Here is a 72089-nt window from a genome sequence, read left to right as displayed (position 1 = left end):
GGTAATATTCATATATACATAGGGTGTTTAAGAAAGTTAGTGCAACTTATTAAAAACAAGCAAAGACCTACCTCAGGTACAAAAAATAAGAAATTTCTTTGTGACAATGCTAGATCTAAAGTCACAAAAGCAGTGAAAACTTTCCTACATCAAGCCAGATTTAATATAGTTCGTCACTCACCTTACTCACCAGACTTAGCTCCATCAGATTTTTGGCTATTTGGCCGCATTAAAACTCATCTTTCAATAATACAGACGTTGAAAGTCAAAAAAGACAAATTAAGATACTTTTAGGCATACTTATTGAAGACTATTGGAAAATATTTGACAAGTGGTTGGAATGGATGCAACTATGCATAAATAATAATGGCGAATATTTGAACATTTAATAAAATTAAATTAAAAAATATATTTATTTTTTAATATTTTTTTGAGGGTTGCACAAACTTTCCTGATAATAAAATATGTATATATATATTTCCTGAATTGTTGGTATATAAAAGAAGTTCTATCAGTTAGTATAAAAATGACATAGCATCAGCCGAGAACCAAGAGGTAATATGTCCATTTTTTGTGTTTCCGAGGGAATCAAGTTTTAAAGTAATTTGTAAAGGGTTTCTGTCAGAATGTCTGACTAACTTTTAAATATTTTTAAAAGTTGTACCATTCTTAAGAGTAGATTTATTGGACGCATACTCCATTGATTGTTGAATTTTTATTGATAATAGTCAGAAAAAATACAAAATGTGGACATACAGCCTCGTGGTCCTTGGCTGACAATAGATTAAAAAACTTCTTGAGTCATTAAATTCATGATTTGGTAGAAAAATAAGTATTCCTTTCATATATTTGGTGCAAAAACGAGGTTTTCTCTCTGCAATTACCTCCTTTTTGCACTGGATATATTTTGTGTTTATGTCCATTCAGTAGTGTCTGGTTGCATGTGTTTATATTAACTATATATTAACTATTATATTATAAATATAACTATTATATCAATATTATATTAATATAATATAAATATAATATAATTTATATATATAATATAAATGTAACTATTATATTATAAAAAATTATATTAACAGTATTAACTTTATATCTTTTGAAAGAGATATAAGGTGTTTTAAGTGTTTCTTCTTGTCATATACTGTATTCTAGTATAGTGTTATTATTATTTTCAAGTATTGTATATAAAAGAACTTATTTAAGTAAAAATATGGTTTCTCGTGAAACCATATTTTTCCATGTTCAAATGAAAGCAGTTAAAAACGTAGGCCAATGCCTTGTGAGGGCCCAAAACGTTTATGTTCTTATGTGTATATAAATAGTGGTAAAATAAAATAAAGGTATTAAAAATAGCTTTTTGTTCATTGTATGGTGTGAGCGGAAAGAGAGTTGAACATATTGTTAAACAGTTGCAAAAACATGTTCCTGCTCCAAGAATCATTCGAGGCATGTTTAACGGTAAAGGTAATTAAAGTAGAGGCTGTAATCTCTCTGGATCCGGCTTCATACTATTATGAGATAGAACATAACGAGTAGATTTAAAGAATTGACTGAAATTATGTAAACTGTTAAATGAAAGCTTGTTTTCCTCAGCTGTATTGTATAAATTCTTTAAATTAAAGTTGTGTTCACTTTGAGTCATGCCAGCTACAGTAATATTATCTAAATATGCATAAGTCTTTTAAAAAATTTTCAATTATAAATTTGTAGATTTTCCTTTGAATAACAGCAACAACATTTGTTGGCTCAAATGGCAAACAAGTAAATTGGTACAACTTGCCATCAGTTTTAATTGCTGTATAAGGCTAATCTTGAGATTACCTTCCTCTTCCTCCTCCCTAGTTAAAATGGGTGCTGTGAGAATGATTTTGAAATATCACTTTGTTTGTGTTCACCTTGCTTAGTTTTATCCAAAGATAAGTAGTTGATTTTAAATAGCATCTTATTGTAAAAGGCATTTCTTGGAAAAGTTTTAAAATTAGTTACTTACCCTTGTTATATTGTTTATTAAATTGGTACATCAAAACGTTAGGTAAAGCACCTCAAAATGATGACACAGAACTATAAAAACTGTATAAGATTTACTATTACTTTCTTCCTATACATTTATTAATATTCTATTTTCTTTAATAAATATCTCAATAATATCTATTTTTATCTTTTAGTATTGGTACTGTTGAGAAATGGTTTTAATTTAGTAAATTTCAAGAATTGAAATTTACTTTATTGATCATCAGCCAGCAGTTTATGAAAGAAAAAGTAATTTTAACATCTACATGGTAAGAATAGTTTTGTTTAATTGTAACATTAAAAAATGGTCTTTATGGTTACTCTTTGGTTCCATTATATTTGCTTAATTTTGAATATTAGGGGTGCATACTTAAGTATGCCTACTTTTGGCCAATGCTGATGCCAATTTGACTGATACTGATGCATTGGATCTAAATTCAAATTTGCACTCTTTACTTTTTTAATAATAGATAAATTAGGAATTTTTTTCAAATAAAATGTTAATGTTCAATTTTAATGCTTGCTTAGTTGCTCTGCTCATACTCTTGAGTCCTTAATAGAGGGGGGGGGGGCGTTTATTAATTTTTTGAAAGTTTTCCCACCCACCTTATTAAGATACTCCCCCTCCTCCCTTCCCCATTGAATAATTATTACTTGTTATAGAAAAGAAAATAATTATTTCACTCACCAACAAAAACAAAAATTAGCTTTTGATTTATTTCTCATTAAAGTATAAAATTTATAAATCCTATTGAAACTATGATAAAGCAGTTGTAAGAAAATATCCATTTGACTGCAAGCCACGCTACAATTTAATAATTTTATGCATGTAAAAAATATTAATTGTGATTTTTTTTTTTTTTTGTAATTTACCTCCCCAAGGCCTCTTGCTTCCTGTGGTTATAACTCTCTCAACTCTATAACTTCGAAACACGAACCTTGACAAGCAAGGTTCGTGTTTCGAAGAAACACGAACCTTGCTTGTCAAGAACAAGAAATTTTCAACATGAAAACTGAATAAGTACCTCTTTTTTTTTAATTTTGACTTTTTTTTTTCAAAATTTCGTAGAAACAAAAAATTAAAATTATTTTATTTATATATCTTCAATAATTCTATAATAGCATTAACCTTTTGACTATGCAAGAAAAATAAAAAATCTGACTATGCAAGAAACAAAAAATTAAAATTATTTTATTTATATATCTTTAATAATTCTATAATACAATTAACCTTGTGTCTATGCAAGAAAAATAAAAAATCAAGATTATGTATATACATTTTTACAGTAAAATATGTATATATATATATATATATATATATATATATATATATATATATATATATGTGCATATATATATAATATATAAAATATAAAAATAAATAAAAAATTATGATCTATTCAGTGGCACCATATATAAATTACCTAAACCGGTATTTTGGCTCTAAAGGTCACAGTTTCGAAGATTGCTTTAAATGCCACAATTGCGGTTCTCCACATTTTAATGGAAAAGCCACAATCATGGATCACCACACTCAAAGAAGAAATATATTTATATATTCTATTTAAGATTTATATATTCTTTAGTATAAATATTTCACTGGAATGTTAAAAAGGTTTGGTATTTGATATATTCACTGAAATTACCAGTGTGGCTTAAAAGCAGATAGACTTTGATACAATCAAAAAAAAAACTTTGACTATTTTCTATAAAGTGATTGGAGGAAGAAAATTTTTTTTTTAATAACGATAGTTTATTACTTGCATGAAAGCATTAAAATGCCTTCCTTTTAAAAAACAACAAACATATACCTGTTTAGCTGTTTTCTTGAATATTCCAAGAAACAATCATAGCAATCAGTTCTAATTAGCATAAAGTTGTTAATGTCTCATGAATTAAAGAAAATTTATCTATCATGACATATCATAAAGACATGCCATAAAAAACAAAAATTTTCAAAGTATCATGATATATCCACATAATAATAAATGTAGCTAGTCAACCAACTTCAAATGAAAACAACTTGTTGTTAGTAAAACCTAAATTAAGACATACAATAGATCAGTTAACAAACTTTTATATAAAGAGATAGTTACAGGTTTTATGTAAAGAGATGGTTGATATTTAAATAGGGCCCAATTTAAAAACCCAAATAAAAAATAACCCAATTTAAAAACTCAAATAAAAAATAGCTGGGACTATGTTTGTAAACAAAAAATAAGTTGATTCATCCCACAGATATACTGTTTTCAATTGAAAATTATTTATATAAAAGTGTATATAAATCTCATAGCTTTAACCTCCTTTCTGCGCTTGCATGGGTTTGACATCTTTCAAGCTTTTTCATGTAACACATTCTGTCCAAGTTATCTGTATTCTGTCCATGCAATCTGTCCAAGTTTTCCTACTTCTATCTCTCTACATGTTGATATTCAATCATCTGCATCATCAGTTAACATGCCTTAACTAAGTTAGTTCTCTAGGTGCTGGGACTGCATCAACCTATATTCTCTACCTTTGACTGCTATACAGCATAACATTATGTTATGCTGTATAGCATAACATAATGTTATGCTGTCACTATTATGCACTATTACTTTGTCACTATTATGCACTAAGTGCATGTAGCGCATGTTTCACAGGTTTTGATTCGAACTAGAACCAAGATTTTGATTTTAAAGTCTACAGAAAAAAGCATAGTAATTCTATGAATTAAAAATAGTTAACTTTTTCTTTGCCTTAATTTTAAAAGGAAACTTCAACATGGAACAACAAACACACTTTTTTAAAGTGGTTTGTTAAATACTTTACAACCATATAAAACCACTTTTTAAAGTGGTTTTTTATGGTTGGAAAGTATTTAAAATAATTTACACAAAGAACTTCATAAACTTGTTAAAAGAGCTACAAATGGATATTAATTCCATCCAAGAATTTTAATAAATTTTTTTAGAGATTATTTAGAGATATAAATAATGCATCATGTTATGTAAAATAGGTTAATGCTTGGAAGGGCATCCAACTGTATGTGTGAGTTTGTGAACACTGTATGTGTGAGTTTGTGAACACTAAAACTTTTAAATTGTTTAAACATATCAAATATTGGTTTTAAACTTCGGTCAATAAATTATGCAATGGTGATCAATTGTGTATGTATTTACATTCAAGCTTTATTCTATTTCTACACTTTTTATTTATGTTTCACATTATACACCATTTTCTGTTTGTCTGCAAATAATATACTTTTTAAAATAGTCTTTTAATAAAATATATATAAAAATTCAAAATATCAATATCAACAACATGCTCAACAGCAACTACAGTAATTACATTGGAAAACATCATCAAAGGCTAGAGAAATTATTAAAAGTGTGCACTCAACTTCAATGTACTAATATTGATTGACAGAAATAAAAGTACTACATTTTTTATTGTGAATACACAATAACTGAATTTTCAGAATGCAAAAAAAAATTGATAAAATTTTTTTTAAGTTTATAATATAAACAACACTGAGTGTTGAAATTAATGAAAAAAATAAATACTTAATTAAAATGTTTTTTTAAAAATTAAACTCCTTAACTGAATTTGTTTTATTTTTTTTAGCATTTTTTCATTTTTTTTCTTGTTTTTAAAAGTTTTCATTTATTCAAGTTATACAGATTTTTTTTTTCTTTTTTATTATATACAGATTTCTTTTTTATTATATACAGATTTTTTTTTTTTTTTTTTTTTTTTTTTAACTTTATTAACTTAAGTATTTTATTGTATATATATATTTTTGTTACTTTCATTTATCATATTGTGACATTTTTATGCCATTTTTTGAAGTGCTCTCAATGCATATAACCTCTGACTCTCTGAAATGCCCATTTTTAACACAGTCACTTCTCTACTCATAGCACGCAAAACATGAAATAAGCATAAAAGCAATACTGCATTTGGAAAAGTTGTTCGCAGAGAGTCACGCTCAGCCATGTCCTTATCAGTGAAAATGGTGACAGTTTCAGTCCATTTTACATTTTTTGATTTAAAAGTCTCTAGAGCATTAGTGAGGGTCAACGCATCCTCAGATGCTGTTACAAAAATAGCAACAATTTCACTTTCTCCATTTGGACCAATTGCCAGGACAATGTATAATGGCATTCGTAAATTAGTTAACTTATATGTTGCATCTATCAAAATTAATTCAGGATACAATGAAAAAAATCTCTTCATTTCTGCATCCTGGAAAAATATTGCCTGGATAGTACCACTATTGTCACATTTTATACCTACATCTGCACCTGTTACAAAATAAACACACACTTGCAAAAAGCAATATAAATTAAAATACAAATAAAATATTAAATTTAAACTAAGAATAATAATGAATAATAATAAGGTTTTGTTAGTTCTGCTAAGGAATATGTAATATAGTTAAATATGGGTAATATAGAATATAATTTATATGAACAATTCAAATTAGTGTTTGTATGAGTAAGTCTTGTTTTCTACAATATAAAAAGAGGTTAATACTCTTTAATGGACAAGTCAAGTCAAACTCAGTTAAAAAAGTAAATTAAAATTAAAAAAAAAAAAAAAAACAAGTACAAAAACAAACCATCACAGTTTTGAAAGACTGCCAGTAAAGACTCTACATCTGTTGAACCCTTCTCCTTAGACGCTAAATTATGGATATCTTTTAATGTAATCTTCTTCCCTAAATGTTTAATGATGAATAGGTAATATTAGAAATTATAACAATATAACAAAATGAAATAAGAAAAATTATAAAGTTAATAAAAATTAAAAAAATTCATGAAATATATTGTTATTACATTATATAGTATTAAAAATTGTCTTATGACTAAAACATTTAGAAATACTGATTCAATTGAGAACTACTTAAGTAAGCAGTGATAGGAAAACTTATTAGTCATGTTCAAGTGTTATAAATTGCAAACGCCTTTGGTTTTACAATGAATTAAAGTTTTTTCAGAATTGATAATTGTATCAATGAAAGTTCTTAGCTCTGTTCAGTAATAAATTCGTGTTTCATAAAAATCAGCTAGCATACAGCTACTTAATAATCATCACCTGTTTCATTTTGAATATGCTCATGAATAAGCCATTTATTACCATGTAATTTCAACATTTGCCTCACATTATTTTCTTGCTCATTATCTAATTTCCTATTTTTTGGAAGCCTTTCTATAATTTCCTAAATAATCGAAAACAATGAAAATTAAATAAATAATTTAAAAATTATTACTTGAACGTAAACTAATAAAATAAAAACTATACTAAAATATAAACTTGTCTTAAGAAAAAATTAAATATCATTTAAAAATTTCTTCCAAGAAACTTATTATATTATTAAAATCTAAATTATTTAAGTTTAAATAATGAGCTACTTTATTAATACTAAAAAGGATATCAATATAAATTTGGTAATAATAAACCAAATGAATAGTTTTGAAAAACTTTTATTGGTTCTATATTAAGTATATGAATTAAATATTCTCTATAATCATCAAATGTTAACACTTTAAAAATGTTTTACTTTATTGTCTTTATGTTATGTTGTAATTTTTTTACATTCATCATTTTTAATTATAATGATTTTTGTTTAATAAAAAAATTTTTTTGCCATAAAAAAAAAAGCATACAAAAAAAGATTTCAAATAATATAATTTCTATAAAATAAAATAAAAAATTTCAAAAGTTTTAAAATTATTTTTATTTATACATTTAAAAAATTTGTCTAAAGCTGAGAAGGATGTAATCAATTAGTTTCTTGGGACATATTCTGAAATAATTACAATATCAAATAATTATTTGATTTTTGAACTCACATTTATATATTAAAATACCAGTATATATTAAAAAAGTACTTACTCGATGATCAAATACTAAATAAAAATTTTTTTACCTTATCAATTGCATGATTGTGCTCATTAATAACTTTGGTAACACAGAGCTGTTCTCCATCTTCACTAACACCAATGCAAATAGTAAACGGACATTTAATGTTATATGTGCTAACAATCAATGATAAAAATAAAGTTAACATCCTTTGTTAAACTAAATCAGATTTTATGAAGTAAAACAGCTAAATTATCGTTAGCAAAAAAGACTGAAGAAAAAATAAATTAAAAAATTTTTGAGACTTTAACTACAATCTTTTTTTATTTTTTATTCTCTTATACAAATTTAAATAAAATACTCATTTTCAGACGTACCTTTGATTTGGACGAATACCTTTTGATCTTGACTTAAACTGGCGCCCACCATGATAACAACAATACGTTAGATAATAATATTTTAATTCTTTATTGATATAGCGCTTTAATCCTTTTTTGATTGCTAAATCAATGGTTCGACTGTCTCGAACATATAATGATAAAAAATACGATCGTTCATACTCTAGTATTGCCTGCTTAAGCTCGCTGAAACTATTAAATACACTACCAACATCCATTCTTGATACAAATATGGTATGTTATAAAAAATATTTATAGCACTAACAATTTTCAAATGCGGACGTCTTGAAAAATAACAAATAGTTACGTAATAGCTAGAACCCAGACTAGCCGGTACTATAGCAGCTGGCGCTAGAAATCCAGCAGCCGGTACCGTAGCCACTGCCTTAAAATTATTGTATTTATTCAATGCAATATTTAAGCTTAATCTGAAAGCCTTGTCGTACGATGTTATGTAAACACAGAAATGTGCAATTCACTTATTTATTGTATTTACTTATTTTATAGAAGAGGCAAGCGCGCCACATCCGAAGGCTTTGGACCAAAGCGTAAGATAAAAAAATGGCGCTACTGCAGTTTCCCCCCCTCCTTTTTTTTTTTCTTTTTTTTATTGCTGATTATGATAAAGAATTTTATGCTGATTAAGAATCGTATAAAAACATAAGTCTGAAAATCAACAAAAAGGGCTCTAATTCGCTGTTGAAGTTTTAAAAAATTAAACTAAAAAACGCTAATATTCGCCATTTTTTTCAAACTCGGTTATAATTAAAATCCTTTCAGGAGATGAATTTAAAAGAGCCTGGTTTCTATTAACAATGTAAATCAAAACCGTAAACAAATGCTAAGCGCATCATTTTCTGATTTATCTCTGGCCGAAACCCTAACCCTGTCCGAAATCAAGTACGTTTAATCGCGCTAATCCCTATTTGTCAGTCGATGTATGTGCATTTAATGGTGCCTATCCCTATTTGTCAGTCGATGTATGTACATTCAATTGAGCCAATCCCTATTTTTCAGTCGATGCATGTACATTTAATGGCTCTAATCCCTATTTGTTAGTCGGTTTATGTACATTTAAAAAGCAAAATTTTAAACTAATTTTAAAAAATTTATTAAAATTTTTATGACAATAAAAACCGGGTTGCGTAATTAAAAAAAGATTTTCTAAACAATTGATTTCAAAATGTAAACCTCGATGTTAAGTGTTTTTAAAAAATGGCGAATATTTGCGTTTTTTAGTGTAATTTTTTTAAACTTCAACATCGGATAAGAGCACTTTTTGTTGATTTTCAGACCTATGTTTTTATACGATTTTTAATCAGCATAAAATTCTTTATCGTAATCAGCAATAAAAAAAAAAAAAAAGGGGGGGGGGGGAGAGAAACTTTAGTAGCGCCAAAAAAATGATAATACAAGTGGAAAAATATAACGATATAAAAAAATAGCAAACAGTAACAAAAAAAACATTTTTTAATTAGGTTTTGTTTCCTAATGTACATATATTTTTTTTTCAAAATTTCGCAAGTCAAAACAATTGTGAATCTTATTATACTAAACATAGTCTTAAAAGTAAAGATTTAAGAGCCGTTGTCGATACAGGCCTTAAAAAAAAAAAGTTCCTCGTTGGCTGACGACTTCCGTAATAACGCACTTTTGCGACATTTGCATCGTTTGTTTCTCACGCTAAATTTCACTTGGGCAAACTGACCTATTAGTGGCAATGTCTTATTAAGAGCCGCTTTTTTGAGGGCTGTTTTCAAAGATTTTATAAACAGGTTGATCAAATATTTGGATTTTTTCTTCAGCTATTTGTACTATAAATAATATACAATATATATTTTTAGCTATAGTTTATAAATAGAATATTTATAATATGTTGAAGATATCGTTTTTTTTTGAGGGAGGAAAATAGCCGGTTTGGGATTTTATAAACATATTTAAAATAGTTTTTACGATGCATTTTTTTAAGTTCAGTTATTTAAGTAGGTTTATTTTAAAATTTCATTCATATATTTCAAATGTTTAAAAAATAAATATATTTCAAGTCATATATTTATTTTTTAAACATTTTGTTAAGCTACAAATAATAAGTTTTAGAATTTTGAAAGGCTTTGTACAGCACCACTCATATCGCCCAGTTATTGGCCGCATAATGTACCATATTGTAGCCATTACTTTGTTTGTTTTTATTTTTTATTGTAAACTCAGTTATTTTTTGTGCTGATACAAGCATGATATCAAGAAATGTATTTATATATATATATATATATATATATATATATATATATATATATATATATATATATATATATATATATATATATATATATATATATGGTTGACTCGTATTTTATGTACGTAAACAAAAAAAGTAAAAAGCGCTACTTTTTCATTGTGTAAAAAAAAGAAATTAAAAAGTTCTTTTGTTTTTAGAATTTTTTTAAACAAAAGAGTTTGCATAATTTTCAACTAAGATGTATTCAAAGAAATAGATTTTAAACATAATTTAACAACTGTTGCATAATTATGCGCTCTTCTTTTAAATACGCAAAGTTGCGCTTTTAACTTTTTTAGTTTACGTACATAAAATACGATTTAACCTATATATATATATATATTAATAATAAATATATATACATATATATATATTTCCACTCTGTAGATAAAATATCAGAGTCATTAAAACTGAATCTTTTCTTTCGTCCATCTTTTTGCAACTTTTCAAACAAAAACTTGTAAACTCCTTCAGCTCAGTGACAGATCCAGGGAAAGGGTAGGGAATATGCATCCCCTCTCCTTACCAGAATCTGAAAGTCCTAAAATATCTTCGAAATTGAGAAACTTTAATTTTCTTTTTAGGAGACGCAAGTGTGGTACAAAATAAAAAAATATTTCAACATCACCCCCCCCCCTCCCTTCCTCACCAAACATTCCTAAATCCATCACTGCTTCAGTTGCAATGAGATTTGTATCATTTTTACTCAATTCAGTAACAGCAGTTTCAACTGGTGCGAAAACATCAACAAGATTTTGTAATTATTTTGTAATAGGTTGTACATAATAGTGTACAACTTTCGACAATATTTCATTTAAATTTTATAAAAAGATTCTATTAAAAATTCTATTAAAAATTCTATTAAAGATTCTATTATAAATTCTTAAAAAGATTCTATTTCAAAAAATTGCCAAACTTCAATTGTTTCTTTTTTTGCTTTTTTTTTTACTCGATAATTTTCACTAGATCCTGATTTAGATATCAATATGTTATGTCGTAGCTTTAAATGGTTAAACTAATCAGTGGTTGAACTTTTCCATCCAATGTTCGTGTTGAACTTTTCCATCCTTGTTCACTTGCCACATGTGGTTTTTATTCTAAAAAAATTTTATACTTTGGATTTTTTTTGATTTGGCTAAAACTAAAAATACTACCAATTTTAATTTTCACCTTACATTATGCAGCAGGACTGACGGCACGGGTTTTAAAGTGGGGTGGCACAATCGCCAATTTTTGAAAAAAGTCTTATATATTCAGAATTTTCTAATTATACAAAGTGGGGGGCCGGGGGGCCAAAGTCCCATTCTCAACCACTCCCTTTTCGCGTTGTCGTCCGCTCTCTGCTGCAACAAATTGTATTTTTATCAGAAAATGTTTTTACTATTATTAATAAATAAATTAAATTCATGAAACAATTATAAGTATTACTAATGATTATATAACATTTAACATAATCATAATCAATACTTATAATGTAAAATAGTAAACTATTCAATTTGCGAATATTCATAAGTAACTTAATAACCAACTGTGTTTTAAAAACCAATTAAAATAATGCCGCACAAAATAAAAACCATATCAAAAATATGTTTTCGTTTTTCCACCTCAAGTCTTAAAAAAATGTTTAGATTTTTTTTTTGTTTAATAATAATATATATACTACATATATATATATATATATATATATATATATATATATATATATATATATATATATATATATATATATATATATATATATATATATATATATATATATATATATATATATATATATATATATATGTAGTATATATATATATATATATATATATATATATATATATATATATATATATATATATATATATATATATATATATATATATATATATTATATATATATATATATTATATATATATTTTCTACTAATATATATATGTATATATATTAGTAGAAAATCACTTAACAAAAATTTTTTCCATTTAACACTGTGTTTCATCAACAAAGATTCATCAGAAAATCAGGATTTTCTGATGAATCTTTGTTGATGAAACACAGTGTTAAAAGGAAAAAATTTTGTTAAGTGATTTTCTACTAATATATAATTGCTCTGTTCTTTTAAGAACATTGAGCACTCTGTTGTGTAGAATACTTTTTTAAAGTTGTTTAAATATATATATTTATATATATATATATATATATATATACACATACATATATATATATATATATATATATATATATATATATATATATATATATATATATATATATATATATATATATATATATATATTATATATATATATATATATATATATATATATATATATATATATATATATATATATATACATATATATAAATTAGTAAAAACACTTATCTAATTTTTTATTACTTCAACACTGTGTTTCACCATCAGTAGGTTCATCAGGAAGAATCAACTGATGGTGAAACATAGTGTTGAAGTAATCAAAAATTAGATAAGTGTTTTTACTAATTTATTATTGCTCTGTTCTTTTAGAACATTGAGCACTCTGTTTGTAGAATACACTAACATAATTTATACATATATATATATATATATATATATATATATATATATATATATATATATATATATATATATATATATATATATATATATATATATATATATAATTAAATCAAATCCTAATTTAAGAACAATATTAACATGTAAAAACAAATCTAGATTGCCCCTAAATAGCCAGCCTGGTACATATTTAGTTGAATGCAATTGCTCGAAAAAATATGTAGGAGAAACAAAATTACAAATTAAAACAAGAATTCAACAACACCAAAAAAGTTTAAATGATGGCAAACATCATCAGTCAGCAATTGCAACACATAGCATGTTTTGCTCTGAAAAAATAAATTGGGAGAAAATTAAAACTCTTAAAGTTGAAAAAACAAATTTGACCGTAAAGTACGAGAAGCACTCGAAATACAGAGGCACCAATGTTTCCCATCGAATGGCGGAATAAATCTCAATAATGGGCAATTTGTTAAAACTAAATTTTGGACTCCATTTTTTATATTCTTGCGTAACGAAAATAGAAGCCATTCAACTGCTGACGTCAGTTAAAATTTTATTTTTTTTATTAAACTGTTTTTCAACGTTAAATATTACAAAAAATTTTGTAATATTTTACGAGCTGATGATGCTGGTATCCATAACCCAGTGAAAATTTCTCAAAATAAATTATTATTTGTATTAAGAGAATTCGTATTGTTTGATGTTTTCTTATTAATATATATATACATATATATATATATATATATATATATATATATATATATATATATATATATATATATATATATATATATATATATATATATATATATATATATATATATATTAGGGTGGTTCAAAAATAGGTCATGTCAAAAATTTGAAAAGAGCCCTTGCTTATGATCTGCCTTGTCCCCAAAATAGTACTTAAAATTTTTTACAAAAATTTTTTTGATCATTGGAAAGGTTCCCACAGAGGGCAAAAGGATCAATTTTTGCCCCATTTTAATGAAAACTTTACCCCGCTTGTGGGACCCTTAAACTTCAACCATTAAAAAAAAAAAACTACCCAATAACATGGTAATGAGTTATACAACTTATGTTTAAGGGGCTCTTTTCAAAAATAAACATTCCAAGAATTTCATTTTTTCAGCAAAAAGCGGGTTTTTATTGGGTATTTTCAAAATATCTTAAATTTCAATTTTTTTGTATAATTTAATATTTGAAAACATAACTTTTTTTGCTGAACAATTTTTTTTTTGAATAAAGAATAAAAAAGATTTTAAATAAAATTAAAAATAAATATTTCATTTTCAAAATTAAAATATAATCTTATTATTTCATCTAATATACTTATATGTAAACATTTAATTTTAGACTAACATAAAGTATTAATAATTTATATGATACCACCCAAAAAGAAAATTGAAAGAGTTGATGATTTTTTAGTGGGAAAAAGAAATTGTACTATTCCTAACAACAAATTTGCAACTACACAAGAAATTCTTCAATACTACAACTTTCTGAGAAAATCTAAACCTGAAGTTAAACTGAGTTTTATTGTAGGATGTCCAAACAAAAGTGGATCATTCTCACAAAATTGTCCTACCAGTCAGTTACATTGCTGCATAATATCTAAACTTGTAGTTCCATGGACACGTGGTGGATTTGAAGTAATTACAACTAAGAAGCTAAGGTAATGATAGATCAAACTGTATAACCTTATCAAAACACTAAAATATATTTTTAAGTTTTTATAAGCATTTAATAATAATAATTTCATTTTATAAGATCAAGGTCACAAAAATGGTGCAAGATGAAGCTGAAAAGCCTAAGCAAAAGAAACAACGCTGCTGAAGTTAAAAAAAGAAAGAACTTTAAAGAAAATATGAAAAAGGTTTTCTGGATCGGAGAAAACCCACTAAATATGATTGAAAAAATAAGAAAAGATAGGTTGAGAAACCAAAATGACAAAGAGGAAGACATAGCTTTTCTTAAAGACCAATTAGAGGAAAGGAAAGGAAAGTTTAATAATTTATAATAAATTAAACAATGTATCAGATAATGATTCTAAAAATTCATTAAGTTCTTTTAATACCAATAAAAGCAATTCAAGTGATAGTGAATTTGAAATTGAGTCATATATTGATCCTACAAGTTCTGTCAACCTACCAAAGGATATCTTGCACCGTACTGCTCACACAGCAGTTGGAGAGGGTTTAACTCCACATCAACATACAGCAATTCAGTATTATTGTCAATTCTGGAGGATGCATGTCTGAGTTTGTATGCTCTAAATCTTCATCATACAGAGCAGCAGAGAATGCTGTGGTAATGGGTGCAAATGAAATCAGAGACCATATAAAAAGCATTTCTAAATCTTCAAATTCTTTGATAACAATTCATTTTGATGGAAAAATTGTGAAAGAACTTACTGAAGGAAAACAGTTTTCAAAAGATATGTTAGCTGTTCTTGCTAGGATTAAAGGACAAACCAAGTTACTTGGAATTCCAGTAATCGACTCAGGTTCTGGAGAACACCAAAAAGAAGCTATAGAAGAACTTATTTCTAACTTTGGATAAGAGGATAAAGTTCAGTGTCTTTGCTTTGATACCACTAGCGCCAACACAGGTAAAGCAAAAGGAGCTTGTAGCAGAATCATTGTGCACTTACAGCGCCCTATGTTATTAACGGCATATCGACACCATATTTTTGAGCGTCATGTTACCCATTTTATTTTATCCAAGTAGTCATACTTCAGGACCAGAAAATAAATTATTTAACCTTCTGAAGAACCATTGGAATGATCTAGATACTGAAAATCAAGATTTAAAAAGATTATCAACTCCTGTTGATTCCTGGATTAATGAACAAAGGCTGAGTGCTATACAATTTTGCAGATATATAATTAGCACTAAAGTTTTTAAGAAGGTGAGTAATAATAGCTTTATAAATTAATTTAAAATCTAATTATCTCTTCTTATTTCCAAAAAATAGTATAGTAAAGTAGTACTTCACATATAATTTTCCAGTTTTACAAATTTGTATTAAGTAATTTAAGTTATTATAACTTTAGGAAAAAAAATTTGTTTAGGATGGAAAGTTTCGTAAAGATTATCAAGAATTGGCTGAACTTACATCGATGGTACTGTCACACACTGACAGGTTTAAACTTCACAATCCTGAAGCTGTTCATCATGCCAGATTCATGGGTAAAAGTTTATTTTACCTAAAACTGTTTCTACTTATGGAAAAAATCCCTGAAATCAATGAAGAGAGCAAGGATGAAATCACTGAAATGACAAAGTTTCTTTCAATTTTTTACGCTGAATGGTTTCTTAGAGCGGAGCTAAGTTCAACTGCTCCAACGCAGGTACACGGTCTGAATAATTGTTTTAAAATAAAAATATAATTTTGAATACAAAAAGTTTATTTTTAAATTAAACATTGAAAAATCTAACCCTTAACTATTAGGATATGAAAGCATACTGGCAGATGAAAAGGTTTGAGGAATTGAATAAAGCTGGAGCTCAAGCTGTTTCTATTTATTTTTAAAAAGTTGGATCATGCGAAAGCTGCACTCAATAGTATTATTTAATATCTACTTTTTGATTCATTTTATTTTTGAAACACTTGTAAATGTTTGGTTTTTGTTTTGTATTGGTAAAGTTTTTTTTTTATTGTATTCAAACAAATACTTATTTTTTTTAAAAAAACATTTTATGTTTTGATGATTTTCAATGTTTTATCATTCTTCTGAAAGTTACTTAAAAAAATATTTATGAAAAGAGCCCCTTAAACTTGAGTTGTATAACTCATTACAATGTTATTGGATAATTTTTTTTTTAAATTGGTTAAAATTTAAGGGTCCCACAAGCGGGGTAAAGTTTTTCTTAAAATGGGGCAAAAATTGACCCTTTTGCCCTTTGTGGGGACCCTTCCGATGATCAAAAAAATTTTTGTAAAAAATTTTAAATACTATTTTGGGGTCAAGGCAGATCATAAGCTAGGGCTCTTTTCAAATTTTTGACATGACCTATTTTTGAACCACCCTAATATATATATATATATATATATATATATATATATATATATATATATATATATATATATATATATATATATATATATATATATATATATATATATATATATATATATGAAAGTTTTGAATTAAGAAATTTTTGGGCAAAAAAAATTAAAAAGATTTTTCTTAAGTTGTTTAAATTACTATCACCTTAACTTTTGAACGCCTAAAACTATTTTTGATTTTAATTTGATATTTTGTGATTTATGATTACGTAAATTTAATTAGTTAAAGATTTCAAAGACATTCCGTTATCAGACATAAAAAAAACAATGAAGAAAAGTTAATAGACTTAATTTTGTACTTTACAATTACGCTGAAATTAAAAAAATTAAAGCTGAAAACACACACACTCACCTGGATCAACTTCGGATGCACCAAAAACCTGAAAAACAGTTTAAATCTATAGCAGATGTATACTTCTTTTTTTAAAACAAATTAATATTTAAAAAAAACTCAAATCTTTTAAGATTTAAATTTGAGTTTTTTTAATATTATTTTGAATATAATTTCTCAGTTTGGTATTAACAAATAAACATTTTAATACCAAAGTATTATTAACCATTTGTTTATTTTTATTTTGGAATCGAAACGGTCAAACCGCTAAAACTATGGGGCATTAGAAAGTGTACTTGAAGATTATTTAAATACTGGAATACACGATGCCTATGGCATTTTTATGATATGACGCAGGCCTCAACATAATTGCTATTTTTACAGCGTTAATCTTTTTTATACTGCCATTTGAACTGGAAATATACCATATCTAAATTTTAAATCCGTTTTTCGTCCAATGCCACATTCAGATTCAATTTAATTATCCGCAACCTATGCATAGTACACCAAGATAATGTCAAAGCTGTATTGTTACATTTGCAATCAGCTACGATCTGTGAATTTTGCAAATTCAATGATCATGCGGGAAACCTAAAAAAATTGTAAATATGTTCTGAATGTCATACGGAATAATAAACTTTAGCTGATAGTAAGTGATAATCTGAAAGCCGTTGTAATCTTAACTCGACTACAAGCAAGCTATACTAAATTCTTTTGTTTTCTTTGCCTTTAGGATTCACGAGTAAGACATAGTTATCGTTAAAAAAAGATATGATCTAAGCTAGGTTATTTTACTGCTGGGCTAAAAAGTATTGCTAATCATCTACTTGTTTCACCAAACAAGATTATATTGCCCTTGTAATATATAAAATAAAGCTTCATCAAGTAGTCTTTATAAATAGCTGACAAAGATATTATTGCAATGAACTTTTTGAAGACAATATTTCTCAAATTGATTTCTGCAAAAGTAGCAAAAGGTGTTTTTATCGAACTACAGTTGAGGCAGTTGCTTCTCAATCAGAAAATGTAAATGCTTCTCAATCAGTAAATTGTTTACTTCAGAATACAAACATTTTTTTAAAGGTGGTCAAAACGTATAGAAAGCAATGGTCAATACTTTGAATACAATTATTTTTACTTTCCCATTCAAAATTAGTGTTTCATTTTCACACAAAAAATGCTCACTTCATACTGGTACACCTGGTATATTTATCATTTTCATTTCTTTCATAATAAGTTTTCAATGTTCTTGTTTATATTTAGAATATATGATTTAACAAACGTGTTTTTGTAGCTTATAAGTTTTTTGTTTGCTTACTTGCCCATAACATAGCCCACATATTTCCATAGTATTTTCAATATTTGTTTATGAAACAGTAAATAAGTGTAAAGTATAAAGTTCACGCCTCCGCTTTACCAATGTTCTTATATGATTAAAGCCTGCTTTGAACCCCAAACTTATTGGTTCTGAACCAAAAATCTAACCTCAGCGCCGTGGGGTTGTAGACTAAGCTCTGGAATCCCTGCAAAAACTGTCTTTCTAGTCTGTTTTGAATATTTAGAAGTAACAAGAGGAGATTTACTAAAGAAAAAAAAGTCTCTGAACTAATAAATCACGATAGCTAAAATTAACAGACATATTTCTCTTTCCGAAACACCAACACATCTGACAAAAAATAAGCTATTAGTTGTTCAACAAAAACAGAATCAATAGAGGAGCAGTGGGCATATACATTAAAAAAAAAAATCTCAATTGTTCATACACCAAAATTTACCCAAACTAAGGAAACAGAAATTAACTTTTCATCTAACCCCTTGAGGAAACTTTTGATATAGAGCAATGCCAATTTTTTTACTAAATCTCCACGCATTATTACAACGAAGCAATGTTTGTCTGGTATTCGGCTTTTGAGAGCTTAACAATTTTTAACAAATAAAAGTATCAGAAAATCGGAGCAAAACTACTGTAAGACTGTTCCACATCTTTATACGAAGCACAAAACGCGGTTGACCATAGACGTTAGAAACGTTGTTAATGTGAAAAGCAAACTCTGGAGCAAATTTATTGCAGCAAGTCGCACCAACAACTTACTTCTACGCGAACATCACAAAAATGCAAGTTAATAACTATTGGTATTGGTCATATAGCAGGCAAAAGCCAAATATTATACTTTTCCATTTGGAGAGCAAGAAAGTAACACATATCAACTTAAAAAAATATATAATCAAGTAACAACTGACCTTAAAGTTATCTGGAATACGCTAAACAATTATTTTCAATAAGTCTTCGAAACTATACGGACAGGACCTCAACGAATATGTAACCCTCTTTCAACTAGCATACACCAACCGAACGTACTCACATCATTTTAATTTGAGAAAGAAAAGTTTTTTTACTTTACCAAAACCAAGTCAATGGGTTTCAATTACTTTTCCCCATGCCTTTTAAGTACCATGCGGCTTTTACAATTCAGCATCACATCGACGCTTAGAACTTGTAATGCAAGTCATTATATCTAGCATTGTATCTTGTTATCATTTTTAGCTCAAAGCATAACCAAAATCAAGCAAGTTCAACATCAACATATGACACTACACTTAGCGACTATCAAGACTAAACTGACAACGTTAGCTGAACGAAAAACGAAATGAGCAATATTTTATTTGAAAAAGATAAGCAAGATCTTATTAAACAATAAAATATTGATGGCGATACAACAAACAATTTAAATCTCAATTTGTTTCAAAACTGCAAAAAAAAGAAGCAACTTCCTCACCAACCGTATGGTAAAATCATGTAAAGCTTTAACCCAAAACACGGTTAACTCTGTAAATCTTAACAACTTCAAACACAAACTATCCTTAAATTCTATCTAAAACTAAATATTTAGTCGACAATATTGTTTGCGTATAAAGCTAGAGAAAGAAAACGCATAGTTATTAATCTTACATCTATCACATGACAGAATAACAAATTAATGAACTTTACATTTTAACTTTTATTACGTTTTTTCACTTTTTTTACACATTTTTACACGTTTCACACGTTTTTACACGTTTTTCCACAAACTTTTATTACGTTTTTGCAAATTGATGCAATGAATCATTATGATAAAAAATACCTACTGAAGAAATATTATTGCTTCACGACAATCACTTTTGAAAAAACTCTGGGTTTATAATAATTTTTCCAATAAGTGTTGAGCATTTTTAGGAACTGGAGAATATTTTGTACTAAAACTAGATCTTGACTAGGAGACCATTATTATTAGAATAGGAGACATTAGATAGTTTAAGCTTTCAAAGAAGTTATTGTTTGAGGAATGGTATTAATAAAAATGGTGTTAATAAAAATGGTATTAATAAATATAGTGTTAATAAATATTTTATTATTAAAAATGACATTGCTATATTTGTATTATCTTATTATTAAAAAAATTTAACGGTAAATTAACGATTTTAACGGAATTTCAATTTTCCTTTACCGAATAACCGTTAAATGAAAAAGTTGGTAAGTTTACGAGCCCTATATAGCTGTTGTGATATAGTGGTTTGGGTTCTGGCTTTAATAAAAATTTTATATAGTTTACAATCCTTTAGGTCCTCTGCTAATCGTTATCTTGTTCTACCATCTTTGTCTTTTCTCTTCCAGTAACTTTTAACTCTAATTAGTGGTTGCTAGCAGCCTTGTTGGAAGCGAAGATGTTTAAAAAAAAACAATCATTAATATAGATTAAAAATTAAAGTGGTCCTAATACAGATCCTTGAGGAACGCCGCAATTAAAAGACCTTTTCGCAAACTCAGTTTTTAGTTCGGCAAAATATGAAATGTTTGGTGAGATGTAAAAGTACATAAAAATTTCGAGCTTTGTACTAAGGGATCATCCATAAACTTATTTTAAAAATATAAGTAGGAGATCATTTTGTTCTTTTGCGCAGCGGTTTTCGCTGGACTTAAAGGGTTATTTATATACTTGGTTTAAATAAAGACTCTGCGAGGGAAAACTTTTAATACTTCGTCTTTTTTCAAGGGTTTAATTTTGCGTTACGAAATTTATGGACGATCAGGTTAGAACCTGTTTAACTGCATAACTGCCTGAAAAAAACGTATTTACATTTGATTCGTTATTAAAACAAAAAAAAGTTTGCATAAAATGCAACGGGAATCGAACCTGGACCTCCGTCGACAATATCCGCCGCATTAACCTCTCGCCCACATTCACACTTCTCATATTGTCATTTTTAATTTGAAATTATTATTTGCATATATACTTAAAGATGTTTTCAAAATGCGCAAACAAAGAGCTTTGGGGTCGTATAAAGTATCTAAGGTACCCTGCGGCTTTTTTTATTTAAATAAACTTTTTTATTGAGAAAAAAAAATTAAGGAGGGATGGGGGGGGGATATCTGAGGAGGGGGGGTATTTGAGAAACGTACGTACTTTTAAGGGGGGGGGGGTAGGGACATAAAAGTACGCATGGCAACAGGGGGGTCAAATTTCAAAAATTTTGGGAGGGGGGGTCAAATTTCAAAATTTTTGGCGTACGTACTATATGGGCGACCCCTAACAAACAAAACTCAATGATGTCATTCACTAAAACTCGAACGAATAAAACGCGCTTGAATAAATTGAGTCTGTAGATTGCGGCATATATACAGGGCCGTACCGAGCCAATTTTGCGCTTCGGGCAAGAAAAGAAAATTGTGCCCCCTCTTCCCCTCCCTTACCCCTCCCCCTCTTTAAAAAAAAAGAAGAAAATTAAACGAAAAAAATGATTTATTGATCACTAAATTTATCACATCAAGTTATAAGTAAAATTTGTCATTAAGGTTGCACAAACTTTAGTTCAATGCCACTTTTCTGGCTTTTCTTGAGGCAAATTCACTAATGACATCATCAAAATCAATGTTGTTTTCAATTGAAATCATAGCCAAACTAGACAAACGTTCTTGGCCAATTGTTGACCTCATATAGTGTTTTATGAGCTTAAGTTTACTTAACTTAATGAGCTTAAGTTTACTTAACTGTGAGAGAAGTTTCTTAAACTTAAGCTTAAGCTTAAGTTTAAGAAACTTCTCTCACACGTAGCAACTGTGACTGGTATGGTGAGGAAGATGCGAATAGCAATTGTTGTGTTGGGATAAGCATCGGTCAAAGAATATTTATAAATGAGCTGCAAAATGTCGATCGGGCTAAATTTTTCAAAGTTGTCTATCATTGCGGCAGCTTGATATTTAAAGCTTGCCATTTCTGACTGGAAATCAGAAGAATCTAAATCTGCCTTGTCAATTTAAGATAAATTTGTAGCTTTTTTCTTGAGTTCATCCACTGAACTTTTAGAGTGAATGCCCACTGAGGTAGCCAAAATCAGAGGATACAGCAGACATCAGCCTCAAACCGCCACTCTATTTGTGTAATAATGCTGTCAAACACAAGGTTGCACTGAGATCCGAATTCTGTTTCTACTGTGAGAAGGTGAGAGTCATCTTCAGCTTCATAAAGTGCTATTCGATTCACTTTGCGCTTCCTCTTAATTGGAAAGCCACCATCAATTCCGCTCTGGTTAGCTTTTTCTGTGGCATCTTTGATAATATTGTCCACCCCAACATCTCAAAAATTCTGAATGAAAGCCTTCAACCATTTCATTTTTTTTACGGCAATGTCAATTGAAATAGTTTTTGACTGAACCAGTTTGTTTTCCCGGTCAATTAGAGAAAAAATTTGACACCAGAAATCCAACAAACACAAAAAACTGAAATCAATATGAATGAGAAGTTCTTTTGCACTGCTAACAAATCTTGCTGACTAATTAAGAGAATGGATGTGAAAAAATTGCATCAACAATCACTTTTAAGATATCTCTCCGCTTTTTCATCTCTCCACTAATAACTCTCTACAGATCAGAATTCAGGGTCTTTCCTTCCTTGAGGTTTTTTTCAAGAGTTTTCCGATCAGAATAGCATCTTTGGTGTTCATTGTTGTTTTCATGCTCAGGAATTCTTGGGTTTAGTTTTTTCCAGTCACAAAACCCTTTAGAAATTTCTAATAAATTGTTGGTTTTTGTTGTTAAAAACAACAAAAAGCAAAAACAAAATAAAGAATCTTTTTTATTGCTGTACTGCAGCCAAGTGCGAACAGATTTTTTACCATTGGGATAAATTTTTTCATACCATTTTGAGCTGAAGTGTCGCATTCTGTTGTCAAAATCACACAGCGTGTTTGGGAAAAATTCTCTTCTGTCTTGCTCTGACCTATGCTTAATCAAAAAGCATCTTGTTTTGTTCGTTTCTTTAGGCCATGTTGCTGGATCCCTATGTTGAAAATTTTCTTCCGAGGCCACTGGAATTTCTGAGATTTTTGAATGAAGTTCATCCTTGTCCATTTCAGCTGGGCCTGAAAGCTAGGCATTTTCATCTTCCCTGGTTGGTTCTGAATCAGTTGTGCAAAATTCTTCTTGACTTTGGCTGATGAAAATCTCCTCTTCAATTAATTCCAAATGATGATCTGAACTCAATTAAAGTCAATTATAGGATCTGTTGAATTGTCATTAATTTCAATACAAATATCCTCTGAAATAATTTGTTTCTCCACTGAGTTTGTTACCAACCACTTTTTGAAACAGTTTTGTAGTTTCTCGTCACTTTCTTGGCGCTGTTTTCTTTTCTTCTTAAATTCAGCACCAGATAACTTTTGGGTTCGACTCATAATAGAATTATAATACTCAAAAGTTATCAAAAATATATTAGTGTTATAGGGCGCGTTTTTATGTTCAGTATATGAGCTTTAATATTTAAGAGTTTGTGTCAAGAGGCGGAATTTTAATTAATTTTCTGTTCAACAGCAGCGACGCCGTGAAAATTAGTTTCATAAAGTGATTATTGTTTTTTTAATTTATTAAAGTTTGCGCCCTCCCAATTTTGGCGCCTCAGGCCGCGGCCCGGCCGGCCCCGCCCTTTGTACGGCTCTGGCAACAACCGGTCAATATATATCGTATAAGAAATATACAAGTTAGAGTCTTATAAGGATCGATAGGATCTAGACTATATAGACTATATACGGACTACCATGGATTATAATTTTTCTTTTTATAAAAATCACTTGTAATTTTTAAATTTTTTGACATAGAACTGCAAAATTAACACTTTCAGTAGTAAAATTTGGTTGATAATAATACATCCGTTTTAATTACAGTACTCCTTTAAAGCATTTCATAAACATGGCAAATGATAAGGATTCTAAGGAAACAGAGTGAAAATACAAAGGTTTAACTTATGTTACCCATATCATGAAACATCCAAGTTTTCAAATACTTTGGACATCTTGCTGAAGATTACACAAACTAGATTCAAAATTAAAAATAATAATTATTTGGACGTAACTAAAGAAAAAAGAAATCCACTTTTAGCTATATGTAGAAACCATCTGACCATCATTAAAACCATCATTAAAACTATTGGATGATTGCTATATACAGCTAAATTTCGATCTTGATTATCAAGTTTAGACCCATATAAATCTGGAAACTTTTTGCTTTATAATTAGTTTATTTAGCTCTTCAAAATACCTTTCTGTAAATTTATTTACTAAATGTGTATAGTTAACGCCTTTTTTTTTGAAAGCATTTTCTACAACAGACGCATAGCTGACAGACGCTGGCCTAACAAAATAAGAAATGATTTAAGCGTCTCCAATGGCGATAAAGAAGTTTTAACAATTTACCTTTTACTCAAAAAAAAAAAAAAAAGATTATTTTAGGCTGTTGCTAGTGACGCCGATTAGGTTAAAAACGGCAAATAATCATCAAAAGTTTCAATTTTATTTGTTTTAATGTTAAAGTAAACTACTTTTTGGTAAGAATTGAACAATCATAAAATCCACAAAAAATAAAAATTTTACAAAAAAGTTAATATATATATATATATATATATATATATATATATATATATATATATATATATATATATATATATATATATATATCAAAATAAAGTTCTGAAAATGAAAGATGTCTTTACCGTTAATTTAAAATCCCATTTTTGCTCTCATTTTTTAAACCTCTTGTAATGAATATCGTAATCTACTTAGTTCTTTGTAAATAAAAAATGTGTTCTATTTTATCTTTTGCTTTAAAATCAATTGTTTTTTTATGATTTTTTTTAAAAGGGTAACTTCTTATGCATAATTATGAACATAAGTACTATAGAATTAAAAGTTCCACATTGTTCCGCTTAATTTTAGTTTAAAAGAACTATTAATCTATATTCAAGATAACTCTGAAGCATTTGAAGAAATATCTTGCTTTTTAAAGAGATATTTCAAATTGAGTAAAGCATAGTTTTATTAAATATAACGCCTACTCTTCTTTTTCTGAAAGTAGTTTTCAGTGAGTCTGTAAAAGTACTCAATTAAATATTTAGATATTTCCATGTAAAATTAATGCTCGTTTTATGTCTTAAACTAATGACATTTAACTGTAAAGTGAAACGTAGTTAAAAAGTACTGCAGTACTGCATAACTACTAAAGAAGATTTTTAAAGTTCAAAGCTAATTGGTCAGAGAAAAATCTAATTTATTACGATATTGTGTCTTCTCACCAATTAAGAACTGGGGAGATGTATGTGAAAGAAGCGAGCGGGCAAAGATTGCAGATTCATCTAAAGAACACCATATAGCTCTGTTTCTTGATACTTCAAAGAGTACTTACGTAGCAGATAAAAAGCATTTATCTTATATTTGTTATATTATCTTGTATTTGCTTGCTTGCTTATTAGTAATATAGTTTCTTTGTACAAATTCCTTTTTTTCTTTTTTTAAAATTTTTCTTGACCAACACAAAAACAAAAAGTTAAAGTAGGACTTTAGGACCGATGATTTTTATTCTATTAAGTCTTTATAAAAATGTTTTATATTATATAGTGTTACGTTTTTAAATTTTTGTTGTCTTATATTTACGGTATAGACTAAGGGGCTTGGTGATAAGACCAATTATGTCTTCTTCTTGCCCCTGCTATTTGTATTTATATTATGCTTTACGACTTTAATAAATTTATATAGCAAAAAAAAAAAATAAAAAAAAAAAAAAAAAAAAAAATTATAATTTAAAAAGAACTTTTACACGTATTAATGTAGCTCAAATGAGGAGAAGCGCTGATTTTAAAAATTCCACAACAATAAAATTAGAGAAAACACTTGCTCAGAAAACCCAAACAGGTTCATGTGCTTTGCAATACCAGATATTGAGAAACTCAGCTCTGCCTCACAATGTGAAAATATATCCGAGCCTCAAAAAGCTTGGAGAAGGAAATCTGAATTTTTATCCTGAAGGTGTTCAATTTAATGATACCTCAGAAAAATGCTCTTTACAAAGCATGCTGAACCATACTATTCCTTGTATTTTAGATATGATTGATTTAAGTGAGTGTTTTAAGCTTGAGACGAATGGAATTTTGTATATAAAATTAGGGTTTGATGGACCTTGATGATAAGGTAATTCACTCGTTGTCTGATACAAAATCACCTCAGTTTTGTAAAGTGTGAAGCTCTTAGCTTAATAAAATGAATAGTATAGATTTATTTCAAGTTTGCATTGTTCAATAAGATCATTCGAGTTTATATCGCATATAGCTTTTAAAATGGAAAGTTATTTCAAGCTAGGACTATAAAAAAAAAGTTTTCCGCAATGAAACAATTAACTCAATTAAATTTTAGAGAAAAGTTGATTCTTATTATTATTGTTAGACCAAAAAAAAAAGTTGATTCTTATTATTATCCGACCAAAGTAGGTTTTCGTAACAGCAACAACGAAAATATTGTGTGAAGAGCATTTAAGAACTCCTAGATTCTTTCTAAAAAACAGGTGTATGTAGATGTCGTAAAGAGAATGTACATTGTTCTCATAAAAATACTTTCTGGGTACCATATTGACTTACATAATTTATAATTTAACTGTTCTAATACTGCTAAAACTATTACTAATAAACAAGGTTGGTATATAATGCCACCAAGTATTCACACAATGTTCATACATAGTTGCTCCATTTCAAAGCAATTTGGTTTACCTATAGCTCAATAATCTGAGGAAGTTCTAGAAAGTCTCAATAAACTGATTTAAAATACAAGGTTACACACAGCAAAAATATCAAGATTTAGTTTTATGAGCGATCACATCCACTAAAATTTTATTTGATCGGATTCTAAAATATCAAGGATTTTGTTTACAAAGCAAACGAAGTATCTTTGGAAGGCATTGCCAGCAGATTTACTAAACTTGTTAACAATTTAGAATATAACAAACATTCAATACTGAACTTTGTTTTTTTGTATGATTCTTTGTTCTAGATTTGAATTCTTTAGCCTCCAAAACTTCTATTTAGATATTTAACGTATATTTAACCCATACTAACCCATATTAACCAAACATAACAGTTTGACACGACGTAGACAACAAAGAGTTTTGCAATTGGGGACTTTAATATGAATTTCTTTATTACAATGACGATAAAGTTAAAAACATTTATGGCAAAATTTTTGAAACAAGATTTATAGCTTTAATTAATAACCCTACTAACCGGCTACCCTGATAGATAATACCATTACAACAGACATTTTTAATAAAGATATTCAAAAAGGTATCTTAAAAACTGACATAACCAATTAATTTCCTTTATGTCTGATTATAAACTCAAATTTGAAAGAAAAAAAAAAAAAACACCATAGCGTTTGTAAGACACATGGTGTATACAGAATATTTTAGTATTTGAGATAGCTAACTTCCAGACATGGAGCAGTTTCTAACGTTTATATGTTTATGCTTATCACAAATATGGATGTTTTGAAAAAAATTGCAATGATTGGAGCCTGAGAATAAAAAAGCCCTAAAATTTTTGACCCCTGCCCATAACGTAATAGCAACAAATTGCTAAAATATATTTTGTACTATTCTTAAATAGAATCATATTCATCGATAATCTTCAAATTTTATAGTAAAGTATTTTAGCGTTCAAAAATTATGACCATATAAAGTTTAAACCCCCTCAACTTGAGGGGGTTACAAACATTAAATAGTCATTTTTTGAACGGTGAGAGATTATACAATAAAACTTAAAGTTTATCAACGAATATAAGTCTAGTTCTAGCAAATAGTACAAAAACTACTTTATCAATTTTTTGCTCTCCCGCTTGGGGTAGGGGGAGAAAGTTTTAGGGCTTTTTGTTCCCAAGCTCCAATTATAGTAATTTTCGCAAAGTATCCTTATTTGACATAAGTATAAACATATAAATATTTGGAGTTCGTTTCATGTCTGGACGTTAGCTATCTCGAAGACCAAAAAATGCCTAAAGGGTTCACAAAAAAATGATCACTTTACACTTTTAATTTATGAAAATATTTCAAATTAATACAACATTTCAAAGATTCTGTTTTAATATTTACAAAGAATTATTTTAACTCCAAGCAGAAAAAAATTTAAAAATTAACAAACTATAAAATTTTTTTAATTCAATAATGTAATTTTTTTACAAACTAATCCAAATGTAATATCTTAACTTCTTTATCTTCTCATAGAATGAATGTTCATCGTCAGTTAGTGTTGGCATAGATTCTGATTGAATAATGCAATGAGCAAGTGTGTAACACAGGACTGCAAACACTGCCTTTTTTTCCCGTTTTTTAAGTAATTAAATTCATTTTTTAAATTACAATGTTGACGTCAACTTGTCTTCTCCCTCTTGCCAATTGTTACCAAAAAATATCAGACCCCTCCCCATCTATTTAATTGACGTAGTTAATTGAAAGCCTCTTATTGAATATACAAACATCCCAACAAAAATATTTTAACATACAACAAAAAATTTAGTTTTAAAAAAACATTAAGGAGTATGCAATAATCCATTTTGAAAAATCGCATTTTTATTGACTTATCAAAAGCTTTTGACACAGCAGATAATCACATTTTACTTCAAAAAAATAAATGTTGTGGAATAAAAGGTACTTCTATAAAAAAGGTTACAATCTATTCAATAAAAAGAAAAACATTTTGCAATTTTAAAAGTCAGGTCAGATTGTTCCGCTACATTTAACCCAATACAACCTGTTTCATGTCCTGCTGCCTTGTGAGATATGCTTTTTTAGTCAAATGCTAGAAGGTACCAACTCTGACTTAATACCTGCGGGTTCTTGATTGAGTAAAGGCTAGAGATGGTGTCTTGATAAAAATAATCATCTTGAACAGACTTTAAAGATATCCGGATACTGTTTTGTAGAAGGCCTCCTAGACAAAGACTTAATGGATAAACAGATTATATCTATTGACCAGCCTCGCAACCCTTCTTCATCTATTAAGTCAACGTAGATGTGAATGCTACTTAAAAGTCAATCTACTTGATCCAATGCATGCTTTTGCTTGTGTCACTGTTTTATGACTAGGTAACTCATTTTATTATCTCCTAATGAGGGTACAGCTCTAAAATTCAGTTTTATGGATTTTTAGACGGATCGTAGTCAGGTTTCCCAAACTATGTGGTAGCTCTGAGAAATGCTAATTCCATCAACAAATGTAAAGTATCAGAGCACTAACAGTGCCATATTGCGCATGGATGGTGTCCCAGTCTGTACTTTTGGTTTGCATTTTCGAGACCACATTTAAAGCCCTTGGTTACGGCTTAAGGTTTAATAGTAATGAGGCAATTTCTTGTACTATTAAACAGTATAATGAGTACGATCTATGCTTTAAATCAAGTTTTTAACCAATTTAAAAAATTATTATAATTTCAAAAACTATAAAACATAAAAAAAAATTATCATCACCAAGTTCTCTAAATCTATTGATTAATATTTCACAAATATTTGTGATTGTCGAAGTAAATTTGCTTCTTTTTAGTCTTATTTCTTGCAAAGTACACCAGTCAAACTTAGTTTTTGTGAGACTAATTTGAGTTCAGCTGTCTCAACTTGTTAACTTAGTGTTGATGGTTATCTTTCTTTAATTCTTAAAGACTCCAATAGTCACATGCTTGACCTAGGCATTTGCATTGGTAAGAATTCACTCATTTATCAGGAAACTAGGTTTGAATCTACGGGCTACTTTTTTATGTAATTTCGTTTAGCACCACTTCACTGTATCAGCTTTTTCTTTGTTCAGCATTGCTCTCCTTCACCTTAACTACGTTTTTTTCAATATTATTTCTGATCGAATTGTTTAAGCCTTTTCTCTTCATCTTTCAGTCAATAATATTGTTGTTGGTGACTTTAATGCTCATGAATGGTTCGGTTTTAGTGTCAGTGGCTCTGCAGATGTTTTGGCCCACAACTTTCAACATTTCCAAGTTTAGGTGCACTTTTCTAAATGGTTTTTTTCTCATTGTGCAGTTTCCAATTGTACCTATTTACTTCCATATCTATCGCCAAAACAGTTCTCCAGAAAACAAACGTCTACTTACTATTTCTAGAAACCATTGTGAAAAGGTTTTATCTAACGCAAAATCTCAGGTCAAAAAATCTTGTATTTCATCTCAAAAATTAGGTTCCAGAGATTTCTGGAGAATCTTTAACGGTGTCTATAACAAGGGCAAATCTGTTATTCCTCCTCTTTTTGCATGGTTCAGATTTTGTTATCTCACCTAAAGACTAAGCTGAGTTGTTTGCCAAAAAACTTTTTATTAATCTCATCTCTTTGTTCCACTAATCCCATCCTACCTGATATAGCCAACAGACAGATTGATCCATTGCTTAACATTTACATTACTGCAGCTTCTGTATCTAAAGTGATTTTCTGCTTAGACCCTTCTACAGCATGTGGTCTGGAAAACATACTTGTTATAGTCTTGCAGAAATGTATTCCAGAGTCTTGTTTTCCAGACTGTAGGAAAATCAAAATTGGGATAACATCTGTTATCCCAATTTTGAAAAATTTTTGAGAGCAATCTAGTTCGTCTAACTACCATCCAATTACTCTTCTTCTTATCATTAGCAAGGTTTTTGAGTCTTTAATTAACAAACATTCAATCTCTCATCTCGAATCTAATAACTTTCTACTAACTTTTTCACGGTAATAACTGATAGGTTTTATCGTGTATTTGATAGATGCGGAAAGATTAAGGCTACCACTCTCAACATTTCTAAAGCCTATTATAAAGTTTAGCATGCTGGTCCTCTCCATAAGCTCTCTTCTTACGGTGTATCAGATAATATCTTTAAGATTATTGAATCTTTCCTTACCAATCGTTGTATTGAAGTTGTCCTCAATAAACAGCACTCTTCTTTATTTCCTGTAACTTCACGACATTAGTGGAACTTTAAATTCCGCCCCTCCCCTCTTCCCCCTGTCAAATTTTTTTTTTAATAACTTTTATCTAAACATATTTATTGAAAAAACTGTTGCGCAACTGAAATCAAATAAATATAATACAGCGTATCTAAAATTGTAAATCATTCCTCCTTGATTTTTAATTGGCAAAATCTGTGATCATATCTTTGATTTCCGTAGTTTTTGCTTCAATTCTTATTATAGAAAGGTTATACAAACTTTCTTTTGCCTGTCGAATTGCGTAAATATTTTTTTAATAACTTCAATTTTGAAAACGATCTTTCTGCCGTAGCCACAGTGACAGGTAGCGTCATGAAAAAAAAAGAATGCAGCAATGACGTCTCCAAAACTTGCAGATGTTATAGCATATTTAATCATTAATAGATCTGCAAATTTTTTCATGCTTGTAATTTCAACAATTTCCTCTCTAGGCATAGCAGATGCTGTAATATTTTGTTGTGGAAAATCTGTTTTAAGGTCTTCTTTATAATTTAATTGAAGTGCTTTAGCTGATTTTATTATTTCTGGCTCTTCCATTTCTATTAATTTCGTTGGTAGAATGAAAGCAAAAAGTTCAAAATTTCCTGCATCCCTCTAAATCTGTTTTCTATTTGACTAATAACTGCATCTAAAATTTTACTAATTTTGATGCGAAAGATATGATCTTCATTACCAAAACGATGATCGCTCGATAGTGCATCAAAATGTTTTTTAAAAAAATTTTGTTTCTTCCAAGAAAAAGTTTGGTTAACATCCCAATTGGCCGCCATTTGAATAGCTTTTTCTATTGTTAAATAATACATATTTCTGAACTGTTTTAAATGTTTGCTTGCAGTTTGCAATAATTCAGTCGCATTCATTAGATTTCGTTTGTAATAGTTTTGATGGTAAATTTACTTCTTGTTACTCTTACTTATAGTTTTAAGAAGCTTTTACACTTCTTTGTGTTCTTCTTTTTTCTTACTTCTTAAGGATAATTTAGCAAACGTTTTCACTATATCCACAAATCTAAGCTTTACTGCCAAAAGTGAAATTTATTTTCCAGCCCTCCTAAATTGTCAACTTTTCACAGCGTCATTTATAACTAAATCAAAGTTATGAGCTGCACAACGTAGGTAAATAGCTTTAGTTTCATCTTGTTTAAGAAGAGACTGAACACCAGTACAAGCCCCACGCATAATATTTGCTCGATCGTAATTTTTTCCTCTACATTTATTTAATATTTTATTATTCTTTTCAAGCAGATTCAATGTTTCTTTGTATAATCCAAGAGCTGTGTGGTTGTGTATTTTAGTAAAACCTCAAAAAATTTGTTCCTTTTTTTTCTATTTTATTATTTCTACATATCAATATATATACAAATTTGATCTTTTTTTGCTATGCCTTGCGTGATATTCGTGATAACTATAAAAAGAATCATTGTTAATATTGTAAATAAAGTTTTCTTTAAACTTGTAGCAAGACAATGAATAATTTTATTCTGGATTTTTAGGCCCCAAAGAACTCAGCTCTCTCCTCTCTTACTCTCCCCCTCCCCATCCCCCATACGTATAGCAGGGTTTTTCGGTATGGTAGTTCCCCCACTGCTTTAGGAGTTCCTCTAGATTTGATCCTTGGCACTATACATTTTTTAATTTAAATTAACAATCTATCTAAGATGCCAACACTCTTTGATTGCTTGGATTGGACATTTGAGCTCAAATGGATCACACTTCTGCTACAGCATGAGGCTCTCAGTGGCTGGTATACTTTAACTCAGATAAAACTTTTTCCCGCTAATTTTTATTGCAAAAATCTAGATCTTTCTATATTTATAAATGGTAATGTACTCAATAAGTCATCTGCTCTTCGTCTTCTAAAATTAACTATTACTTCTGATCTTTCTTGGAAACCATAAATCAAATTCATTGCAAAACTAGCATCTGCTAAAGTTGCATCTTTTTATCATGCTCGCCACTTTCTTGCTCCGAATTCAATTCTGTATCTCTATAAATCTTTAATTCATCCTTGTTTGGAATGTTTTTACCATATCAGGAGCAGATCTTTGAATGATACCCTTCTAGAAAAGGTACAAAAACGCATTGTAAATATAGTTGGACTTGCTCTTCCAGCCAACCTTCAACCATTGTTGCATTGTTGCAATGTTGCTTCTCTTTCTCTTTTCTATATATAATATAATGGGAACTGCTCTAAAGAGCTAGCGTCTCTTGTGCAATCTACTAAAATTCATTCTTCTGTTACTCATCATAAAATTAAGTCTCATTCTTTTATTGTGTCTGTTTCTAAGTGCTCCAAAAAGTCTTCTTTGTCTAGTTTTTTTTTCAATCATCAGTTCTTTAGAATTCTATCCCTTCATCATGTTTTCCTGATTCATATAATTTGCTTCATATTGATTCAAGGCGAAAATTGAATCTTTTAAGCCGTCTGTTAATCGTTATCTTACTTTAAAAACTTCATTTTTTCACTTCCAGTAACTTCCAACAAAAAGAAGTTGCTTAAAAAAAACTCTAATAAAAGTTAAAAGTGAAGATGTCTAAAATAATAATAACAATTAGTAAGACGATTACCAAACCTCTTAATTTTTTCTGCGATATTTCTCAGGATTCAATCTTCAGATCCTCACCTTTCTTGATATATATAAATTATCTGAAGCTTTTAGCCAAAAAAAGCTTTATGTGATGATACTCATTTAATCCTCTCAAGCAGTCCATGAACTCTTTACTACATTAGAAGAAGAATTGAAACATATATCTAACTAGTTTAAAAGTAATAATCTAACTTTAAATATTAGTAAAACCCAATGAAGTCTCTTAAATTCGAAAGCAAAAAAGCGAAATTTATCAACAAACTCGCCACAACTTTATTTCAAAAATATTTAAAAAAAGTCCGCTAGATTAGGTTAGATTCCGCTACATAATTCTTAGGCGTTTATCTAGATAAAAAGATCTTCTCCATTCATCACATTATGTATCTAATAAAACTTCAAAAAAACATTGGGGTTCTATAAAAAGCTTGAAACTACCTTAATAATTGTTTAAGTAAACTTCTTCATCGTTGTCAAAAACATGCCATCCGCATAAGTAACTATGCAGATCGTTTTTCACGTTTTACTCATCAAACCTTTTTTTACTGAAACGAAATTATTAAATTTTTATGAACTCAATATATTTAAAGTCTCGTATTTTGTATATTTATGGAGAAATTTTTATGGAGAAATTTTTATGGAGAAATTTTTATGGAGAAATTTTTATAGAGAAATAATCCCCTAGTAAAAGATTATTTTATTTAGCAGAAGACCCCTACTGCTTTTATTAACATACTATTAAAGTTTAAAAGTATACTTTCAAACTGAAACATAAAAACAAATACGATACGAGAAACATAACTTTTTAGGTGAGCCGTTTGACACACAATATTTTATCAATTTGGCATTGTTAACCGTAGAAACAACTTTTATTGCGGAATTTTGATAGCGGAGTTTTGATCTACCAACTTCCTTTTACCTTTTCGAAGTTAACCTAAAAAATCCACTCAGATGCTTCTAATATTATGAAAATTGTTATACAACTTGGATTTTAGTTTTTTTTAATATATTATTTTTGTCTTTATTTATTTATTTTTTGCTTATTTATACTTTATAAGGTTCTGACGACAAGATCTTATGATCTTGCTTTAGATCCTAGCATAGATTTTATTGTCAACAGTTTTCGTAGGTGCGCATCTATGCATTTGTATATATCTTTATACATATTTATATATACATATATATATATATATATATATATATATATATATATATATATATATATATATATATATATATATATATATATATATATATATATATATATATATATATATATATATATATATATATATATATATAGGGGAGAGTTGCCTTAATTGGAACACTTTAGGAAAAAATATTTATTAACCAAAGATGGCTTAACTATGAAAACATTTATGAATTAAATAATATAGATATACAACCCTACTATGCTTTTATTAATGATTCGACTCTATTGATGGCACCCTTATTGGATATAAACTTTGATTTTTCAAGGCACCATTTTGTTCCAATAAAGGCGACTGGTCACCTTGAATGGAACACATATATTCTTTAATTAGAACAGTTCTAATATTTGAATAAATTACAGCTATAAAACTTATGGCTCAAAGGAAAAATCAATTGATTAGCTTTTTAATAAAAGATATTTAAAAGATATAATAACAAATAAAAATTACAACAAATATTTAATCCTTTTTCGCAATTCATAAGTCTTTTTTTCTTGCAGCTTCTGCACTTGGGATGGTAGTGGTGATATGTGGTGTGCTGTGGTGGCGATGGTGATTTTATTTGATGTGCTCAATTTCGTTTGGTCCATGGTGGTTGAGTCAAGTGCTACTTTGCTTTCCTGTGGTTTTTGCAATAGTTTGGCAGTTATTGGATTTAGTGTGAGTTTTTTTTTTGTAGATTTTTTAATTTGTTTGGAAGCTATTTGATTTAGTGTGTGCTTTTGATTTCTTGGTGTAATTTCTAGAGCACGTCTATATGGGGAGCTTGTAAGATTAGCCGCCTGAGTTGTTCGTGATCTTCTTTTTTGTTTTTTACTTCAAGTGAAACCACTGGCAAAAGAGACAAAGTTGAAACTGAAACATGTGATACCATAGTGATACCATACGCACTCCAGCATTTCGTGCTAGATATATCGCTGCCAAATTTTTTGAATGTGTAACATGACCATTAAGTATCAACAAAACTTTTGATTGTTTTAAAGGTTTAACAACTTTAATGAAATGATTGAGATAATCTAAAAAACCTTCATTTGACATCCATCCTTTCTCTTGAGTACTAAATACAGTTCCTGGAGGTGCACCATTTGTTATTTCTGGCTGCATTCTTTTGCGTTTATATATTAACATTGGTGGAACATAAAATCCTGCTGCAGATACACAAACTACAGCTGTTACTGAATTTCCTCGTTCACTACTAGTCATAATTCCAACAGTATTAAAGGCTCAAACCTTTATTTTAAAGCCAATATATACCGTAACCGAAATGGTGCATATTAAGCTAACATTCCTTCTTCTCTGTGTGGGGACTGTAATATATGGGGTACTTCCCAACAATGCATATCCATAATGTCGTGAATCGTGTAAATAAAACCGGTTTCATCAATATAAATCAGATCAGAGTCTTGTAGAAAAGAAACATGGTTACAAAACGTGAACCTTGTTGCTATTACACGAGCTGAATTTCTCGCTACAACCACCAATTTAAGCCTTTTACGTGCATATCCCAATTTTTTTAATTCTCTTTTAATTGTAGTTGTCAAGCATTTATGTTCTTCGGGAATTAATTCTGCAATGTCGATCGTAGTTAATGCATTATTTGCATTAATAAATAATTCAATTTCTCTCTTTCTTTCAATATTACCTCGTGCCGCTCAGCCACGCTTTTAGGCACTGTATCTTTAAGGCACTGTATTTTGATATATTTCGTGATAAAAATACTAAAGTATTTTAAGTACGAAACAAATTGTGGACGCGACGAAAATAATTATGGACGATACTGTAATTTTGCGACACGCAAAAATACTTTTTACTTTCTAACTAAAAACTAATTTCAACATACTGTACTTTTTTATTTTAACTTAAACATTTTGGTTAAGCAATAGTTTTTACATCTACTTGGTTACTTTTAGAATCAGTACTTCAAGCAGTAGGCATCTTGAGGTGATCAACCAAGTACGGTTTAATAAATATATTAAAAACTATATAAATACAATTAAAGAGTTTAAAATATTTATTTCCATTAGTAACAACAATAACAAATTTAAATGCAATATGTGTTTTTATAATAGTACAATATTAAAAAAATTTGCCGAGGAGATAAAAAGAATACTTTTGAAATATTAGTATAGGACCCTTTAGACAAGTTAGTCGATAAATTTAGAAAGTCAGTCGGCAAATGTCAATAAGGCAGTAGGCAAATTTTAAAAAACAAAGACCTTTTTTTTTAGTCGGCAAATGTTATAATGACACCACCACCCCTCCTTCCTCACACACACACACATGGCACCTACTCGCGCCGGCACTGTATATATATATATATATATATATATATATATATATATATATATATATATATATATATATATATATATATATATATATATATGTATATATATTTTGGGGGGAATTTTTGTATGCTTTTTCTTTTTTTAAAAAAAGACTTTGGTGAGATACCACAATCTTAATAGACTTCTGATTCATATACTTAAATTCTTATTAAATTCTAGTATTTTTTCGGATGTACGTAAATTATAAAAAGTAACTCCATTAAGACCCATATCAATACTCTGTATTTTCAAAACTATTTGAACATGTAGTTTGTAATTATTTATATGTCTATGATTACTTCATTAAAAACAATCTTTAACACAAATCAGTTTGGTTTAAAAAAAAACCTTTCGACTGAGCACGCAACCATTGAAATAGTGAAACAAATAACTTATAGTTTTGAAAAACATAAATTTACTTTGGGAGTACTTCTTAATTTATCAAAAGCATGAGATGCAGTGGATAATTGCATCCTATAAGAGTAAAAACAAGACATTACGGGGTAGCTTGTAAAATTTATTAAATTTTGATAGTTTCCCCGTATTTATCTAAAAACTATATGCAAATATAATTACACTAAATAAAGTAAACAATTGGTTAAGGGCTAAAAACTCTCGCTTAATGCAGAAAAACAAACTATATAATATTTCATAAAATAACGCAAGAAGAAAATTTTTCTCTCAAGTTGCCTGACCTATTCCTAAACAATAAACTAATTTAAAAACATCCTATATAAAACTTTTAGGGATCATTGTTGATGAAAAGTTCCAGGCTTCCTCATATAAAATACAACCACTCAAAAATCAACAAAATCATAGGTTTGATAAATCGAGTTCGCTCTTACGTCAATAGGCAAAGTGTGAAAGTGAACGACTTTGGGCTAATTCATAGCTTTATTAGCTATGAAAAAAAATTCATGGGTAAGCTTAAGAAAATTCATAGTTTGCAAAAACATGCTTACAGAATCATTTACTCTAAAGACGTAAACACGCTCAAACCTAAATGTAAAAGATTTGAAAATGATGAATCTATTTGATATAAATGTCTATCAGCGTCTAGTTTTCATGTGTGTGTAGTATATTTCGTTGTTAAAAAACGTTTACATTGCATATACATACATCAAAATGGCTGAAGCAAGAAGAAGGATATTTTGCCTTATCGACGAGCCCCATTTATATATATATATACATAAAATATACATAGCCGTAACGTACAAATATATACAAAGACAAATATCAAAAATGAAACAGAATATAACTACGATTAAAAATAAATAAATAAATAATAATTTACTTTAGTTCAAAAGTTATTTGACAGATAGAAAACAATTTATAGTGTATGAACAAAAACAAGCATTCCCAACTGCCGTAATTTGTGGGGTTCCCCAGGGCCCTATTTTAGGACCACTGTTGTTCCTAGTGTACATTAATGATTTTAATTTGGCTACAGACCTATTAAATTGTATTCTTTTTGCAGATGATTTCAATCTTTTTTATTCCCACTGAGATATTAATACACATTTGATACAACAAACGAACAATTATTGAAAGTTAATGAGTGGGTTAAAAGTAATAAACTCTCTCTAAATGTGGATAAAACCAAACTTATTTTGTTCCACAAAGTGAGTAAATCAAAAAATGTCCCCATCAAATTGCCTAATCTAATAATCAATAACACTAACATTAAAAGAGAAAACTCAGTAAACTTTCTAGGCGTAATCTTAGATGAACATTTACGTTGGAGTTTACATATAAAAAGTATCTAAAATAAAATATCAAAAAATTTAGCAATGATATACAGGACTAAACCATTTTTAAACAGTAGCTCTTTAAAAAGTTTATATTTCTCTTTTATTCATTGTTATTTAATTTATTACAATATTGCATGGGCAAGTATAAACCATACAAAATTAAAAAAATTGTACTGTAAACAAAAACACGCGTGCAGAACAATTTTTGGAGCTAATAGAACTCTACCTTGTGAGCTTCTTCTGCGTATACTTGGAGCATTAAATATATATAAAATCAACTTACACCAAGTTTTAATGTTCATGTATAAAACAAATATAGGATTATCTGCTAAAATATTTCAATCCTATTTTGACAAAATAGTTCATAAATATCCAACAGCATTTTCAAATAACAACTTTGTTGTCCCAAAGTATAATTCAAAACAAACTTCATATTCAGTTCTTTATCGCGAAACTTACTTGTTAAAAATGTTTCCCAAAATTGTAAATACACATAAAACTAGTAAAGAGCAGTTTAAAAATGAATCAAAACAGGCATTTTTACTTATGGATTTTACTATATCCGATTTTAAATGTTTTTTTTTTTAATTAAAACTCAATAAAAAAAATAATTAATACAAAAATTATGTCACTGAGTGTATCAACATTTTTTTTATTACCATAACTATGGCATTATCTCTGGGGCGTTTGCTAATTTATTTACGTTATTTCTATGAAGTATACTAATATATTTATGTTATTTCTATGGTGTATGATATTTAATTTATTTTTTCTTATTCACTTGATCTTACTCTTTCCTTAAATTTTGATTCTTTAAATTTTTCTTTAAAAGACAATGAATTGTTAATTATTTTACTTTTATATTTTTTTAATAAATAGTTTTTTAACTATATTTAAATATTACGGTTTTTGTAAATACGTGAGAACGGGACTCGGTGATAAGGCTAATATGCCCCGCTAATATTTATTTAATAATAATAAAAATGCCAATATTTATTTATAAATAATGTTCCGCCAATATTTGTTTTTATTTATATGCTACGAAACTGTATATATTATTAAACGGCAAGAAAAGATAAAAAAAATTATATATATAATAAAGAAATTCAAAATAACAAAAAATTAAGAAGTGTTAAAATCTCTAAAATGTATTGTCAAAATAACAATATCTCTCCTGCCAACTTTAATAACAAGTTTGAAATAAATAAAGACGAAACTTACCATCTAAGAGCGAATATTACGAACACTAGGGTGATGACTTTTTAACTTTTATTCTTAAAAATCATTTCCTGTAGCACGAGCGGATGAACTTTTGCCGATTAATGACTAAAATGACCTTTATTCCAATGAAATATTAAAAAAGGTCACGCACAAACCAATTTGAAATGTAATGTAGGCCATTATATTATAGGAGTCGTTAGGTGCGATTGACGCCCCTTTATGTACCAAGTAGTCTTTGTTTTACGCAAATTTTGTTCTAAAAATTAAGTTTAAATTAGCTTAAAGTTTTGTCAACACTATTATTGCCTAATTAAAAGAGACCTTTTATTTTTGGTAAACTACATTGATATTTGTGCTTTATATATAAACATATAACTGGTATATGATATTTCATTAGTGTCTTTTGAATTGCTTGTTTTTAAATAAAATGCATGAAAACTTAGTAACAGTTTCTTTAATTTGTTACGTATTTAATTATTACGTTTAGGCCTTTTCAATTTTGGTTGCTGAGTAGAATATAATATGCTGTTTAAAAAGAGCACTTTTAACACCGAAAAGAACGAGGAAATTTGAACTCTGAACTTAATCCAGATTCAAGCCCCATCAAGACAAGACAAAGTGGTAATTTACGAAGCACTCATGACTGAAAGGAGTCGCATACCCCAGAAAAACCAAGGCATTGGACGCTTCAAATTTCTTAAATCCACCACCGAAGAACGGAGAGAGAGAATCATTGTAATTGTTGTTGAGCTTTTTTTTATTTTTTAACTATTCACCTCCCCAAGTTGGCCATGGAAGACCACTACAGTCGAGGAGGCTATTTTTGTGGTTACAACCCTCTCTCAGCTCTATAACTCCGAAACACGAACCTCGACAAATAAGGCCGCTGTGCGTAGAAACAAGTTGAGCGCGGTACTTCCATGGGCGTGGTGGAAATCGAACTCGGAACCTCTTGCTTGTGAGGCGAGCGCTCTATCACTACACCACTACCTCATTTTAAGAGCTTAAAGTCCTATGGGGCAAAACATTTAACTTTCTACCTGTATATTAAGTCATTTGTGCAAAAATTAACAAAACTTTTGAAAGACTATGAGTGCTGCAGAAAGAAACAAAACTTTTATGCATTGAATGAACTGTTTGACATTACTAAGATTAAAGACAAGTGGTTGTCCAAATAGGATGAGAACCTGTATAAAAGCAAATTGAGAGCAAAGGCCACATTGGTGGTTTCCGCTAACAAACCCTCTTGTGCCAAGACTATCCACGCTTTTTTCGCGTTGTCATAGACGATGAGCTCAATGGATTAACTAAATCAACAAACATTGTGAAGGATTCGGTGAGCAATTATGATAAATTGAAAGCAGCCTTCAGCAACGATAAAACTGAGATTAAGGAAACAAGCGGCTGGAGAGACAACATAAAGTTTCTTTACCAGCTCACTCATGTCTTCGGTCACCACACTGGGATGAATAAGATACCCTTCGTAAAGTTTCAACAGATCCCAAACATCAGCAATGCACGCTGGAACTCTCAAGCCATTCTAGCCTGTCTTGCTTTTCTTATGACGCCCAAAACAAGTCAAAAGCTGCGTAAAATCTGTTTCCTCCTCATGGGACAACCATTGGTTTAGCAGTCTATTGTCCCGCGCTGAAGATTTTGATAAACTATCTGCAGTGCTAAAGGACAATCCAAAAGGTTTTATATGCTTGCAAAACCACAAGAAAACATACTAATCAACATCGTTGAAAGTTTTGCAATCAAAGTTTGGCAAGACCTGTATGACTTCTGCCTCATCAAGGACAATCTCCATCGGACAAGATTCATCCTGTCCGATGACATTATTGTAAATAATTGACTTCCTTGCATGTTTGATGGCTCTATAAAATGTTGCATATATAGGACACTGAAACTTGTTTTCAATTTTGTAGCTGCTTAAAGTCACTTCAAAAATTAGGCAAAAAAGCTAATGAATAAAAATTTAAAAATCTTTTTGTGCGTGACATTTTTTTATCAAATCACCTTGAAAGTAAGATTTAATCTAATCTTTAACAAAAGCTCATCAAATCATGATAGAGGGAAACAAGGTTGTAAAAAAGTCATCATCCTAATGAACACATATAAACTGCCTCGGATAATAAATATTCAGAATATAGCATTTCATATAGTGGACCAAAACTATAGAATATCTTTCAAAAAGGTTTCAAGAGTATGGTATATTCATTTAGTTTATAGCAAAAAAATAAGTTTTTAAAACTTGAGAAACGTTTTTGGCTGAAGTTACTTTGAATAATTGTTGTTAAATCTGTTCTTTTTTATATTTTTACTTTGACAATCTTATTTGTGCACTACGCATTTTATTGCGACATTTTATTATAACTTTATTACGTATATTATAACATATTTTGATATTTTTTTTAAATGGGCTATGGAATGATTGCAATAATCCTCGTCTTCTTTTCCCTGTTTAAATTATTTTTATATTTTATACTGTCAAGTTATAAAGGTTTTATCTTATGTTAAAACATTAATAAAAAAAAAAAGTAAAAATGTCTGTTGTCTAAATTCGCAATAAATTGAAATTGCAACAAAATTTTCCCGAAAATGTTGTTTACTTTACTCTTTGAGTATCAAGAATTCATATTATCTTTCAGATTGGATATATTATTCAATTTTTTAAATTTTTGGTTTCTATTTATTTTAAATGCGCCGGTGAATTTAAAAAAAAATATGGCAATCATCCAGTCATTCGTGGTAGCCGAGTTTAAGAGGCGATGGATTTAAAGAGCTGAAGGGAAAGTGTTGACACAAAACACTTTCTAAAAGAGATATAAATCATTCAAACGCCATAGTTATAAGCGGTAGCGCTTGAATATTGATAGTTATAAACGGTATTGATAGTTATGAACGAAATTGATTGTTATGAACGACATTGATTGTTATAAACGACATTGATTGTTATGAACGACATTGATTGTTATGAAGGACATTGATTTTCATGAACGACATTGATACTTATGAACGACATTGATTGTCATGAACGACATTGATTGTTATGAACGATATTGATAGTTATTAACGACATTGATAGTTATAAACGACAATGATTGTTAACATTCAAATAATTTTTATTCAACTCATTCAAAATTCAATAACAGAAATTAACAAATTGTCTGCATAGCAACATCAACGTTTACTTAACATTATCAATGTTTACTTAGAAAGATCAACAATATTTGGTTTTCAGGCAAACTCCACCACAAATCTTCCATTCATCTGATGGAAGAGGAACACCATCGCAACATATTTCTTCAGCAAAGCGGTAACATGTTTTTCCACATTCTCCGTATTCATCGTTTCTCCTTGGTTTTCCATCACAACAGCGAGAATTCACCGAAGGAATACAATCATCTCCGCATTTAATTTCGTCGGGTGTACCTAAAAAATTAGTTTTACGAATGCATGTTATTTGCTTTAATTGAATATAAAAAATAAATTTTGCATTTAATTAATCATCTAATATTTATACCATGTTTATAACAATTTTTTATTTGCTAATTTATGGGGAAAGCACTCACAAAACAAAACTTAAAAGTTTTAATGAACTTTCTAAACCTTGGATATAAAGCAATAAACTATTTAAGCAAACCAGATGTTACTGAGGTAATTACTGAGATAATGTTACTGAGATTAAGGTGACAACACAAAACAAATAAAAAAATGAAATAAACCTCCAAAATAAAAATGATTTTAAATACAGTTTACTTAAATGATTTAAATAAAAAAAAAAGCAAAAAAAAAAATTTTTTTAATTAGCATTAGGACCATAATGGCGGAAAAACTATCAAAAAATGTGTTTTTGGACTAATTTTCAAAACATAATATCTAAGGTTAGCTATCATCATATGACCTGAAATTTTGTACACTTATTCTAAACACTATTTTATTACATTTAACAGATAGATTTTTTAAATATCAATGTAAATGATGAGTTATGTATATTTTCCTCATATCTTATTTATTTTTTGACGTGTTAGAAAGATCTGACTTTTTTGATGACTCTAAAAGTTTTTCTTCTTTTTTTTTCCTTCTTTGATGACTTGCACCTCATTTGACTAATCCTTTTTTTATTTTTAGAAGTCGCTGAAATATTTGATACCTTACCATCTAAACCAAGATGTCTAAAACACTAATAACACCCTTTACACCATCATTGTATGCTAAAATAGCTGAATACGTTCCCATTTACAGTGTTGATTTAGAAACAAAAACTCTTTTTGGTACACGAGCCCAAAAAAGTCCATTAAGTGCTTCGTTAGCATTTTGTGTGTTTCCATGTAAACATTTTGATAACAATTCATCTGTTTGTAAATTTATAATTATTGGTAGAATTAAATCTTTTATCCACAGATATATGGTAGATTTGGGTTTATAATTCTTTAATTCCACGAGAACAATACTGGTGGCATGTGAAGGAATCAGAAAAATCGGTGAAGTGGAAAAGTATGGCATAAACTGCTTTCTTCATTGAATACAAGTTTCCCACATTAGATCTGATTGCAAGACCATAGAAATTTTGCATTGAGTTAATGCAGTTTTCAGCGAGTTTACCTCTGCCTGATATTGGTTTTTTGGTACCATTTTGTGGTTTGACAAGGTTTTGTAGATGTGCTCCTAACAGTTTTTGAATATGTCCAAAACATTCCAGTTTTACAGGCATAATGCCATACTATTTGTAAGGATCTGCTACTATTACACCATTAAAATAAGATGTATCCCCATCTTCTATATATTCTTTATACATCAAATTATTTTTTGTAAAGGTCTCTTAAACATAGCCACAGCTCCTACAGATTCCATACTACCCGATGAATCCTTGTGATTCAATTCACACTGGTGATCAACCAACCAACACTGATACTCTGTAGTTCCACTTTTAGATCTCCATATTTTACATCCATTGCAATGTTTGGTAAATATCTCTGCATCAATACATTTATCACTACAAACAGCAGTTACAACACCATTCAAAGAATTATAACCTCGCTTTTGCCATGAACCATCAATAGAAATTCTAACTTCTTTCATTTCAAGAGAGTTGTTTATTTTTGCATACTTTCCTCAGCAGCAATTTTGTATACTAACATGGCAGTTTTATTTAACTTATTAAAGCCATTAGGCGACAAACAAAAAAGGTTCATACAGAAGGAAAAAGTTTTCATCGACACATGACCAGCACCTATTTCTCGCAATCCCATGACAGCTCGCAGGTTGATCTCATATGGTGATTCTAGAGATGAAAGTTCTTTTTAAACAGTATCAATAGGAAACTCATTTGTGTTTAAAGAATTCTTTGACTTTGGTGAAGTTCTAAAATTTTTAGAAAAGTTACACTTTGTACACTTCCTCTCAATGACAAAATGACAAAAGCCTATGCGAGAACCAATGTTATCTTTGATTAACAAATTTCCAATAAAGCAATTGGGGCAAACAGTGTGTGCAATTAATTTCTTTAACAATAAAAAGTTAATAAGTATAAAATAGTTGACAGATTCACACTTACCTGAGCTGAACAATACATCTAACTTTCTTGAGCTAACACAAGAAATCTCCTGATCTGCAGGTTTTGATTTGAGAATATCAGATGGTTTAAAGTAATTCCATTTTCTGCTCTTCTTTCAAGTATTTTGTTTATTTGGCATTTCTTTGATTTATTTTTATATTTTTTATATATATTTATATATATATTTATATATATTTTTATATATTTATATATATTTTTATATATTTATATATATTTTTATATATTTATATATATATATATATATATATATATATATATATATATATATATATATATATATATATATATATATATATATATATATATATATATATATATATATATATATATATATATATATATATATATATATATATATATATTATAAATCCAAAGGATAAACAAACAATAACACTCCAAATCTTCCAAATCTGTTAACCATGCTGTTAACTTCCAAATCTGTTAACCTATGCTGTTAACTGTTACAAAACGCGTTAGTGGTTTAGAACAATGACTTTTAATTGAATTTCGATTCGGAAAACATAGAAGTGACATCAAGCTTACAAAGCTTGAAGACTCCAGTAAAATTAAGCTTATTTTTAGGGAGAAAATGCCCTAACAACCATGTTAAATATTTAGTATCTCCGTTGCTAAGGAAAAAAAAGATACATAGTGTTCTAATAAAATGCTCATATCTAAAGAAAGATAAATTATTTAGCTCTGAAACTTTGGCTAAACGTTCTTTGATTAATTTGACACGTATTTTATGCAAAATTGAAAAACTCAAAAAAAATTTTAGTTTCCTAGTTTTGGTGTTGTACCACTTAAAAAAAGACAACGAAGATTTTTAGTATAGCATAATTTAATTTATTTCAGATTTAACCCATTATAAACCCGTTATAATAGAGTCAAGTTGAAAATTTTACAGTCAAAGATTTAAAAATCATTATTTCAATGACAAAGTTGTATCTTTTCTTCAACCTAATGTAATATAAAATTAAACGTGAAATGATGTAGGGAAAGTTTATTTTTGATGGGAAATCTGCTTTTTATAGAAACGTATTTTTTCATAGAATATTTTTCAAAATATAAAGTTTTTTATTTTCTATAATAATATATATATATTAAAAAAAGGTTCAATGTGCTATTTAATTCCGAAACGTTTTACAAGAAGCTGTACACGGTGCATAGGAACAGGCTCTAAGAACTTGCATCACATCCCCAGAAGTTTTTTTTATTTGTTTATCATTGGAAGACCCTTATTCTAAAAATGTTAAAAAACAACTTTTTTCACCGGGGGCCAGAGGAGAAATTACGTATTTTAGGCGAGTGCTCAGTAAATTTATTGTTGTAGATAACTAAGAGCCATGTGTAATACTTGAACTTCTAGTATGTTGATACTGGTATCAAATGAGGATGACTTGCAAAATAATTAAGTAATTGGAGCTAACCAAACCCCGTCCCGACCCCTAATTGCCCCTTTCCTAGAACTACGTCTCTTAAGATCATAAAAAAAACTTTGTTCTTTTCATAAAAAAAACTGTTCATAAAAAAAACTTAATGTTCTTTTATGAATTAGATTAAATTTTATCTACAGATTTCAAATTTTATTAAAAAATCTCCTTTTTTTTAAGATTAATGACTAGTTTAAAATTTCTGCTAATTTACCCGCTGAAATAACTATGAATGGTTGTATTTTTTGATGAAAATTCACATCTGTAGATGAATTTTGATTTAGTTTAATACAACACTATAAAAATTTTGAAAAATTCTATTTAGGAACCATACGCTATGGGAGGGCTATTAGGGGTCCAATAGGGTTAGCTACAATTACTTTAGTGCCGTAAAAAAGAATTTTCTGGTCTACGTGGTTAAATTATCATTGATATTTTGCATGTCATATATCATCATATCATAAATCAAAAAATTATCTTAAAAAATTGTTCATAGGAGGTTAATATTGTACTTTTAACAAGCTACTTGCAAATTAAAAGTTACTTTAAAAATGTTTGTATTTATGAGCAATAATTGCGTCTTTTAGCGCTTCAATATAGTTTGGACTGTGCTCTCCAACTTTTTTCATTCGCTAAAACTGACTGAAATCCTGGTGAATGGATTCGGGAGCTTGTTTGGCCCGGTAACCTAAACCTAAATTCTAGTCTGTTTAATGAATAATCGTCATAGTTTATGCAAGTTTTAACTTACATAAACTGTTGTAATATTGTAATAATAAGTGTTTAATTACTATTATTATATATAATTTTTATTATCATAATATTTTATTTTAAAAAATTTTAAAATTTATTTATCAAGCCAAAAACCTCACCTTTCATGTCAACGAATTCGAAAATATGTTGCTTAACTATGTGTACCTTCATAGAAATTATATCCCCTAGATTTCTATAGCTCGTAGAAAACTGCTCTATAACTTTGACATTAGTAGAGCTTAATGGACAAAACAACCATGGACTATTTTTTTTTAAACCTCTAAGTACTTTAATGCATTTAACAGGGGGATCTCCAAGACTGGATTACTGAAAAAACTTAATGCAAGGATTGCCATCCCGACAATGCTGCCCTTGGTAGGATAATTATGTCTACAACACCTAACAGTTAAGTGTAGACTGAAAATATTCATAACCTTTATTATTGTTCTATTAATATCGCTTGTTAATAATAAGGGGTTTGAACAACATTTGTTTACATTTTTGCACTTTTAATTTTGCACCATCAGATATTCATTGGTCGTATAATCTGCACTAAGATTCTAAAGAATTATGATAAGCTTTTTGAAAGTTAGGAGATGAGGTCATGCAAAACGGACAATGGTGCTTTGATGTTGCAGTTTGTTTTCTAACCATTTGAAAAAAACTTTTAGTTCTTCAGATACTGAGTAATCTAAGGAAGAAATGTTCAGTTTCTCCAAAGTTATCCGCAGATTATGTGCAAATTATCCGCAGATAATTATAAGCAGATTATTCGCAGATTATGGTATTTTTTGTTTAATGAAGGAAAAAATGGCTTGTATAATAGCTTTTTGTTCACTTGTACCAATCACATTCACTTGAATCTTTGAAATCTTTATATGCATTACGTCACGGTTTCTAAATTAATTTGGGATTTTTTTATTTTCGAACTCTGGTTTTAAGGTGATTGATAGAGTAACTTTAAGGAATCTCTCCCCTACATCTACACCTAATTTGATATCAACATCATTTGTTTCTTGATGACTGTGATGAAGCATTATTGGTTTAAGCTTTATAGCGTCATTTGCAATATCTTTTTTTAACAACTACACATGCATAAAAAATCAAAACGAGTCATAAAGTTTGCTATCTAGTTACCTTAAAAATGTAGGTAATAAATTACTTCCCTTTTTGTTTTCATTTACTCCTGGTAAAAATGGAAATTTATCACTATTGAATAATTTTTCAATCAGCTTGTTGTTCACCTTTAGTTTAATATGGAAACCAGGTTCCACACTTTTTTTCCCTCCTTCACTCATAAAAAAGTGTGCAACTTCAATCATAATGCAATTACTAAGGAGACATGACAAAATTGTTTAAAAAATTGGCTTTGTTAGTTAATTATTAATTATAAAAATAAAGTTAATTATTAGGAAAAAAAAAAAAGCATCAAAACCTGACCTGGCTTGAGTTGAAGTTCGTTCAATTTATCCAAATAAAAGAACCTTTTTTTTAACCTCAATCTTTCCGACAAAATCAATAAGTTGCTTTGAACCAAAAGTTTTCAAAGCTAAAGTGTTCCCTGATTTGTTTATGCCCAAAGCTTTGATAGAACTGGACAGAACTTTTCCTTGCGTTGTTGGAGATGTTAATCTTACAAAGACCGTCAAATTCTTTTGTTTTTCTAACTTCTTACAGAGAATACCTTCTCACACTTAAACATACCAATCTGGACAAATAAGTCGTTTTGCATGTTTATTTAAAACGCCTTCAGAGCCTTTTTAAACAGGTTTTTCTAAAACGCGTTTATTCATAGGAGCCAATATCTTTTCCATTTTGGATTTGTGCCCATTTTCACATAAAAAACATTTATATTTTCTAACTCTGATAACTCTGATATTGGGATCCAAAATTTGATCGAATATGTCTAGTAACTATAATTGCCATAATAACGTAACTAAATTTTAACTTAAGTACATTATTTATAAATATGTATAATTTACCTTCATACGGTCGTATAGTAAAATATGGGTCAGTCCTAGCAAGCTTTTTTTCTACATTTTGACTAATGCATGGTAGTAAGGTCTGATTTATTAACTAAATAATTTTTCAAAATATAGCTTTGATAGGGTTTGAATAATCTTTTTTTTTTTAATTAATTTATATAAGTTTTTTCATCATTATTTATAGGTCTTAAATCCTTGTCTTTCCTGAAACAGCACATACAAAACATTTTAACAAAGTCAACGTGTTCTTTCGCATGATTAGGCATTTTAAATGAATGTTTCAAATAAAAACATCTGATATGCAGTTATAATATAGGCATGATACATTGAGCTCCTCCCACCTCAACTCCTCCCACCTCCGTAAGATATAGTTCCTAAATGAAACTATTTAAAATCTTATTTTGTGTTGTACTAAACTAAATCAAAATTCATCGACAGATGTAAAATTTCATCAAAAAAAAAAGCCTTGTTTAAAAATTACAACCTTTCAAAGTTATTTCAGGGGGTAATCAGATTTCAGGAGGGTAATCAGATTTTTTAACTTTTTATAGTCATAAAGCTTAAACGAAATTTTTTGATGAAATTTGAAATCTGTTGATAAATTTTGATCTAACTTATAACAGAAATTAAATTTATGATTTTAGGAGACGCAGTTTTAGGAAAGAGTCAGTTAGGGATTGGGACGGGGTTGAGTCAGAGTTGTTAGTCCTTGGGCTTGGCCTCGTCCTTGGCCTTCTAACTTTTGGCCTTGTTAACAACTCTAGGTTGAGTTAGTTTTAATTACGTAAACATTTTGCAAGTCACCCTCATCAGATACCAGAATCAATATAGTAGAAATTTGAGTAGGTCACATGACTTAGTTACCTATATATACGTAATTTTTCCACAGGCCCCTGTTGAAAAAAGTTATTTTTTACATTTTTGGAACAACGAAGAGTCTTCTAATGACATAGAAAAAATTTCCGGGGATATGTTGCAAGGTCTTAAAGCATGTTCCTATGCACCGTGCGGATTTGACCAGACTTTTTGAATCAAATTTGTTACCTTTATGAGAATGTGAAAATAATTAAAATGAAGCATAAAACCAATTTATGTAAAAAAACTAACAAAAAGAACAATAAATCTATTTATTATCCAATGCTGGAACCACTAAATCTACATTTCATTTTGTTTTAGTAGGTGTAAAAGATGTAAAATCATCCACTGTTTGAACTTTCTCCATTGTTTTTTGTCAAAAGTTCACCTTGAACTCTTTCATTGTTTCTTTTAGATTTGGGGATACCGTTATCATGAATTTATTGTTTATTTCTTTTAGATTTTTTAGTAATATTTAGCAATTTTGACTTTACATGTTGTTTCTTATAATTATTAAAACAATTATCAATTGTAGTACAAGATAACGCTCTGTTTGATGCAATGTTATCAGTTCTGCGTAATGTTTCATCATGTTTCCATATCTCTTTACCACCACTATAATAAATGTTTGCCATATTTGAATAAATGTTCTTGTTTATTTTCGTAAAATAGTGTTAAACATTAGAAATTATACCCCAACTGCTGAAACATTGGTTTAAAGAAATCAACAACCTATCAGTTTCAACTAATAAAGCTTTTTGCAATCATGTTAGCCTGTGTTTTTACTTTTATCAATCAATGTTGATTTTGGTACATTGAATCTGAATGCATGTTTTCTTTATAGTGTTCCTCTATAATGTTCTCAATAATGTTTCAAAACATTTTCAACGTCTTTTTTGTTGTAGTTTGTTATTTTTTTGATCGCGATATTTTTTTGAAATTTATATTAGTTTTCAAGAGTAATATTAGTATAATAACAGAGAGAATGAATTAAAAATATTTAAAAATATTTATGAAAATAAAAAGGAAATTAAAGAAGAAATATTTCCGTAGATTATTCTTTTGTTAATAACTGACCGAGATAAACACCTATTGTTTATTTTCATTTTTATGTTATTTATCGTCCCAATGTCGAAAAGGCCATTAGAGTCAAGGAGGCTAGTTTAATACGGTTTCAACCCTGTCTCAACTCTTTAACTCTAATAAAAACCTTAACAAACAAGACCCTGCGCAAAAAAATAGGCCGAGTGCGGTACTACCGGGATCCCAGCTAGCGCACTTACGTTGGACCAACATATGTAAATGCATCACAAACGTCAACTGTTTTTTCCGATGCAAATACAACGTTGAACCAATATTAGTTTTATTGTATTTATATTAAATAACGACGTGATTAAAAATAGTTGCGAAATTGGTCCAACGTATGTAAAAACATCGCAAAAGCTGTATGTTTTTCCGATCTAAACCCAACGTTGATCCAATGTATAGGAATCAACGTTGATCTAATTTATAGGCATCAACGTTGACTAAATGTGTATAAACCCACATTAATTTAATGTGTATGGGTTAACGTTGATCCAGCTTTTATAACCCAACTTTAATCCAACATGTATGAATTAACTTTGGATTTTATACATTGGATCAACGTTGATCCATATACATTTAAAAAACGTTGAATTATATACAGAAGATCGACGGTGTGTTTGCATCAAGAAAGTCAGATATTCGTTGTATATTTGTATAACTTATAAGAATTAATTTTCATTCAAACATTTTAGTTGATTGTGAAAACATAATTTGCTAATATATTTTTCTCTTTCTTCGCGAAGCGAGTTTTGTCGCTCTTTAGTGAGCTGAACTCGTCTTTGCGGGCCTTGGTAATGTGGCTTCTCTATGAAAACTAGCCGAAGGAAGATAAACCACAATACCATTAGCAATTATGACTAAGTTTATACTACTAAATTATTTACGTTATCTAATTAATAGTATGAACTGGACATTCTAACATCCAGTGCAATTATCTATCCGCTTTCTCTATGGTATATTTCTAACTCAACTTCTTTCAACTTTCACTGTAACTTTCTTCATTCTACGTAAAATCACTTACTAGTGAGCTGAACTTTTCTTTGCTGGCTCGGGCATATAGCCTCTCTATGGCAATTAGCCGGAGGAGGATAAACCACAATACCCATCACCACTGATGATTATGTTTATACGATTAACTAGTTAAACTAATTAACAGTATGAATCGCACATTCTAACATCAAGTAACATCAAGTGCAATATCTGTCCGCTTTCTCTATGCTACATTTCTAACTCAATTTTTTCTGACTATTACTCTAAATTACTTCGTTCTTCCTAGACTCTCGTTCTCTTGGTCAGCGAAGCGGGCGATGAAGCTCTTTAATGAGCTGAACTTGTCTTCGCGAGTTTAGGTATGTGGCCTATAAATGGCAAATAGCCGGAGAAGAATAAATCACAATACCCATTACCTATATTGATTTATTAAAATGGATAAAATATATATGTATTAGTACATATATACAACTATATATGCGTATAAATATATAATATGTAATGTGCATATATATACTAAAAAATGGAACAAATAAATTTAATTCCGATAAAAATTAAATATAAAGTTGTGTAAACCTAAAATATAAAGTTAAATCGACTTAAAATACAACGTTTTGCCAACGTAAAATACAACTTTGTACCAACGTTAAATAAAACGTTGAATCAACATAAAATATTACACAATGCCGACTTAAAATACAACGTTAGGCCAACGTTGTTTTTTAGTTGTTGGCGACGTCGCATTTGTAACCAAAATGATATAAAAACAATGTTGGTGGTCGATGTCAGGCCAACGCAACGCGCAAGATTATTTAAACGTTTTATCAACGTATGTGTGCTAGCTGAGATGTGTTCACTTAATGCAACAAATAATTTTCACTTCTTGCCACACGTAATTAAAAGAATATTAACCTTTTTAGTTTTTCTCAAACAACTTCCTTATATTACCACATAATAAGATAACAACATAACCATTAAATTCAAAACAAAAACTATTAAATTATATTATTTAACTCTTCAAAACTAGTATATTATGAAAAATTCAGGCAGTTTTAAATTAGCAAATTTTAGTTATTTCAAATTGATGTACCAAAAAACCTTTTTACTCTCATAATGATGTCATTAAATTAATCTTTTTTACATGTTCTAATAGTGGTGGTTCTACTTTATGTCGATCTGTTTTTACATAATGATATTTCGTAATACTTTACGTTTAAATAAAAGTTATGTATAAGTGACCGACTGAAAACAGTGACCAAAAAGATATTAACCTAACCTAGTTATTTATATAAAAATAGTTATCTTAATATAATATATGCAGGTAATGTTCAATGCCGTTAGTTATTTAGTTAGTTGCAATTTTGTAAAATAGACTATAGGCCGGGTGAATGAATTTAAGCAATTGCTTTTACTTAGTAATTGGTCAGCTTTACGCGAACAAAAGCTGTACCAGTTTTACTCAAATTTTTATTCGCGTAAAGTTATGCAATTTTCTCAGTAATTGCTCAGCTTTACGTGAATAAAAACATAAGCACAACTGCTAAAGCTTTTATTCACGTAAAGTTGACCAAATAATGAGTAAAAGCAATTGGACATTTTTATTTACCCGGTCTTTTGCCTAAACAGTGCGCGTCATAATATTATTTTTACACTTAATGTTGAATGTTTAGCGTTTTCTGTAAATTTTGTAAAAATGACTACGGGTAAACTAAAATACGGGTTGTTGTTATTCTATTTCAAACCGACTTTTTCTATACTTTTTCCTTATATATACATACATATATATATGTATATATATATATATATATATATATATATATATATATATATATATATATATATATATATATATGTATATATATATATATATATATATATATATATATATATATATATATATATATATATATATATATATATATATATATATATATATATATATATATATATATATATATATATATATATATATATATATATATATATATATATATATATATATATGGTCCCTGCCAGACGTTTAAACCAGACGTTTAAAACACCCAACATTTTTGCCCAAAATTAAACATGCGGGGACCCTAAAAATTATATATATATATATTTTTGCTCAAACTTATTTTCATATAAATGGTAAATTTATAAATCGATTCGCGAGTTTAATTTCAAAAATTGATAAAATTTGTAACACCCTAATATATATATATATATATATATATATATATATATATATATATATATATATATATATATATATATATATATATATATATGTATATATATATATATATATGTAAATTATGTTAGTGTATTTTACAAATAGAGTGCTCAATGTTCTTAAAGAACAGGGCAATAATTAATTAGTAAAAAACACTTATCTAACTTTTATCTTCGACTTGAAGTTTCACCATTGCTGGATCATCAGGAAGAGTTACTAAATCTCAAAAAAATTCAATTTATAGAAAAAAATATTTTACAGGAAGTTATAAGATATTATAAAAAATTTTTAATTACTATATTTTTTTGTTAACGGGAAGTTACAGAAAGTAATTATGAAATAATTTTCTTTGGAATGGGGATAGTTTAATTTGGTCATTTGTTTTTATAATTTTTTAAGAGGTATTTATTTTCGTGCCTACATTTAGAAATTAATTCAGATTTTTTATTTAATAAATTTTCTTGATTTAAATGAGTAAATATTTCAAACTTTTCTTGCAAACATAGCATACATTTTTTGGAAATGTTATTATAGGCAGGGGCAGATTTTAGAATAGACCATTGTAAATTAAAATTTTTTTTTTTTCTTTTAAATCCCAAATATATTTTGACAGCATAGTCTCTTTTGAATATTTTTTGTGTTTAAACGATTATTTGTGGTTGGCATAACGTTTTTTCCATTCCCCTCGGTTAAGCCAATATATTGTTTATCAGGGTTGTTTTGTGAGGAAACAATGCACTTGTAAATTACATTTTTCGAAAGGCATTTTCTATTTAGAGGGCAATCTATTTTTTGTTTACAATTACAATAATCAGTGTTTTTTTCTTTTATATGTTCATTTTTATTAATTAACGCGTAGTTGTGGCCTTTTATAATTCTTTCTAAATTTTTTGTACAACTATAACTTACTTTAATGGTATTTCTGTTAAAAATCTTATGTAATTTATTAGACGGAGGAAAATGTTTGTCTACTAATTTTAGAAAAATTTTACCTATATTTGTTGAAACATTTTTGCTGTACGCTTTTTTGCAATTTTCTTTTCAAATTTTAGCTCGAAATTTTGAAAGCCACTTTTTTTAAGGGCATCTTCATAAATGCGTTTTGAGGAGTTAAAAATATTTTCATTAGAAGAGTTTTGGTTTAGCCTATTGTTAATTGAAATTGGAATTTGTTTTAGAACTTGAGGGGGATGGTTCGAATTTACATTAATATACAATAATTCGTCATTAGGTTTTTTGTAGGGCTTATAGGAACTTTCTGAGAGGTTAAATGTGACATCAAGAAAATTCACTATTTTTAAATTTATATTTATTTCAATTAGGAAGCCAATATTTTTAAAAACTTTAATAATATCTTTTTTAATTTTATCGAGTTGTGGCCCTGATTTTTTATGCATTATTATTAAACCGTCGTCGCGATAAAGACCTAATTGATTAATTTGGATTATTTTAGCTAGGGTATTTAAAATATATAAACCTACAAATTCGCAAATTTCTGCTCCGTCGTAACTTCCCATTGTTACATCAAAGCATTCGTGCGTGGTTTTTTTCTTCCACGTTTCCTTATCAAAATAGAGTAAATTTTTTCTGCAGTGCTTAATTATACGGATAGTGTTCTTAGTAATTTCTAAATGGGATTTTCCAAATTTATATAATATATTTATATAATATATTTTCCAATATATACATATATATATACATATAATACATATATACATATATATACATATATAATTTATATAATATATTTTCCAATATATATACATATATATATATATATATATATATATATACATATATATATATATATATATATATATATATATACACATATATATATATATATATATATATATATATATATATATATATATATTTTTTTTTTTTTTTTTTTTTTTTTAAAGTTATATTGGAAGGTCTGCAATTTAATTGACTATTTACAGCATATTTTTTACTTGTTTCAGTTTATTTATGTCATATTATTTTGTCTTTAATTTTTAGGGGTGTGACAGACACAAATGCAACAATTTAATGAATCAGGGAGGTTTAAACTTTAAAAATTATTAGCAACATTACGAAAATGTGATAATACTTGGAGGTTGGCTGCTAGAGAAGATTTAACTATGTTTACAATGCGTTTTTGCACTTTGTCTAAAAGAGAAAGCGTATCATTAGAAGATCCGCTTAGATGTCAGAATATCTTCCACCTTAGATGTCAGAATATCTGGAAGATTGTTAATGTTACAATTACAATTACAGCATTGGTAAACATACAAAATAATAATAACAAATTTTCAAAATTAAAAAAAAGTAATAAGTATAATACTTACATTGGCTTTCAACATAATAAATAGCCATTATTACAAAAATGAGAAACAAAACGAACTTCATTTTTTTTAGTATAGTTCTATAAAAGAAGATATTTATGTATATTTATATACATTTATACATATGCATATATATATACATATATATATATATATATATATATATATATATATATATATATATATATATATATATATATATATATATATATATATATATATATATATATATATATATATATATTGCCCTTCCCCACACCCCTAATGAAGGAGGGGGCAACACTTTTACGGAACCCTTTTGAAAATTTAGGAGTTTTAAATTTTGTACAAATTTAAGGAGCTTTTTTTTCCGGTAATATCTGATGGAAAATTTTTTGAGATTTCGGGGCCCTAATATCTATCTATATATATTCTGATATATATATATATATATATATATATATATATAATATATATATATATATATATATATATATATATTTATATATATATATATATAGATAGAAGATATTTATATATATATATATATATATATATATATATATATATATATATATATATATATATATATATATATATATATATATATATATATATATATATATATATATATATATATATATATATATATTATATATATTGTTTATTTATGTAAAGTATTTTACATAGTTATTGTTTCTTAATATACTCCTAGCAAAAGTACATGAAGAAACACATAAAAATAATAACGATTTACGGTATTTTTTGTTTCAGTATTTTAGAAAACATGGAACATGGAGCCAAAATATTTATTTGACAATAAGGATGCTTTGCAAAGAGTTTCAATAATTGGAGCTTGAAGAAAAAGAAAAAGCTTGTGCAAAATATCCTTTTTTCACATTAGGACGGGTGAATAAAAATGAGCAATTGCTTTTACTTAGTAATTGGTCAGCTTTACGTGATTATAAAAATTGCCATCGCAAGTATCAAAAAACCGATTGGTTTTTGATCGGTATTTGGAGTCAGGGGGCGTCAATCCAAATTGTTGTCCTCGAAGTTAAAAACTCTCTGTTCTGGTGTTTTTTTACGTTTTTTTTATTATAATAGCGAAGAAGTATGCTACATTACAACATTTAATTAAGAATTATGCTATCATACTTTTTTTTCGCGATTTTTGTACAGTTAACTCTCGATATCTCGACTACTCGATATCTTGAACTTTTGTGTATCTCGAACATTATTTCTGGTTCCTTGCACACTTGTTTGAGCCAAAATCCTCTTGATATCTCGTACTCAAGATATTTCAAACTTTTTTTCCGGCTCTCTTAGAGTTCGAGATATTTAGAGTCAGCTGTATAAAAAATTTTCATTTTTAAATGAAAAAAACTAAACTTAAAAGAGAACACTCAATCAACTTTTTAGGTATAATTCTTAATGATAGTGTTAGCTGGAGTCATATCAAAAAAGCGGAAAAAAAATATTTAAAATTATTGGAATTATGTTTAAGTCAAAGGATCTTCCTAATACAACTTGTTTAAAAAATATTTATTTTACTTTTATTCACAGCTGCATCAATTACTGTAACATAATATGAGCGAGTACTTATCCAACAAATTTAAATGTAATTTACATAAAACAAAAACATGCATGTCGCTTGATATTAAATGCAAACAGGTACACCACTGCCAAACCTCTACTAAGAGAACTTGGGGTGCTTAATGTCTTCCAAGTAAATATTCTTAACATACTACTTTTTATGTTTAAATTAAAGAATATATTATTTACAAACACTTTCCAATATCAATTTATTTCTGTAAACCACAAATACCAAACTAAATACTCAATTAGTAAATTTGTTATACCTAAATCTTTATTAAAACAAGCTCACTTCTCAATATCTTACCGTGGGGCACGATAGTGGAACTCGTCTTCCACGATTGTGGAACTCGATTCTAACAAGTATGACTGTGACTGTGACAAAAAAACAACACATACTCAATTTTGATTATAAACAATTACTACCTGTATTTTAATTCAATATGTATGGATTTTAAAGCTATGTTATTATATTGACGTAAAAATATAATAATAATAATAAAATAATAAAAAAATAAAAATGAAAAAGTTTATTCATGTGCATTACAAGATTATACTAGATTTATAACAACGGGGCTGGATGATAAGACCATGTCTTTTGTATGCTCCAGTCGGAATTTTTTTTTAATTTAATATTGTTATGTTGTAAAACATCGTAAAACTTATTTCAAAGGACGAAATAAATAAATAAAATAAAATAAATAAACAAAATCTTAAATAACAAATAATTTTTTTTTCCGGTCATTTTTGGTGCATTTTTGCCTGGCAACTCGCCATTGTTTTTAGTTTCATTGTTTTCAGTTTCGTTTGAAAAACCGAAAATAAAAATATTTTCTTACTGAAGAAAACTTAAATCTTAAAATCTCTAAAATATTTTATTTTTAAATATTTAAAAAAAAATTTACAAAATATTTATGTGATCCTTTTGTTTTGCTCAGCCAAAATTAAATTATGAAAATTTATATAAAGATAAAATTAAAAGATTGTAAAACCAAGTGAATACCATAGTAAGTGTAACCATAAATCATATAATGGTTTTTAAACTTGAAATTTACAATTTAAAAAAATGTTGATTTTATAACAGAGAATTATGGTAAAATTTTAGTCGAACTTGTTGAAGCGAAGCTTGAAGTCAATAAAACTTCAGAAATTTCGAAAAATAAATTGATTAAACAGGGTTGAGGAATCGTTAAGTGAAAGCTTGAACGGCTCTTAACAAGTATCCAAAGTATACTGAAAACAAAACTTAAATACATGGCAATTTTAAAAAGCGAAAAATGCAAATAACCATTAGTTATACAATTGTCGTTAAAAAACTATTGAAATCTAAACACCTTTGATAAATACATCAAATTGAAAATCTGGAATTAACGCCTTTTCATATACAAAGATTTTTGTAAAATATCAAACAAATTACGATAAATGTCATCCATTAACGCTAAAGACAAAGAGGTATATATATATATATATATATATATATATATATATATATATATATATATATATATATATATATATATATATATATATATATATATATATATATATATATATACATAAGTTTTTTATTACAAATATATAACAAAAAACGCTTTAAAAACTTATTTATCTAAGTACAAAATTGAAACAAAAAAAATGATTTCAATTCATTTTTCAGAGTTTAACTCTTTATTAGACGACAAATCGGATCCAGTTATATTCAACAACATAAAGCATCTGATAAGGGATTCTTAACATAAAAGAATAAAAATTAAAACAATCAAAATGTTTCCTGACCTTAACATTTTTGTCCAAAACTTCTTCCGGTTTGATGCTGAGAAGGCAAACGAGAGTATTTGTGCAAGAAAGAAATGAACTTATATGTGGATATATTCTCTTTAAAACAAGTTAGAAAGTGATTCAAGTGTGTTTACTTCAATACACAGGTTTAACTAAAAAATAAGTCAACCACTGTGGTTTTAAATCATTGCATATTGATCACATGGTCAAGAAAATATTTACCAAATCTGATAATACCGGTTGTAATCACGGAAATCTTTCAGCTGAAGCAATGTAGTTTCAATGTACAGTGTATGCCAAGAGAGATATATAAAACTGGTTAGATATGTTTATTTTGAACCCTGCTGTGGAAAAGATCAATGTGAAAGGGATAATACAAATGCAAAGATAGTCTAAAGGAGTTACGTTGATTTTGGTAATAACTTTTTGACAACTGAAAAACAGGGCGTTGTAGTTTTGGCACTAAAGATATATAAGGAACTAACTATATAAGTAACTTTAACTAGCAAATATAACATTATAATAACTGGAACAAAGATAAAAACATTATTAATTATCACGCTTTTAAATTTGATGAATAAAGCACAAAGGTGTGGTTATTTTAATATTGGTGAAAATCTTGGGTGAGTTGTTACCATAGCAAAACAGGTAGGTAGAGAAACTAGACAATTATGTTCATATAAATTTTACTCTGAAAGGTTCTTGTCTTTTAAAGCAATGCTGAGTTAAAAGAACACATTCTATACGGTCTTATAAAATTTTAATAATTAAAGTTTTAAATTTTCTTACGTTAATGGATAGAGCTCGTAGATCATTTGTTCAGAAAATAAAAATTACGTTACAACAAACTATGTCAACTTTTTCATTCTTTGTCAATGTTTCTGTAGAACAAAAATTACTATATTAAATAAAAATTTTCGTATGTCACGACACACATAAAACAGTATTGTTACAATAAACTCGGTTGCCCGTAGACAAAACACGTCTTTTTAAAAATATTTTCACAATTTCTTGCACCCGTGGTTTAGCGGTTAAAGTTTTTTCAGAACTGGAGGTCCGTGGTTTGTAATTGGTTTTGGCCATAAATGCATTATTGGTAAAGAAAGAGGCGTGAACTACCTGGTTAAATGCTATTCCATGGTGCCCTGTGATAAGACTGTCAGGATTTCTTGGAGCAACTAAATGACTGATTTAAAAAATGAAAGAAGTACACTTAATAAAATCGATGACCCTCAATCCTATTATAGACTCGATGGCCTTTGGGACTTAGTCAACTCTGTTTACTTTATCGCGACGACTCTGGTAAGGCATTCCTAGTACAAAGTACTTTTAAATTTTCTACTCAACATAAAACACTGATGTATAGAACAAGTATAATTACTACCCAAAAGATAAATCATTATTTTCAAACATGACATTATTTCTAATCTACACTTTACAGTTAAAATCAAAGTATCTAACTTCAATTTACGTAGATAATAAAGTATTTTTTATTTTTAAAAAAAGGTATTGAAGTTGATGATAATATTTATCACCAAACTTTGTTATCAGCATAAAAGTTAATTTTATAAACTTTTATATTAGATCAAACATGCAACTTCTGATTCTTAACTCATTCTATAAAAAAGTGAAATTTATTTGTTTACAATAGCACAGCAAAATTGCATTTCTTATTAAGAAACATTTTTTTTCAAGCAAAAAATATATTTCTTATTTTAAGAAATAAATTTCTCACCCGCAATTTATTTGTCAAAATAAGAAATATGTTTCTTGTTTTAATTACCAAATTCCTCGCAATTTATTTCTTAAAACAAGAAAAATATTTATTTCTTAAAAAAAGAAATATTTTTCTTGTTTTAAAAAATAAATTTACGATTTTGCTATGAGGTCATTCAGATTATTTCAATAGTTATACAATTGATATTTTTGTTGATTAACTAACCTGAAAAAAAAAAAGGTACACTGGTAGAACTAAAAACAGAAATCGCAAATACAATATGGTAAACAAAAACAAAAAAGATTATGGCGAAAGCGATAACTATTATTAGACTAGTTACAACAAAGATGTTGATCAAAATAAAAAATTGTTGCCAACCGGTTGGCAACGTTTTTTTTAACAAGGTTGCAGGCTTGAGGTTTCTTTTAAAAGGGTTTTTTAATTAATAAATAAATCTAAGTTAAATCTTTTATGTTTATGCAATTTTCATGTTTAATGTAATTTTCATTTTTTATGTAACTTTTATGTTTATCTCATTGTCATGAAAACCGTTTGTTATTGTTATTCATTCGCTATTCATGTTTATGTAATTTTCAAGCTTGTATAATTTTCAAGTTTTATGTAATTTTTCCTGATTACGTAATTTTTAAGCATTGTTTAAATTTTTAAGCATGTTTTAAAAAAAAATTAAACTAGATGAGTTTTACTAAATGTAAAAAAATTACACAAATTCTAAATTACATTGTTTATAAAGGTTTCATCAATTTTTAGGTAATTACATTTGAGAATAATGTTCATCGCATGAATAAGTTACAATGGAAAAATACTTTTTGTTGGCCAGTTATTCCCAAGGAGATAATTTATTAACCTGGTGAGAAATATCTACTTTGCTACCTTTCTAGTCAATAGTATCCGCATATATTCGAAGTTTTTATCTGATTAAACAGTTATCCGAAGATAACAATAAGACAGTTTACAATTCTTTTAGAAACTTATTGCAACAGAGTAAATATATGTGTAATGCATGAGGGTTTTTTTTGTTAGTAAATTTACAGTTACGATGCATGAATATAACATCTGAATTGATATTTAAAATTTTATTAAAAACACTTGCAACTATTTTTCAACTTTTTAATGAAGCTGTTATTCGAAAAAGTTTGAAGCCAATTTACATAAGATTTATATAAGAGTTTGATAATTAAATGTAATAAAAAATATTAACAATTTTGCCTTCAGAGACTACCTACCTTTAGAGACTATCTATCTTGTGAAAATTGTTTATCAAGCAAAATTTTTGTCTCGTAATAAAATTGTACCTACCTTATTAAAAAATATATCTTTGTTTCATAACGAAAATTAAAAGTGTTTAATCTTGATTAGCAAAGTAATATTTATTGTTTTTTGGGGAATAAAAGAGAGAGCAAAGTGCATGTAAACAGAAGCTACATGTAACAATAGGTTCTTAAACCCTAAAATCACGCGGTGTCAACATTTTGTTTTGAAAAAGATAATATTTGCATATAAGCTCTCGGTTTATCTATAACATCAATTATAAGACTGTTTTTATTACAAAATTATCTTGATTTGTATTCAATATCAAAGTAGAATTTAATATATATATATATATATATATATATATATATATATATATATATATATATATATATATATATATATATATGTATATGTATATTATATATATATATAAACTAATTTAAAACATTAGATAATACGAATTCTCTCAGTACTAAATAATTTATTTGAAATTTTCGCCGGATTATAGGCACCGGCATCATCAGCATATAATATAATATAATTGCAGAAATAGACACATCCCGAATTTCAATGATGTAATGTTACGGCTATCTAAAAAGGCGAACCATGACAAAATATAAAATTTCAAAATAAAACATTTTAACATTTTCTGTTTTTTATTTGCTACAAAAATGTTTTTTGTTATAAAAATATATAAAACATGATGTTTTATATATTTTTTTATTTATTGTTATTAATTTTAATAATGACTTTTTTTCTTTATTTAAAAAAAGAATTTAAAAAATATGGATGTAAGTCTTGGAGTTGCAGAAGAGGAGGTTTATATTGGTTCAACTAAAACTTGTCCTAAACAGCTGGAAAGTGGTGGCAGGGGTCAATACTGCTGTGTACCAATGGGTAAAAATGCTAGGTATGACAAACATAAAAATAAGACGAACATCGGTTTATTTACTTTTCCCAAAAACAACCCTCAATTGTTAAAAAAGTGGATTAGTGTATTTAATAACATTCGACGACAAGGAGGAGTAGACAATTTTAATGTTGAAAAGAAGTATACCTTAGTATGTGAGTTTCATTTTAATATAAGTGGTATAATCTTAAAACCTTGTTCTGGCAGAAAAACACTTCATCAAGATGTTATCCTGTCTATTTTTGTATTTAAAGTAAACTATTATTAAAAAAGAAAGAAAAACTTTAAAAAAACGACGTAATTGCAATACATCAACAGAAGCTTTAGAATGTGAAACTTGCTATAGTATAGAAAATGATATAAATTTTCATATCGATTGTCCCAAAGAAGTTTGTGAATATTGTCAAACTCTAAAAGAGCAATTAGTCTAATTGCGTTTTCATTTTTAAGGTAAAAACTATTTCCTTAAAAATGAAAACGATTTTCTTAAAAATGAAAACTTAAAATTAACTAAAGTAAACTCCAATATAAATGATAAGATTAAAATAAAAATAAAAACGAGTTTAATTATGAAAATATTTCCACTGAACTAAAATTGTTCAAATCTTTGACTGGTTTAGAAGTAGGCAGGTTCAATGATATACTTATTTTAGTGGAGCCAGGTGAAAACTGTGAATTTTTAAAATTTTATGATTCTCAGTCAAGTGTTGAAAAAAAAAAAAAAAAAAAAAAAAATAGAATCAATGCAAAAAAAAGGTCCGAAACCAAAATTAAGTGCACTTGATCAGTTTTTTATGATTCTTGTTTATTTTAAAAATGGATTTGCACTTCCTCTTAAATGGTTGTTTAAGTTACCAAAAACAACGATACTAAGACACATAATATCCTGGATTAATTATTTGTACTTTACACTTGGTAGGATACCTATTTGGCCTTCTAGAAAACAAATTGATTTGACAATGCCTGAATGTATTAAAAGATTTTATCCAAAAACAAGATGCATCATTAATTGCACTGAGCTGTTTTGTCAAATACCATCTTCTTTAAATATTTAGAGTTCTATGTATTCAAGTTACAAAAGTCATGTTACTTACAAGAAATTATTAGGAATATCTCCTTCTGGTGCTATAATATTTGTAAGTCAGTTGTATCCAGGATCATTATCAGATAAGGAAATAGTACGAAGAAGCGGATTTTTAAATAAAAATTTATGGGATAAAGATGATTCTGTAATTGCAGAGAGAGGGTTTACAATTGAAGAGGAAATATAAATGTAAGTCTAAACATCCCTTCATTTTTAGAAGATTGAAACCAATTTACATTAGCTGAGGTTAAAAAAAACCATACTATTGCATCTGTATGAATACATATAGAGCGTGCTATTCAAAGAATAAAGCAATATAAAATAATTCGTAATGAAATATCTTTGCATGGTTCAGTAAATCAAATTTAAACTATTATTTGTCTTCTTGCAAACTTTCAATCACCATTAATAGAAGATACAGAAAAACCATAATATTTTTTGAAACCAAAAAATGAATTTATTTTTTATTAATGTAATAATAAAACTGCTTTTAAATAATAATATTTTATTTGTCATATAATTTATTGTTCAATTTCATTAGTCTCAAGTTCAACTATAGCAGGTAAAAGATATTTGATATAAAATAAGTTTAGTTTATTTACAACATCTTTAAAGTACATTATATCAAAAGGAATAATGAAATCACAAAATGTTACTTGTGATATGCCTAGAGCCATTTGTATTTGAGTGTAATATCCATTTTCATGTTTTTTTCGCAAGGCTGGTTTGTCATTTTTTATTTTCAAATAAAAAAATTTGTCGAGTACTAATTCTTTGTGTGTATAGTCTCATTGACCAAGGACATTTTATTTCTTTTAACCCAAATTCATTATTCAACTCTCCATTAATTAACATACCATCAGGTGACGCTGTAAGCCATGGTAATTTAGGTTGTATAACAATCCCTGTTTCTCTGCATTTTATAGAATGATTAAGTTTATGTTTCATAATGTCTTTATAAATATCTCTAGCAATAGTTCCAAACTCTTTACCATGTTGTACATGTACAACATGGTAAAGAGTTTGAAACTATTGCTAGAGATATTTACAAAAATTTGAAAAAGCTGTATACAGCTTTTTCAAAAAGTTTAGAATCAGATAAATTATATTTTTGTGTAAAGACAGGTATTAGATTGTCAAAGTTTTTGGCTTTAATATATACTTTATAAGCATTGCTAGAACTGATTTTGTTTGTATTGCAAGCCATTTATCTAAAAAAATTTTGTAAAAATTTTTGTTTTTTTTCAATATCTTTAGCCTCTAAATATGTAACTTTTATTTTTTCTAAATAGTTTTTCTTTTCAAAAGAAAATGTACAATTTGGAATGATGTCATTATAGTCATCTTTTATTTCTTTTAAGGGTAAATACTCAAATTCAATTTCTGGTTTTTGAATAGCAGACTCATCTTTAGCTAATTTTTGTATATTTGATATTATTTCAAAATGTGGTTCCACAACTTGCAAATGCATACTAAGAGGTAAGCCTGTTGGAAATTGACCAAACCTTGTATTTACGTCTTTGTAAGTGGGTGGCACAACAAGGGCAAACCCAATTTTGTAGTCAACATCAATAAGTTTTTTTTGCGATGTTCATTAAAAAAAAGTCTAGGGTCATACAATGCAGAGTATATACCACGCTTATTATTTTCTTTCTTAATAACTCATTTATAGGAGCTTTACTTATATTTTTTTCACCAGGTATGCCCCATTGTCGTTGTTTACTTGTACAAGAAATTTGAGTTGGGACTTTTTGAAGAAATTTCATAGAATAATCAGCTAATTCTAACAACAAAGCCATTACATGGTTACAATATCTAGTCAATCCTGCGGGACAAGAACAGTAAGCATAGATAACATGGGACGAAATTTTTGGTAGGTGTACAATAATTTCTCTTTTTTCCTTTTTCATACTCGCTTTACACAATCCTTTAGCTTGAATACATTTTTTGCAGAATATGTTAATATTGTGTCTGATGAAACATAACGCTCCTCTTGGAATTTTCTACCTCTCAAAAGTACTTTTTTAATTGATAGTCCTTTTGATTTACCACTTAATTTAAGATAGTTTTGAATTTTTTTTATGGTAAATAAGGTAGGTATGTTACATGAAATTTATAAATTCATCAAATTCTAGGTTGTTATATATAATTAAAAAGAGCTTCATTTCAATATTCCAAAAGTGAAATAAATTTCAAAATCGAACCACCCCACAAAAAGTCATGACGTTTTAAGCACCGATATTTTGATATTAAGATTTGTTGAAGAAACTGTGGTCAAAATAAAGTTTTTATAAACTAAAACTATTATAACTTAATCAATTCTTATCCAAAAGTTTATATCTTGGTATCAAAAGATAGATACAAGAAGTTATCTACAAATTTATAAAGGTCCTTAGATTACTGGCGCATCCGGGGGCAAGAGGAGGCACAAAACCACCATTCATACCGGCAATAAAGACTAACTATATTATATATATAAAAGTGTTTTTTAATGAAAATGTAAATTTTTATATACAAGATGTTTTGTAATTAGCTATCAGACCACAGTCAAATATAGAAGTTTCATCATTATCTTTGGGTGGATGTAAGGGTGATGGTTTCAAACTCCCTATTGTCAAAAATGACTCTTTTTTTTAAATAAATATTTATCTTTATAATTAAAAAGAAATCTAGTATCAAATCAAAGATTATATTTTACTACTTTACAACATCACTAGCAGCGCACCCTTTGTTTCAAGTGGTGTAGATGGAAAAGGGGGCATCTCATCACACCCCCTACCCCCCTCTCCTCTTTTACAACCTAAAAAATATATTTTTTTAATGGGATTCGAAAAAATATTTAAATGTAATTAAAATAATAAACTTTAATATAAAAACATCTTTTACCAAAATTCAAAATACATCACATAATGCTTAGTTTAGTTATAGATGGTTTCCCCTCTGACCTGAAAAGAATTTTTAAAAACAAAAAATGTTTTATAATATTATTTTAATTAGTTTACATCTTGGCTTTTAGTTAATGATTAAGATATTAAATTCCTTTAATGAAACTATTTATTATTCATTGTTAACAATAGACACAACGTGAAAAAAAATTGCAAGTTCCACTACTCGCTTTATATTTTTGCAAGTTCCACTACTCCCTGTAATTTTTTTTTTGCAAATTCCATTACTTGCAGTAAATTTTTTTTTGCAAGTTCCATTGCTCGCTGTAAACTTTTTTTGCAAGTTTCACTACTCGCTGTACATTTTTTTTGCAAGTTCTACTACTCACTGTACTTTTTTTTTTAAGTTCCACTCTTCGCTGTACATTTTTTTTGCAAGTTCCACTACTATCTGTAATTTTTTTTTTGCAATATATATATATATAAATATATATGCTGCCTGCCTTGCAGCATATATATGCTGCCAGCAGCATATATATATAGCCTGCCAGCAGCATATATATATATAAGCCCTGCCAGCAGCCCTGCCAACTCCCAGCAGCTATCAGCAGCTGCCAGCTCCCTGCCAGCTCCCAGCAGCTGCCAACAGCCCTGCCAGCAGCACATATATATAAATATATATGCTGCTGCCTTGTAGGATACGCCTTTTTAGGCAAAGGCTAGGAGATGCCAACTCCGATTTAAAACACCCCCTGCCTTGGGGCTCTTGTTTGAGTAAAGGCTAGAGATGGTGTCTCGATAAAAATACTCATCTTGGGCAGATGTTAAATGCACCCGGCTACTGTCTTGTAGAAGGCCTCCTAGGCAAAAACTTAAGGGGTAAACAGATTCTATCTGTTGACCAGCCTCGCACCCCTCCTTCATCTATTAGGCTGGCGCAGATGTATTTTTAATACATTGTCTCCAGTTTAGGATATTGAATGCTGGATCTTCTTGACTCAATGCATGGGTTTTGCTTGTGTCTCTGTTTTTATGACCAGGCAACTCATTCTATTATCTCCTAATGAGGGTACAGCTCTAAAACTCAGTTTTATGGTTCTGAGGCCGGCTGGTAGTCAGGTTTCCCGAACTCTGTGGTAGCTCTCAGAGAGGCTGATTCCATCAACAGCTGAAAATTTATCAAAGTATTAACAGTGCCATGTTGCGCATGGATGGTGTCCCTGTTTGTAATTTTAATGTGCGGAGGCCACATTTGAAGCCCTTTGTTATGGCTTAGATTTTATTAGTAGTAATGAGGCAATTGCTTGAGCTATTAAACAGTGTTCTGAGTACGATCTATGCTTTGAGTCAAGTTCTTCAATCTAATTTAAAAATGAATAAAGTACCAAAAACTATATCACACAAAAAACCATCATCATCACCAAGTTCTCTAAACCTATCATTCACTAATATTCGTGGTCTTTGAAGTAACTTTTCTTCTGTTGAGTCTTATCTCTTGCAAAGTTCACCAGACCTACTTGCTCTTTGTGAGACTAATTTGAGTTCAGCTGTCTCATCTTGTGATCTTAGTGTTGATGGTTATCTTCCTCTGATTCGTTAAGACTCCAATAGTCACATGCTTGGCCTGGGCATTTAAATTCGTAAGAATTCACCCATTTGTCGTGAAACTAGGTTTGAATCCACAGACTATTCTTTTATGTGCTTTTGTTTAGCACCACTTCACTCTATTTTCTTTCTCTTTGTTCTATATCGTCCTCCTTCATCTCAAGACTGTACACTTTTTGACGTTATTTCTGATCATATTGACCAAGCCCTCTCGCTTTATCCATCAGCTAATATAGTTGTTGTCGGTGACTTTAATGCTCACCACTCTGAATGGCTTGGCTCTAGTATCAGTGATTTGGCAGGCATTAAAGCCCTCAACTTTTGCCTTTCTCAATCCCTAACTCAAATAGTCAACTTTCCAACTCGCTTTCCAGACAACCCGAATCATCTACCTTCTCTACTGGACTTATGTCTTGTTTCTGATCCTAGTCATTGCTCAGTTTCTCCACATTCACCCTTAGGTGCTTCTGATCACAGTTTGATTTCTCTAAAACTATTATCTCATTCTTCTTCATCACCTAAATCCCTCTATTATCGAACCTCTTACAACTACAGTAAAGCTGACTGGGATTCTTTCCGTGATTTTCTTCGTGATGGCCCTTGGGTAGAAATCTTTCGTCTTCCTGTCGACAAATGTGCTTCTTACATAACTTCGTGGATTCAGGCTGGAATGGAATCTTTTATTCCCTCTCGACAATTCCAGGTCAAGCCTCACTCTCCTCCATGGTTTTTTTCATACTCTGCTGCTGCGATTGCCAATCGAAACCGTTAATTCCATATTTATCAGCAAAACAATTCTCTAGAAAACAGGCGTCTGTTTATTACTGCTAGAAACAATTATGAAAAAGTTTTGTCCAACGCCAAAACCCGCTATTCTCAGGTCATGAAATCTCGTATCTCATCTCAAAAATTAGGCTCTCGTGACTTCTAGAGAATCTTTAATAATATCAATAATAAGGGAAAATCTATAATTCCACCTCTCTTGAATGGTTCAGACTTTGTCACCTCACCTAAAGACAAAGTTGAATTGTTTGCTAAAAACTTTTCATCAATATCATCTCTTGATTCCACTAGTTGCTTTCTACCTGATATTGCCAACAAACAGGTTGATCCATTGCTTGACATTCATATCACTCCAGCATTTGTATCTAAAGTG

The 72089-nt window shown here is 28.5% G+C and overlaps 2 protein-coding genes and 1 long non-coding RNA gene across 6 annotated transcripts; 1 reads left to right on the top strand and 2 right to left on the bottom strand.

The window, feature by feature from the left end:
* Window positions 1-6560: 6560 nt before the first annotated feature.
* Window positions 6561-8536, bottom strand: LOC136078835 (uncharacterized). Its single transcript, XM_065794650.1, has 4 exons — window positions 8241-8536; window positions 7931-8039; window positions 7096-7219; window positions 6561-6718 (listed from the first exon to the last, which is right to left on the bottom strand). The coding sequence occupies exons 1-4, from the start codon at window positions 8477-8479 to the stop codon at window positions 6561-6563; spliced, it is 630 nt and encodes a 209-aa protein (XP_065650722.1). The 5' UTR covers window positions 8480-8536.
* A 5894-nt stretch (window positions 8537-14430) lies between these two features.
* On the top strand, window positions 14431-16788 carry LOC136077811 (uncharacterized). Its single transcript, XM_065791968.1, has 4 exons — window positions 14431-14751; window positions 14847-15987; window positions 16151-16429; window positions 16531-16788. The coding sequence occupies exons 2-4, from the start codon at window positions 15778-15780 to the stop codon at window positions 16609-16611; spliced, it is 570 nt and encodes a 189-aa protein (XP_065648040.1). The 5' UTR covers window positions 14431-14751; window positions 14847-15777; the 3' UTR covers window positions 16612-16788.
* A 27194-nt stretch (window positions 16789-43982) lies between these two features.
* Window positions 43983-64600, bottom strand: LOC136078345 (uncharacterized). 4 transcript variants are annotated; one of them, XR_010637744.1, is made up of 3 exons: window positions 64495-64600; window positions 58107-58183; window positions 43983-44313 (listed from the first exon to the last, which is right to left on the bottom strand). It is a non-coding gene; the product is annotated as an uncharacterized LOC136078345 (long non-coding RNA). The 4 variants fall into 4 exon arrangements; XR_010637745.1 differs by lacking the exon at window positions 64495-64600 and adding an exon at window positions 64422-64444; XR_010637743.1 differs by lacking the exon at window positions 64495-64600 and adding an exon at window positions 61455-61477.
* Between the last annotated feature and the right edge of the window lie 7489 nt (window positions 64601-72089).

The sequence above is a fragment of the Hydra vulgaris genome, chromosome 03 (assembly GCF_038396675.1).
Source record: "Hydra vulgaris chromosome 03, alternate assembly HydraT2T_AEP".
Taxonomy (NCBI): Eukaryota; Metazoa; Cnidaria; class Hydrozoa; order Anthoathecata; family Hydridae; genus Hydra; species Hydra vulgaris.
Note: the sequence above shows the minus strand (reverse complement) of the source record. Positions and strands in the feature narration are given on the sequence as shown.

What these genes read in the sequence shown, in the direction of transcription:
- LOC136078835 (XM_065794650.1), bottom strand. Translation starts at nt 8,479, where the DNA reads ATGGATGTTGGTAGTGTATTTAATAGTTTCAGCGAGCTTAAGCAGGCA. An exon ending in GGTATTCGTCCAAATCAAAG is followed by an intron (nt 8,040 to 8,240) that starts GTACGTCTGAAA and finishes ATTGATTGTTAG; the next exon opens with CACATATAACATTAAATGTC. An exon ending in GCATATTCAAAATGAAACAG is followed by an intron (nt 6,719 to 7,095) that starts GTGATGATTATT and finishes TTAAACATTTAG; the next exon opens with GGAAGAAGATTACATTAAAA.
- LOC136077811 (XM_065791968.1), top strand. Translation starts at nt 15,778, where the DNA reads ATGTTACCCATTTTATTTTATCCAAGTAGTCATACTTCAGGACCAGAA. An exon ending in GCACTAAAGTTTTTAAGAAG is followed by an intron (nt 15,988 to 16,150) that starts GTGAGTAATAAT and finishes AAATTTGTTTAG; the next exon opens with GATGGAAAGTTTCGTAAAGA. An exon ending in GTTCAACTGCTCCAACGCAG is followed by an intron (nt 16,430 to 16,530) that starts GTACACGGTCTG and finishes CTTAACTATTAG; the next exon opens with GATATGAAAGCATACTGGCA.